Here is a 72,089-nt window from a genome sequence, read left to right on the forward strand (position 1 = left end):
AGAGTCTTTTCAGCTTTCCTCATTCTTCTCTCAAATTTCAGTTGCTTTTTCTGTCTAGCTACTAGTTCCCAAATCGCTAATGCTTCAAACTGTTCAGGTCACAGAGGAGATTTCAAATCATACAGTACTCTCATACAGTACTCTCCCCAAATTCTCTAAAATCCTCAAAAAGAACAAACTTACAACAAGAACAATAGGATTTGTTATACCTCTCCTCATATTGATCAGCAAGCTGCGATTATCTTCGTCAGTAGGACATCAGTTCGGTCAGCATCAGCAGCGGGCCGTGAAAGGGGATTGTTCAGACACAGGGGTCTCTAAGCAATCTCTGAACCATTTAAGAAGCAACGTCTAAGGGATCAGCATTCACCATCAGAGTTTAACTAATAAAGTTAAATATACGAATAAAGTAATCAAGAACTGTTGAGCTGCCCATACAGAATAGAGTAAGCCTTTTCTCCTTCCGGGCAGTCGGGCTAAGTTAAAATTGCTTGAAGAACTTCCCACATTGTCATTGTTCAGGAAATCATAAGTTTACAATTAGTCCAATAAGCATTAAACCCCAAATCTAAGATATAACTAAACTGTCTTTCACATGTCAATGATTGGCTCCTCATCTCCTATTCCCATCGTAAGACTTGTCAGGTAACATTTTTGTTTCCATCCACACTCTGTCAGTGCCTCCATTGTTAGCTCCTGGGCACATCGCTGTCTCATGCATCAAACCATACGAAATAGCAATTTCTACTACAAGATGTTCTAGCAGGCAGTTCTCATGAGAAAGTTAAAGACATCTGCTAATGTTTGGTCAACACAGTGTGAACAATACATGAATTGATTTTTCTGGAGGTAAATCCTACAATTTTATTAAACTGTGCAGCTTAATATGAGGCAGTGCACACTTGGTATGCATCTTACCCGCATAGATGGGGAAGGAAGATATTTTATACTACAGGGAAGTTTGGATGGCATGTAAGTGATGTTGTGCAGCATATATGTCCACAACATAGGACATATGCAGTTCCTCAATTCCTCTACACAGATATTAGCGCAGCACAACTGACAATCAAGTGTTCTGGGGCGTGATTACAATTTGGTTGCAGATGTGGCTCTAGGCTGCTCCACTCCCCCACTTGTAGACCGTCTGATCATGAAACCTGCACAATAGTTTGCTGCATGGCCAGATAACTGGCTACTGTGAAGACTAAGAAATGGAGGGCATATGGAAATGGAGAGCATATGGAATACTACTTTTATTCCCCATTTATGACTTACACACCAAGCTGGGCAAGACAGACTGCCTCAGAATAAGTGACATTGTTACACATGTAGACTATCTCAGTTGCTTGCCAAACAGATACATTATGCACTTATCCTTAAAGAGGAGAGCTTAGTCTATGCACATCTAAGAAGAATGCGGACCACAGCTTTACACTTAGCGTCTGACTTATACACTTTCATATGTATTCTTAGGAGGTCAACTGTAGAATTAAACCGGAGCAAAATTGTTGAATGAAATGTTTATATTGTGATGAATTCTTTTCTCAGTCAGTTTTAATCTTCAGTCCCTGATTTAAATGCATCTTGAACTTGTGTTTAATCTCAGCATTCACTACATGCAGTAAATGTGCCTGTATGAACAGACTTGCCATAGTGATATGTGGCCTAGTGTTTAGTTCTGCTAACTTTGGTATTCTGTAACCAAGTTTCAATCGTGGCCTCAGCTCAACATCCCATGATTCTCGGCAAATCATTTAACCTCCAGGTGCCTAAAAACATGTTTAATGCCCTTTGGTAAAGCTCATGCTGTACAAAGTTCAAAAGAAACACTGTGACTCTCCTTTAGTCATGGTTTTCAGATCATATATGTTAGAAATGGGGTTTCTGGTTGGCTAGGGTATGCACCTCAGCCAGGGAGAACCTACCCACTCTAGTCAGGGCAAGGGAGTTACACTCCCAAGATAACCCCTGCTCACCCCCTTGGTATCTTGGCACGAGCAGTCAGGCCTATCCCAGAGGCAATGTGTAAAGTGTTTGCACAACACACACAACACATGTGACGCAATATCCCCACCACAAAGGAAACACAACACCAGATTATATGAAAATATACTGTATTGTACACAACGCAGTTATTAGACCAAACATCACATATCAGTACTATCCTGCTACCTTGGCAGTTGTCAAAACGTTACACATTGGTTACTCTGCAAACTAGCAGTAGTCATATATAACACACATTTTACTCAGTTATTCTGCAACATAAGCAGTAGTCAGGAAACACGTTATTACACCAAGACACTTGTCATAAGAATATCATAAAACACCCATAGTAGGAACATTAGAAAACATATGGCAAGTCATAAAAATACATATCAGCAAGTCATGTCCATAAAAGGAACATCTGCACACATATGTAAAAGCATCATCAAACAGGCAGGCAATATATATCAATCAGCAAAGTCTTTAGAAAGAACTTTAGATTATAAATATATTGGTCCATTAGGGAATACCTGTAAAAGATGAAGGCACCTCTAGTGCCCCAAGAACGAAGAAGGTGAAATCGGGGGCCTCCCTTATCCTTTAGACCAGAGGAGGACGTCACGCACCTCCTCTCTTTCCTAGAAGGGTTCCTCCGGGGACCTGTGATCACTAGGGCCCCCCCGGGCCTTAACCGGGCCTCACAAGAGGGGGCCAATGTCCTTAGGATAATGGGGGATGAGGTGGTCTCCTAGGGTCCACCCCGGGCCTGTCCGGGCCCTCCGCTGTGGGGGAGACCACAGCTGCCAAAACCGGCCTGCCTGGGGCCACACCAGGGAGTCTGGGACGTCGGGGGAGCAGGGGGAGCCTCTGGTGAGGCTTCCCTTGCCCCTGCCTGGCAAAAGTTATTTAGCAAGGGCCCTGGTGGGGCGATGGGGCAAGGGGAAGTGCGTTCCAACGCTAAGGAAATCCCTCTGGAGCGCTTTCCCAAGCGCTTAGCTTTTGAGCAAGGTGAAGCACCCCTGCCCCTGGGGAGCAAAAGCTTGCAAGAAAAGGCCCACAGGTGGAGGGCCCAACAATGGGCCAGCACAAGGGGTATGTAGCAAGTGGCAAGTCCTCTTTAGTGACCAAGCAGGTCACAGGTCAGCACAGCAGCAGTTGTCCATGGCGATTCCTGGTGAGTTCTTCCAGCCGTCTGTGTCCAGTTCCTGGTAAGTTCAAAGAGTCTCCAAATTGTGGGGAAAATTCCCCTGTACTTATACTCAGTCGTTGCAATGGCAGGGAGAGGAGGTTCCAGCCAGTTACAACTGGTTCTGGGAGTGCCCCATCTCTCCTTCAGCACAGGCTCCAAACATCAGTGGGGGGTTAACGACCCTATTGTGTGAGGCCAGGGCACAGCCTTTACAAATGTAGGTGTGCCCCGCCTCTCCCTTCTCTCAGCCTAGAAAGAATATTCAGTATGCAGATGCACCTCTGTGACACCTCCACCCTCCCTGTGTACAGGCTGTCTGAAAAGTATGCACAAAGCCCCAACTGTCACAATGCGCAGACGTGGATTGGAGTCAAGCTGCAAAACACCAGAGTCATAAGCACAGATAAATGCGCACTTTCTAGAAGTGGCATTTGTGTGATAGTAATAAAAAATACACCTACACCAGTAAGCAGCATTTATAATCACCATCACAATCATACCAAACATGCCTACACTCCCCCTCATAAATCAGACAATACCCCTTACACATAATGCAGGGCATTTCTAATGCAATCCTATGAGAAGGCAGCACTCACAGCAGTGAGCCACCAAGTTAGGCTGTTTGTCACTATCAGGACAGGCCATGCAACCTGGCATATGTCCTGCCTTTCTACACACATGGCACCCTGCCTATAGGGCTATCTAGGGCGTACTTTAGGGGTGACTTACATGTAGTAAAAGGGGAGTTCTGGGCCTGGCAAGATCCAGATCCCTGTGGCAGAAAACTGCGCACACAGGCCCTGCGGTAGCAGGCCTGAGACAGGATTGAAAGTCTACTTCAGTGGGTGGTGCAAGCAGCGCTGCAGGCCCACTAATAATATTTAATTTACAGGCCCTGGGTATAGATATACCACTGTACAAGGGACTTATAGGTAAATTAAATATGCTAATTAGGTATAAGCCAATCATACCAACTTTAGATGGGAGAGCACCTGCACTTTAGCACTGGTCAGCAGTGATAAAGTGCTCAGAGTCCTAGAGCCAACAGCGAGAGGTCAGAAAAAACAGAAGGAAAGAGGCAAAAAGACTGGGGATGACCCTGTGTAAGGAAAAAAAGTCCAACAATATCTCAAGAGTAACAACAGGAAGGAAATATATGGATTTGGAGTTCTTCAAAATCAAGGCTTAAACTTAAATACCATGTCAACATTTCTTTGCCAGTTGAAGAAGGGCTTCTAAAGTCTGATAGCACTACATTTAAGACCATTTAGAGTCGGGATCCTTCATTTATTCTAATTCTAACATCTATGAACATGAAAGAGCAACAGGGTACTAAGTATGACCTCAAAGGCTTTTGTACTACGCTCAACAATGCATCAGTTGTACAAAAAATGTTTCAATTGGCTAAGGGGTCAGGGTATGGTGAATGGCAGGTGAGTGTTTTCTTGATGCAGCAGTTACATTTCCAAAACATACTCAAGAGGTAATAGGTGCCACATCATCATCTAAACCTATCACCAGTAGCGCCAGTTGGCTTCTGCAGTGCCTCTCTTTGTCTAGAGGATTTGGAGAAGGAAGAGAATGACCACAAACAACACCATAATAAACAAAGCCATACCAAGTTTTAGTCACCGAGCACAAGCTATTCCTGTGTAAAATATATGTTTGCCCCTTTATTGACTAACATTAATAAGCAAAGGTCATTCATCCCAATTACGGAAAATATGGTGAACCTGGTCCCATAAATCTAAGTTTGTGGTCAATAAGTGTATGATACTGTGTACGGTATATGACAGACACAACTGTGTCGCTGCCATGCTGTGCCCCACTATGTTTCTTTTTTTTATCCTGCTTACAGATAAAGGTTCTAGAACATTTGCACCCAGTGCCCTGAAAAAAGAAACAAAGTGCAATGCTAACATGAGAAAAGATACATATGATTGTTGTATGTTTGCTATCCCAGTTCAGCATCCAGGAAAACCCAGGTACCCTCACTAGATGTAAACAGATATGCAGATCACAAAAGAGTAGCTCTAGCTTACTGAAGTGAAATACTCTCTTTCAGATCTTTACGACATTGCATATCCAGTGAGTGTAGCCAGCGACCAACCTGACTCAGTTGTTCAGCACCTGCTGGACGTGGCCTTCTCTGCAATGTCATCCCCAAACGTTGCCTTTTTCCCTCCACTTTTTGCTGAATGTGTTTTTGTTGGCTTAGGACTCTGTGCAGTTTACCAGTGTTAACCAGTGCTAAAGGGCTTGTGCTCTCTCCTTAAAACATGGAATTGGTTTAGAACTGTTTGGCATGCTTAATGTACTTGTAGTTCTCTAGTTGAGTGATATACATATACCCAGGACTTGTAGCTTAAATGCTGCTAGTGCCACCCACTTAAGTAGCATCTTTAAAACTGCTGTTGCAGCCTGAGTGTAGTGTTAAACTGCCATGTCGACTGGGCATTCAAACCCCTTGCCAAGCCTTAAACTTTTAGTACATATGTCACCCCTAAAGTAGGCCATAGGTAGCTCATAGGGCATGGTGCTGTGTAATTGAAAGGTTTCAAATGAACTTGTAAGTTTTACATGTCCTGTTGGTGAAAAACGTTCAAATTCATTGTTCACTAATGGGAGACATACCCCTCCATAGGATGACATTGGGGATTCCTGATTATACTCAAAAAGTTATAATTCACAATTGGTAGCTTTTAGTTATCTCATGTTTAGTGTCTGTGAAATTGTAATGATAAACCCTTTTTGATTGTAAAGTCAGATTTTTTGATTCAATTTTGAAAATGCCACTTTTAGAAAGTGGTGCCAAGGTGCTTGATGGCCAAAAAAAGAAACTGAGGACTTCATCAAATTTAGGCCCCATAGTGCTCTGAGCACCAGGCCTACCCTCCTGAGATGCATCACCAGTCGGATTGGCTTTGTGGCTTCTCTTGCTATGTTCTTCTCTGCAGCAGCAAATCCTTTTCAGTGAACCTTTGCCCGAAGGAGTATCTGACCTCGTGGAACTGTCTTTGCCTACAGCCAGCACTTGCCTTGTTGCACTGGAGATTTTCGACTTACATTTCAGCGACTAAACCTGAACATAAAACTATTCACTGTGGCTTCGACCGAAGGCCAATCGATGATACTCCCTTCGCAGACTCTCAGATACCTTCTGCAGCCTTGCCCTGTTGAACTTTACCTTCTCAGGCACTTTTTTGAGGATGTCTTTTAAGTCAGAAGGTAAGCACTGACAAGACTTAATTCACTTCTATATCTGAACGGTGCTCCATCGTGGACGGCCATACCTTTTGACTTTGACCTGGTCTCACAGGACTAGAGGACCCCAGTTGGCGCTCTGATCATTTAGGTGCTAGTTTTCACAAAAAACTTTAAAAATTCATAACTGTGGTTACACTGATTTGCTCTTTGTCATTTTGTGTCAAATGATTTATTAAAATTTGCTCTATTATTTTACTAAACTGGTTTGGGATTTCCTTGTGTTGTTTTTTCACTTTATTACTGATTTGTGCTGCACCAGATCTTTACACATTGACTCTAAGTTACGCCTTACTGCTTTTTTTTGTGGGTTTTGCACAGATTAATTTAGTGACTTTTAATAGTTCATCTTGCCAGGGATTGTGGCTGTTGCCTATATTGGGCACACACTCCATTCAACGAAAAACCCAATTTCTCACAAGGCCCATCCCTTAATAAATGTGTGACATGATGACAACAATGGTAGTTTTTTTATTATCTATCCTAATCAAGCCCTGTTGTGGTCAATTTACACCACTAGGATCATGGTACCCAGCCTTCAGTCATATATTTCTGGATCAGGACAAAAGGTGCATGCCAGTCCCTGGGTTGCTGGGTCCTCTGAGCACTTCTTTCAGCTGGGAACAATATGCTTTTGGTAGGAGAGCCTCCATCATCCCCCTTACCACCTAGCCAGCTCTGCACAGCCTTTATTCATGAGCAGAAAGCACTAGGCATAGGACCTGGATTACTGCAAGCCACTGCACCAGGCCCCTACCGGACCTGTTTTTCTGCATATGACCTGCAATGTTCCACTTCAGCCATGTATTGCAACACACAAATTAAGGGCCTTGTAGGCTTGAAATGCATAGTTCTTCAAATTCAAAGCATCCTTTTTTAACATTGCCCCCACCTTTGGATCTGCACAAAACTTGAATGTTCAGGTTCATCAAACAATACATAAATTACTGCCATATATAAACTTCCCACCCCATTGAATCTCCATTCCCGCCCAAGCCCTTAAACATGTGTCTTGACATTTCATGAATAAACTAAACATCCTATTCTTAATCTTCTGAGGTGGCAAACATCCATTTCACAGCTTCTCTGGCATTTTAATTTCAAGTTTATGTCCCAGAGTAAGTTGTACCATATTGCTGTTTCCTTTGTTTTGTCACTTGGAAGGGTAATTACTCTTTCTGATTCTAAGTTGAACTACTTATATTCATCAGACTCACTTTCCTTCACCTAGGTGGAAAGCTGTAACTGCCTAGACATTGATAGCTACTGGAGATAGATTGACTTGAACAGCCCCACAAATACAGGTTCCTTCTGAGAAGGAGTTCCTCTAAATTACCAATGCCTAATGCATTGCATGAGCACACTGCAGTACCAAGTTGTTGGACTTTTATGCTTATGCAGGGTCACCCCCAATCTTTTTGCCTCCTGCCTCCTATTTTTTCTGACCTGTTGGCTTTTGAACCCTGAGCAGTTTACCAGTGCTAATCAGTGCTAAAGTGCATATGCTCTCTGTGTAAATTGTATGTAATTGGTTTATCCATGATTGGCATATTTGATTTACTAGTAAGTCCCTAGTAAAGTGCACTTTAGGTGCCAGGGCCTGTAAATCAAATGCTACTAGTGGGCCTACAGGACAGTGCGCGCTCTACGGGCGTCTAGAATGCAAAAACCAAACACTCTCAAGATAATGTAATCAATGCATTGTAATGATATGTTATTGTTTAATCTTTTGCATTGCAAAATTCAATCCTAAAGATTCATTTTGAGGTGCTTATAAATACTGTACATTTGCAATGTATTGCTGCAGGTTTTCAGAGTGAGTCAGGGTGTGGTCCCTTTCCAGGACCTTCTAGAAGCTTTCCCTGCAGCATGCTTGGGTGTGGCTGTGGGCTAGGTCAAAACTCTATAAAAGGGAGTCAGCCCAGCTCCACTTGCTCACTATTCAGAGGGCCCGGTGCAGAGCAGCAGCAACTTCCTGAGCTCCTGTTCCGGTGGCCTACCTTGACCTCCCCGTCTCTGTGCTTCATTCTTCAGTGGTGTGTCCTAGTCAGGGCGGTAAGGCGGAGGTTGGGCTGGGCCCCCGACTCCGTATTCGTTGACGCCCTAATTCTTGGGCCTAATTTTGGATGCTAATAACATTTTGCTCCTGCTAGTGTAACTATGCATTTCAAACTTTTCATGGCATTTGTATGCATGCATTTGAATCGGCAAGATGCGCGATTCTTTTCTTGAGATTAATTTGTGTTATTCATTGTGCGCTACCATTCCTTGACAGTTTCATGGTAGCATTCGAATCAGCAACGAGCGCGATTCGCTCATCGTGTGTAATTCTTGATATTCACTGTACGCTATAATTTTCTTGGCAGTTTCATGGTGGCATTTGAATCGGTAACACGCACAATTCCTTCCTTGAGTGTGAATTTTGATATTCATTGTACGCTATAATTTCCGAGACATTTTAATGGTGACATTCGAATCGGCAAGACGCGCGATTCTTTCCTTGTGTATCAAAGATGTCAATTACTGTGCGCTACCATTCTAAGACATTTCCTTGGTAGCATTTTGAGTTGACAAGTTGTGTGATTTATTTCCTTGAATATACATTGTGTAATTTCATGGTGCAAAATCCTTTATGGTGTTTAGTACACATATAAAAACCTGCCATGTGCGCACTTTATTTTTCCCATGCTAAAGAAAGTACTTGAATCTGAAAGTTCTATTTAACCTTTTCTTGTCTCCTGCCCAGGTATTGGGTCATCAAAAATTCTAGTCAGTTCTAGAATTATTCTAGAGTTGTTGCATGTTTTCAGAAATTACAAAGCTTAGAGTTATAGCATGGTACTAATTTCATGAGATGTAATTTTGATGTTGTTTTTAACCTCTTGCTTCCTACAGGTCTCCTTCCCAGCTGTTCCCTTCCTAATCCCCTTTTCCCCGCTTGGACTCTCTTAGACTCTGTGATAAATCTAATCAGAGTATTGGAGCTGTCTAGTGGTGGAAGTGTTGGGAACGTGCACAGACCCCGAGGATCTGGTGACTCTGACAGAAGCTCTGTAATCATGCGTCAGACCTTCAACTGTCTGTGTGTGCAGTTTTAACTGTAAATTCGACTTGGCAAGTGTACCCACTTGCCAGGCCTAAACCTTCCCTTTCCTTCCATGTCGGACACTCCTAAGGAAGGCCCTAGGTAGCCCCAAGGGCAGAGTGCAGTGTATGGTTAAGGTAGGACATATAGGGCGTCATTCTAACCCTGGCGGTCGTCGACCGCCAGGGCTAAAATGACGGGGGCACCGCCAACAGGCTGGCGGTGCCTCGCAGGGCATTCTGACCGCGGCGGTTCGGCCGCGGTCAGAAGTGGAAAACCGGCGGTCTCCCGCCGGTTTTCCGCTGCCCTTCTGAATCCTCCATGGCGGCGCAGCTCGCTGCGCCGCCATGGGGATTCAGACACCCCATACCGCCATCCTGTTCCTGGCGGTTCGCCCGCCAGGAACAGGATGGCGGTATGGGGTGTCGTGGGGCCCCTGGGGGCCCCTGCAGTGCCCATGCCAACGGCATGGGCACTGCAGAGGCCCCCGTAAGAGGGCCTCACAATGAATTTCACTGTCTGCATTGCAGACAGTGAAATTCGCGACGGGTGCCACTGCACCCGTCGCACCTTCCCACTCCGCCGGCTCCATTCGGAGCCGGCGTCCTCGTGGGAAGGTTGTTTTACACTGGGCTGGCGGGCGGCCTTTTGGCGGTCGCCCGCCAGCCCAGTGTAAAACCCAGAATACCCGCAGCGGTCTAATGACCGCGGTGCGGTATTCTGGAGGGGGAACTCTGGCGGGCGGCCTCCGCCGCCCGCCAGAGTTAGAATCACCCCCATAGTAATGTGTTTTATATGTCCTGGCAGTGAAGTATTGCTAAATTCGTTTTTCACTATTGCAAGGCCTGTCCCTCTCATAGGTTAACATGGGGGCTACCTTTAAATGTGATTTAAGTGTAGATCCCCTTTGGGAGCGGATGGACATTTGGAGTTTGGGGTCACTGAGCTCACAATTTAAAAATACATCCTTTAGTAAAGTTGATTTTATGACTGTGTGTTTGAAAATGCCACTTTTAGAAAGTGGGCATTTTCTTGCTTATACCATTTCTGTGACTCTTTCAGTTTGTGGATTCCCTGTCTGGGTCAGTTTGACAGTTGAGTTGGTTGCATCTCACACTAGACAGTGACACAAAGGGAGCTGGGGTGTAGTCTACATTTCCTGATGAGCCATCTGTGCTAGGAGGGAGGGGAGCAGTGGTCACTTACACCTGAAAGGGCTGTGCCTGTCCTCACAAAATGCGTTCTCCAACCCCCTGGTGAGTGTCTGGGGCCTGGCCTGGGCAAGGCAGGATTTCACATTCAAGAGAGACTTTGCTTTGAAGTAGGCCTACTTCAAAGGAGAAATTGGGTATAAGAAGGGCACCCAAAACTAAAGACTTTAGAACACTTCTGGAAACCATGAGGAACCTCTGCCTGGAGAAGAGCTGAAGAGCTGAGGAAGAAGAGCTGCCTTCCTGTGGCTGTGCTTTGTGGAGCTACCCTGCAGTTTCTGTTTCTGCCAGAGTAAGGGAGCAAAGACTGGACTTTGTGTGCCTTCCTGCTTGTGAAGATCTCCAAGGGCTTGATTTAGAGCTTGCCTCCTGTTTTTTGAAGTTTCAGGGTCAGCAAAGTCTTCTCTCTGCCAGCACCTGGAGTCTCTGGAGAGACTCCAACTCTGCCCTGTGGTGCCCATCCAGTTCCTGGGACCCTGAAAGGAGAAGCTGGCAGTCTAAGAAGAGGAAATCCATGCACAGAGTGCCGTGCGGGGAAAAGATCGACGCAACTCCGATCTGCGGCTGAAGAAACGATGTGCCACTGGCTCCGCAGCTGAAAATCGATGCTCGTGGAAAACTCTACCAAAGAATCGATGCATTGAGCAGGAGAAACGACTCTCAGCATCGCTGACGGAGACTGGGCGCAACCCACGCTGCGTGGTTTTCAGATCATCGTGTGGCTGGATTTCCGATGCAAACACCACTGGGCGTGTAAAAGCAACACAAGGCCTGACCGGGCCCGAGTGTGCTGACCGGATCGACGTATCGCTCTCCTGCAGAGAGAAGAAATGACACCCCGACCTGACGAAAGGAGAAACGACGCAAGGTCCCGCTCGTTAGTGGAATTGACGCATCGCAAGCCCTTTTTGATGCACACTCACCCGTGCGGGGTTATTTTTGACTCACCCAAGGTACATTTTCACTCTAACAGTGTTAGGGGGTCATTCTAACCCTGGCGGTCGGCGACCGCCAGGGCTAAAATGACGGAAGCACCGCCAACAGGCTGGCAGTGCTTCCCAGCCCATTCTGACCGTGGCGGTAAAGCTGTGGTCAGAAAAGGGGATCTGGCGGTTTCCTGCCGGTTTTCCCCTTGCTGGGCTGAATCTCCATGGCGGCGCTGCAAGCAGTGCCGCCATGGAGATTCCGACCCCCTTCCCGCCATCCTGTTTCTGGCGGTTTTTACCGCCAGGAACAGGATGGCGGGAATGGGTGTCGTGGGGCCCCTGGGGGCCCCAGCATGATTTTCACTGTCTGCTTAGCAGACAGTGAAAATCGCGACGGGTGCAACTGCACCCGTCGCACCCCTGCAACCCCGCCGGCTCCATTCGGAGCCGGCTTCTGGGTTGCAGGGCCTTTCCCGCTGGGCCGGCGGGTTCTCCCTTGGCGGGCGCCCGCCGGCCCAGCGGGAAAGCCAGAATGGCCTCCGCGGTCTTTTGACCGCGGAACGGCCAAGTGGAGGTTCCCGCTTTGAGGGCCTTAGTGTGTGTTTTAAACTACATGAAGACTCTTTTTGCTTTTTAATTGATAACTTGACTTGTGTATTGTGGGTTTTTGTCGTTTTGGTCTTGTTTTGTTTAGATGCATATTTTCTATTTTTCTAAACTGGTGTTGTGACATTTTGTAGTGTTTTCATTAAGTCACTGTGTGTGTTGGTACAAATACTTTATACCTAGCACTCTGAAGTTAAGCCTACTGCTCTGCCAAGCTACCAAGAGTTAAGCAGGGGTTAGCTGAGGGTGATTCCCTTTTACCCTGACTAGAGTGAGGGTCCTTGCTTGCACGGGGGTAACCTGACTGTCAACCAAAGACCCCATTTCTAACACAAGTGAAATCCAAATTGGTTGGTTGTTGCTTCAATAAGGGATTCCAGATACTAGCGTTATGTCCTAACACAAATGCATAGCTGTGTAAATAGTCTTTATTCTGACTTTCTCAAAACGTTTAGGTGTTACATACTTAAAAAGAAAACAGCTTGCCTGTATAGTGCTAATAGGGTGGACACCAATGAATCTGTGCCCCCCATTTAAACCATATCTTGCTCTTATAAACTTAATTTGCATTACACAGCAATACATTTTAACATCATGGACTCATAGCCCCCCTTTAACTTGCACCTTGATTTTTTCCTGGCCAATCTCACCTCCTTTGATACCCAGAGTTTTTAGAATAGCCTGAATATTGTCTGCCTCCATTTTTGCCAAACACCACTATGTCCTACTTCATCCGTTCTGTGTTCCCCTTCACTGCTGCATCCACTTTTTGTACCTCACCACCTGAAGCCCCGATGTACGCCACCGTCGCTCTGTGAGCTGTCCATACCCACCTCATCTAGCCTCTCTGTGTGCCCCAGACAGCCTCTCTCTATATCTCCTACCCCCTTAGCCTCTATATGTGCCATGATGCACACAAGTTCAGCCCATCCATGTGCCCCTGCACCTACATACCCAACTGTGCACCCCTCTCTCCTTCAACCCTGGTTACCAGCAGCTCCTACCTGCCCCAACTCCTGCATGCGACTCTGCCATGTACCTTCAGCACTTACGTGTGCTACTTCATCCCCTGCAAGCCATCTATATATGCAACACATCCACTTAGTGCCCCTACACACCTGTAGCCTTTGTGTGCGCTTCTGCTCTCCATTCCACAGCTCCTGTGAATTGCTCTACCCCTGTTGGCCCTCTTTCTACTCGTCTACCCCCTGCTGCCACCTTGTTCAACCCCAAAGAAACCAGGGTTGAAATCCAGAAAGTGCCCATTCTTGAGTAATGTGTAGAGCAGTGGGTAGATTCTGAGGTGCAGATGTCTTAAAAGGGAAACCCCTTACCCATTCAGACAAAGTTCACTGTGAGGAGCAGGACAGAGCTGAATTCAAATGATAGTAAGACTTTTAGTAATTAATTGTAGCTTTAAAGAGTCCCATAAGGCTCCAATTCGGAACCACCATGTTTACAAAGGACAGTCAACATATGTTTCACCGCATGGCCAGCATCTCCACCAGTATGCTGCGGTCCCCTATTGGGCTCTTAGAGATACGTGGGACTTTGTGCTTGCCAAGAATGACATTGACCTCGCATGATAACGGACCACACGGTACTCAAGAACCTTTGCAAATCTTGTGTATTTACCCTATAAGTACCTAGCAACCTATCTGATTTCTTCACAGCTACCACTGCATAAGCTTTGAAACAGCACCTGACTTTCATGCAAAGAGGGGGTGAAACACTTGTTGGCTGTCCTTTGTAAACACAGTAATTCCAAATTTGAGCCTCACACAAACTTAGAATTTTGGATTCTTTCTAATTATTGAGACTACTACAAGAATTACTATAATTTGAGTTCAGCTCCGTCCTGCTCCTCGCAGTGCATTCTCTTCATCCCACCGGGTCTGAAAACTCCCTGCATGCTCGCAGACCTCTCCTGCCTCTTGCTATACCGCCCAGTGTCACCCTACATACACACTTTGTTCCTCCCCTGTGCGGAGGCATGTCCCCTGGTGACCATCCATGTGCCATACCCCCACCCTGCAGCCCATCCGTGCCTTTCCCCATGTCGAGGGATGAAGTTTAATATACTTTAGGAAGCCCTGGATAAAATATTGCAGGCAACATTCACGAATTTTCTGTTTACACAATTTTTATCAAATTTGTGTACTCTGGTATTATTCATCACGTTTTTTACAAGAGGTACCAACAGGAGCCTAGTTCACAGAGAAAATGTCTTACTGAGAGACATTTTCTGCTAGAACCAGTCTTCTGCTCTGGTTTACGGTGCAACATTTTTAATGAGGTGCCCATTGGTCTGCACTAACTCACACGAGATACTAGCAATCAACATTCTGTTATGAAAGCATATTTTAGTCTAATTTCACGATATTTTCTTAGACGTACTCCACCCGAGGTATGTATTAGAGCCTTGTAGCCAAAGGCTGAGCCGTTGTTTTATAAATTCTACCCCAGGACGCTGCAAGACACTATTAATCTACAAATAATATTTAGTGGCAGCATCTGTTGGTCTCCAACCGTGCAATGAAAGCCTGTACACTGGAGTCGAGGGTGAAATGCTGCACAAACTGAAGTGTAGGGTCCCACATGGACAGGAGTCTCTCCAGGTAAGACTAACGTTCCAGACCAAAGTGAAGCAAAAATAAAGGAGTACATTACAGGTGGAGATAACCACAGCAGACCAATCTTTAAAATAAATGACAACACTCTAAAAAAACAAAAACATTTTTATTGATTTTGTTTATTAACCATACAACTCCGTCGGGCGGTTCAGAACAAAGAGAAAGGTACAGCAAGGCACAACAACACACTGTAGAATGACTATTAATCTGCCATGGCAATATACATAGAAACATGGCTTTAATCAGACATTTCAAGACAGTCCCTGGGCTGCTTGGCCCCCCAGTGAGCTACACAGAGCATTGCTGTAGGAGGTCAGGTCTCCGCTAGTGGACCAAGGCATGGCTGGGCAAAGTTCCAGCGTGATACCTTTAAGATCGGCCCATCATGCCCATATTTTGTGATAGTTTTGGGGGTACCCTCTAGCAATGCATATCGGGTGTTCCATGCCCATAAAGCAATACATGTTCATCTGTAAATAGATGGAGCCTCTGGAGCCTTCCATGCCTGTGCTATATCTCATTTGGCAACTACTAAGCCCAGCCACAGCAATGCCCTCTACTAACAGTTCGCTTCGATGCCCTCCACAATGTGCAACAGGATTAATTTGGGCTCCTTAGATATTTTCGAGCCCAGAATCCTCTTGCGGTTCCCTGCTCCCCATTCCAGAAGGACAAGAGGACAGGGCACCGCCAAAATGTGTGGTTTAGGGCCCATATTTATGCTTTTTTAGCGCTGCATTTGCGTCATTTTTTTATGCAAAAGTGGCGCAAACTTACAAAATACAATTGTATTTTGTAAGTTTGTGTCACTTTTGCGTCAAAAAGCAGTGCAAATGCGGAGCTAAAAAAGTATAAATATGGGCCTAGGTCTCCATTAGAATCATCACACTGGAGGCAGGAGCCTCCGAGTATAAGTCCCAACTTAAACAACTGAGGCCCATATTTATACTTTTTTAGTGCCGCATTTGCGTCTTTTTTTTACGCAAAAGTGGCGCAAATTAAAAAATACAATTATATTTTGTACGTTTGCGCCACTTTTGCGCCAAAAAATGATGCAAATGCAGCACTAAAAAAGCATGAATATCGGCCCTAATCCACACATTTTGGCGGTGCCCTGTCCTCCTGTCCTTCTTGAATGGGGAGCAGGGAACCCCAAGTGGATTCTGGGCTCGAAAATATCTAAGAAGCCCAAATTAATCCTGTTGCACTTTGTGGAGGGCATTTTTTAAGGCCCATCTCTTCTTGTGTGTCATTTTGACATGGGAGTATAAATAAGGCGCACATGCCTTAGAGTCATTTTTTGGACGGGAACGCCCACCTTACATATCATTAACGCAAGGTAGGTGTCCACACAAAAAAATGACGCAAACTCCATGGATTTTGGTGCTAGATGGGTCTAGCGGCAAAATATAAATACGGAGTTAAGTTTGCGCCAGATTTGCATTAAGAAAAAATGATGCAAATCCAGCGCAAACAGAGTATAAATATCCCCCTAAATGAGGTGCAATAGTTTAATCTGGATCAATTGGAACTGGGAGGCTATTACCGAACTACTGCCTCTGTCCAGTCCTCATCCTCCAGCACCCTAAGGTTCTGTTACTGCGCCTCCCTCACCCCCATATTGTGGAGGAGTATTTGGTATATGGCAGTCAGGTTGTGGCTTATGATGTTGGTGAGGAGAATCTTGGCCTCTAATGGTGAGTATTCGGGAATGTCAGCCGCAGATTGTATGTAAGGCATGAGCGCATGATAGAGCTGGAGGTGGGTGCGATGCACTTTGTTTTCTGTCTGCAAATCCTGGAAAGACTTCAGCATCCCACTGTGCATCACATCCTCCAGCACAGAGGTGCTGATAATGTCCCACGCGGAAAAGTCGCAGAGCGCCACAACCTGCGGAAGACTAGTTCCCTCCACAACGGGGTTTCTATAGTGAGTTTACCTGCCCAGCCCATGGATTTCAATGCGTCTGACCATACGAAAAAGACAACTCGCGTGGCAGTGGGTAGGGGCATTAAAACGGCATTGCCGTGAAGCAAATGTCGGAGGTTACTGCGGCCCATGAGCCTCCCATTGTTGTGTTTCCTGGGTTGTTAAATCTCTCAAAGCACCAATCATTTAAGACAAGGAGATGCGTGGCCTGATCATAAAGACGCAAGTCAGTGGTGGATATTCGACCATCGAAAGCCAGGTGACAGCACTTTTCAATCCCCATCCCATAGCAAAGTACGAAACAAGGCATTGGCTTTGGGAAAAAGGAGCAGCTCACCTGGAACGAGTACGTCTGTAGTTGATCTAGGAACCTTGGAAGGGATACAATTTTGATGATAGCCTGATGGCTAAAGAGGGACAGCGGTAGGGCATACCAAAATGTCAGGTCCCTAGCAAGGCATAAATGACAGCATTTTGATTTTATGGAAAGTTGAATTTACACCGTAAAGAGGCGAGGAGTAAATGCTATAGTTATGTGGAGATATTATTTTGAAATTGAGGGGGATAATAATAGTTCAAAGGTTATGTGTGTAACTACTGGGGCAATGAGCATGGAAGTGAGAGCTGCTACGTGCTATTAAGCCTGCAACCGTGTTTGTAAAATACATAAGATTGGAACCAATGAAACACAGATAGGGAACACAGAAAATAAAAAGACGAATTTGAGACATATGTTTAATCTGTTGGAATGTCTGCAAAGGAAAGAAATAAGTAAAAGCTTGGAGATAATCACATTAGAAAAATACATTGAAGTTGGTAGGATCCAGAGGGGACTACATTTTTACAATAGCTATTCACTCAGCCACAAGCTCGGATACGTTGCAAAAATAGGGAGAAAATATGCAATGTTCGAGAAATACGATAACAAGTTGTAATCAAACATGCTAATGAAGACATGAGAAATGACTTGTGGATATAAAAGAGATGGAAGAAACCATTAAAACCAGTATTCAGGATTGAGAAGAGACAGATTTGAGGGTGTAAGACAGTAAATTCAAGCAGGATGCAAGAGACTATACTAAAGGAATAAACCTTTCAGCACTTTGAAAACAGCCACAAAACAAAAATGGAGCCATCCTCACTAGAGGAAACCAATGAATGACGTATAGAAGGAACATCAGCCTCATGAAAAACACCAATCCAAAAATCTATTTTTAAGATTAAATAAAATTAGTGTACATAAAAGTAAGAACTTGAGGAAGAAGATGTGGCCATGGAAAATCAAGAGGAGAAGGAAAACAAGGAGAGGTTGTGGAAGTGGGATAGTATCTGCTACAGAGGTCAACGAAGTAGATTCAAGAGCAGCACCTTAAGGAGATGTCATTTCTAATCTGTCTCAGCACACGCTAACACAGGAAGAACAATGAGTGTTGACCAGAGGCATGTCATTTTGGTCAAAGACACATTTTGATTTTGTGGAAACGTGAATATATGCATATACATTTGTGAGAAAGTTAACATTAGCTAAAATACACACAACAAACAGGAACAAACTTAAAGAGATAAAGGTAAAGGACATGCAATAAAAATGAAAGGATCAGACTCATGAATTGATCAACTAACAAAATGTGATACATTTACATGAATTGTCAATTGACACCAACCAGACCATAAAAACTGAAGGCCGAATTCTACAACAATTATTGTAAATTCTGTCCTGTGACCTAGGAACAAATTTTACATCTTTCATTAATTAATATCTCAAAATATTGAGAAACTTAAAAAGGCGTGAAACAAAGGAAAAATAGAAAATCTCCCCAAAAGAGAAATGGAAGTCATTAAAACTTTACAAACCTTGGCACTGAAAAGTCCCCAGCCTGATGATGGCTGTGCATCCCTGCACTGAGTGCCCCAGCTGAACAACATATCTGGATCTTGGTAACATATTTTTAGTCATAGGTGAACACAGGTCATGCATGTGCGCTGTGACCTAGGCCTCTCTTACAGATTGCGGATGCGTTAGACCGGGGAGGGTGGGAGAGTCGCTCAACGCATACCCTCATAATACACTTACCAAGAGTTCAGCGGTATAAGCATACTGTTTTTGTAATAGTGGTCATTAGTTTGAAGAGGCATTTGTATCTGTGTCACAGAAGTGTGGCCTGTAGGCCCACTGATGTAAGGAGAGACTGATGTGTGCTTAAATTGCCCTGGGCTTATGTCATGTTGGTATGTAGTGCTGTGTGCATGTGTTTGCATGTGCTTATTGTGATGTATGTGTGTCTGCATGTGGTATGGTACATGGAGACCTGGCAGCTCCATATTGGAGACCCAGGGCTTTGGAAAGCTATGTGGCTGTGGAGGAGCCATCCCAGAGAGATTTGTGGATTTCCACATTCCTAACAGGTAGGTGGGGCTTACTCTTCAATAGGGTTCTTTGATTCTAGGAAAGGTCATTGTTCAGTGAGGCCTGGGCACATCATCAGGAAGATGATAAGGCTAATAAGGGAAACACTGCAGATAAAGGAAATCATAAAGAGCAAGGCTGAGGGCCTTTGTAACATTTTGGTAGGCATATATCAGTGAAGTCTGAAATCCAGGTGTGCTCCTCTAGTCATATTCATGGCCTGTGTTGTAGGGCTATCAAGGTTGAAGTCAATTCTGCTGTGCCAGGTGGCTTCCTGAGTAAATAACAGGACAAAGGAGTGGGCACTTCAAAGGAGGAAAACCCTTGCAATACAGACTTCAAACAATGAGGAAGTAAATCACATGTGTGTCTGTAAAAAGATTATATAAAGGGTAGCTTAGGTCTCCCAAATGGCCAAACACTAAATAGTCAAACAGTCAAACTGTGGCTGTGGATCAGCAAGGTGAAGCTCAGCATTACTGCTGCCTGTTGTGATGGTGTCTGGGGGCCAAGTTCTGCCATTCTCCCTTCTGTATGAGAGGATATCAGGAGAATCAAGAAAACCTGCCCTGGAGCCTAGCGCACCAACATCTGCTGGCCTGCTGAGACCAGAGGACCCTGTGAAGAGTGCCTGGTGGAGAGAGAGGGTTAGTGGAGACCCTCTGAAGAGGAGGAGAGTGCCTGGTGGAAAGAGTGAGTGTTAGTGGGGATAATGTTGAGTGGATCCCATCATTTAAGTGTGAGAATAATTCACGGTCTAGTCAGGACTGCCACTCAGGTGTGGCTTTCCACCTGTGTGGCGCTCAAACCAGTGACCTTGTATACCAGAGGAGGCATTCATGAAGGTTTGCAATCATCGCACAGATTGGGCTGTCCGCCCGCTTTTGCCTCAAACCAGTGACCCATGTGCCAGAGGAAACTGCTGTGAAGACTAAGGGCCATCATCTTGTGCAGCACTCTGACCCAAAGGGGGCATTGCCCTGTGTGCCGTTGTTCACACCCCCTTTATATCAAGTGGGGGCAGCAAGAGAGAGATAAGGCGGTTGCCCACATACAATGTGCCGAAGTAACACATAGCGGGTTGCGACCAGTACAACCAGAGCTTCTATGTTATCATAACACACTAGGTAGCTGCCTCAGACCTACAACCGGACTCAGGTGGACTTACAGCATCACCGGAGGAATGCTGTGGATGGGACTTGCCTGCAGCAACAGGACTTCCACTTAGTGCTCGCCATCCACTCTTGTCTTCCGCAAAACCAGACCACTGAACTTACCAGGGCCTTCTCGATTGCATCACCAGTGATGGGAGTGGGTAAGACTGATCACCATACCACAAAGCCCCAGGGTGAAATAGCTTTGATTACAACACCCTGGTGCTGAGACACTTTGACCTTAAAGGGAATTTCTAGGACTCATACTCACTAGTGTGGCCTAACCTGGATATCGCCTCTCATAAATGTAGAATAACCACTGTCAGTAGATGGAGAAGAGACACTCAGAAACTTTCCAAGGCAATACTAGAGTGCTGACCTTATGAAAATTGTGTCTATTTTTTGTCATAAAAGCGAGTTTCTGTCTGGACACAATTTATTGTTAATAGTATTTTGAGGCTTTCACCTGTGTACACCTTGCACCTATGCCCCAGCCCCTCCCAAAAAATTATGTGGACTGCTCCACCCATGCTACTGATGAGAGTCAATTGATGAAGGGGCACTTGTCCCAGTTGTTCAGAGTTTGTAGTAGGTCAGGCCCGGGACAACAGGATTACAGGGCCTATAGTTGGGCCCAGTAATGTCTGCCTTGCCCTGTGACCTCCTGAGAGGGTTTCTCACAACCTGATAATGGACTGTAGAGGACGTGGGATACTGTAATATCAATTATGTTGCTCCAAGATGAAAGGAAGATGCCAAAGATGTAATCCAATATAAGTTTATTCCAATGACAGAGGTCCCATCCAAACAGCATCCAACTGCCAGCTTCTCTGTCTCAGCCTCTTACCTCACATCCCACAGTTCTATGACCTCACCCAGTTCTACACTACTCCTAAGGATTCTCTTACTATTCTCTCATGCATACTACACACCTCCCCCTTTTATCAACTAACAAACAAAACAAAAACAATAAGAACTAAAAGTAAAACAAAGATTGCTATATACATTTGTTCAAGAATAAGTATCAAGAAAAAACAACATTGCTACATACATTTGTTCTAATTAACATATTGGTGAAACAGAATTAACCAAACTATCATTAAGAGTCTTTCTAAACTTATTACATTTGAGAACCACCACCCGATTAAGATTCCACATCCTAGAATCTTCTGTTCTTATCGCATTGTTGAACACTTTAACCACTCTTACAGGCTTAGATTTATTCATGCCTCTCCCTTTGTTCAAAGGTCCACGAATAAGTACCCAATCACCTACTTTAACTTTAGTTGTTTGTGTTGACTTCCTTGAATCAAAATATTTTTTCCGAGCTTCTATTTTCTTTTGCTCCCTCTCGCTCCAACATCCATCTGATAATATCACACCTGTCCTTGACTCCATATCATTCACCCACCTGGGAGACAAAAAGGTATTAGGGTGTCTGGCTCTGAGCAGTTCAAATGGTGTTTTACCTGTAGTGGAGTGAGGTGAGACCCTGTAAGCCTCAACCCTTTTCGTCACTTCTTTCCTCCAATTCAATCCACTACCCTTGGCCAAAGCTATAGTCTCCTTCAATACCCTATTGAAACGCTCTACCATGCCGTTGGTTTCGGGATGATAAAGCGCACACTTCTTGTGCCGTATGGAACAGTCCGCTAAAAATTGTTCCATCTCTCTAGACACTAACTGCACACCATTGTCAGTGAGGATAACTTTGGGAATACCCTCTCTGCCAAACACTTCTTTCAGAAAACCAATGACGTGCTTTGTCTCTATGCCTCTAGTAAATTTGATCTCCGGCCACCTTGAGAACACATCCACCAGCACGAGGAGATAAACATCACAACCCTCTCCACGAATAGGCCCTAAAATATCAAACGCAACTTCCTCCCACGGCTGAGTGGGACGATCTCTAATCTCCATGGGTTGAACCTTGGGTTTGATAGATTTCTCGCTCATAACACACTGCATACACTCTCTAATGATTCTTTCTACCTGACTGTCCATTCCTGGCCACCAGTACGTCAAACGCAATCTCCCTTTGGTTTTTGAAACACCTTGATGACCCGAGTGGGCAAGGGAAATAAGCTCCTGTCTTAATGTGATGGGAGGAATTAATCTTGTACCCCTAAACAGCAGACCATCTCTACTTGACAATTCCCCTCTCACATGCCAAAACTTCTGAGTCTCCAAACTCCCTTCATTCCTGTTCTCCCAACCTCTCTCTATCAAAGAAAGTATTTCAACCATTGTGCAATCTAACTCGCATTCTCTCCTCCATCTTTCTTTAGTCACAACACTGTCATCAAAACCACTTTCTTCGATTTCACATACCACTTCGTCATCCAAGTCCTCTTCACTCCCTTCTCCCAACTGGTTATCTTCTGTCGACCGTACCAGCCTTGATAATGTGTCAGCCACCCTGTTTTGCGCTCCAGGAATGTATCTAATCTCAAAATCAAAGTCCTGTAATGATACCACCCACTTCGTGATCCTACTTGATATCGCTTCAACTCCTTTCCTTTTAAAGATCTCACAAAGAGGTTTATGATCTGTCCTAACCTCGAATTTGGTGCCCCACAGCAAGTTCTTGAGCTTCTTCACAGCCCAGTGTACCGCTAAAGCTTCCTTCTCGATTACCGAGTAGTTCAACTCCGCATTCCTTAGAGCTCGCGACAAAAACAAAACCACTTGCTCAGACTTATGATCTCCTTGTTGTAGAACAGCTCCTAGACCTTTTGCACTGGCATCAGTGATCAAAACTGTTGAAAGATTCGGATTAAAATTCTTCAATTTGGGAGCCCTAACCAACTTCTCCTTAATTTCTTTAAATTCACTTTCACACTCCTCACTCCATACAAACTCTACACCTTTCCGTAATAACCTCCTCATATTCACACACATTTCAGCAAAATTCTTGATAAACTTCCCATAATACTCAGCCATCCCAATGAATTTCATCAGTTCCTCTTTATTAATTGGTGACTGTAACTTCCTAATGGTATCTACAAGCTCTTTCTTTGGTGATACACCTCCTCCAGTGATCGTATGTCCCAAATACTCAATGGAGTCCCTTTGAAATTTACACTTCTCCAATTTAACGGTCAAACCACACTCTCCCAGCCTCTCCAAGACTTCAAATACTCTTCTTTCATGCTCAGAACTATTTTTCCCAAATACCAAGACATCGTCTTGGTAAATCCTAACACCCTCCAAATCCTTCAAAACTTTTTCCAACATCCTTTGAAAGACCGAGGCTGCAGATATCAACCCAAATGGTAACCTGGTGTACCTGAATGTTCCAAACGGAGTGACAAAGGCAGTGAGATCTTTAGACTGTTCAGTTAACCTAATCTGATGATATGCCGACGTCAGATCTATTGTGGAAAACACTTTTGCTCCTTGCATCAACATCAACATATCTGAAATGTTTGGTAAGGGATATCTATCTACAATCACATGTTTGTTTAATTCTCTCAAGTCCACACATAAGCGAAGACTCCCATTCGCTTTCCTGGCTGCAACCACTGGTGCCAACCATTCAGTTCCCTCGACCTCTTCGATGATCCCTTCCTTCTGAAGCCTCCCCAGTTCCAATTTCATTTCTTCACGCAAAGCTACTGGTACACCACGAACTTTGCTGCATACAGGTTTCGCTCCTTCTTTGAGGCGAATATGATGTACGTAGTGTCGAAGACACCCCAGTTTATTTTGAAAGATCAAGGGAAATCTCAACTTAAGTTTTGCCACAAAATCATCGTCACCTGTGGTTTGTTGAGCAGTAGCCCCTCCAGGTTCTACAATCTCATTCACCCCCACTTGATCTCTAATTTTCACAGGGGGGTCATTATTTGGATCAAGTATCACATCCAAATCTTTCTGATGGAACCAACTCAGAACACTGTCACCCTTCTTGGACACGTAAATCTTCGCATTAGTATATTTGTGTCTGTATTGAAGTATACCCCAAAAATACCCATACAGCTTAATAGGTTCTCCACCATATGCATGAGGCGTTATATCCGGTTTGAATAACTTTACTTTGTCTTTGAGTTTTCCCAAATAGAATTCTTTCGAAATGATGGTTATCTTTGCTCCAGAATCGAAAAGAACCTTAGTTCTTTCACCATCCACCAAAACTTCATCAACAGGTCCTTTCCTTCTCTCTCCTCCAACCTGAAGGACGATTTGGCCACACTCGAATTCATCTCCATCATTGGTGTCTGAATCATTATTAACACCATATACACTATTTTTAGACTTGCACACACTAGCAAAATGCCCTTTCTTTTTACACACGTTGCAAACCACCTTAATTGCTGGGCAGTTCTTATCATTTGCCATGTGACCCTGCTTGCCACAACGAAAACACTTCCCTTGAAAAGTAGCTTTCTTTTCCTTTCTATAACCCTGCTTTACTGGAATCTCTCGCTTGTCCTTGACCTGTTGTACATTTTCACTCTTGTTCTCTTCCTTCTTTATTGTTTCAACACACATGAGTGAGTGTTCAATTTTCTTGGCTAACACTAAGACTTCATCCAATGATGGATCATCCTTTTGCCAAATTTCCTCCCTAACTCTTTCTATGTTACAGCCCAACATAAACTGATCTCTGATCCTCTCCTCTGACAAAGGTCCAAACTTGCAAGATGAAGCTAATTTTCTAAGAGCTGTAACATAGCCTTCCACAGTTTCACATTCTCCTTGATTCCTCCTGCCGAAATGATATCTTTCGAGTATGGTGCTAATTTTCGGAATGTAATGTCTATCTAGTTTTTCTATGCATGTCTCATATTCATTTAGGTTCTCATCAAAAATGTCTGGAAGATTGTCAAACACTTCCTGACCCTCTGAACCTAAACAATGTAAAAGTAACGCAGTCTTCCTCTCATTGCTTAAAGATGCGCCACACACCTTTGCATATCTCTCAAAAACCTTCTTCCACTTTTGCCATTTAATAGGTGGTTCTCCTGGCATGGCCAAAAAGAAAGAAGGTGCAGTGACATTCTGCATCATGAAGAACTTCCGTTTTAATGAAATCACAGCTTTCCAAAGTGCAAGTCTTTTAATGTCATGATACTGTTGAAAAACAATTTAGAAATGTGGTTTCCAATCTGTATTCCTGTGTGTTTACAAATTCACAGTTCAAATCGTGAATTATTATCCCTTACAGGCTGTCCATCTGCTTTGGTTGTGGCATTTACTGCCTGTTGCACGCGGCAAATTCAGAATACAGATGATGCAGCTGGCACGCGTGTTAAATATCCATGGAAACGCACGCGGCACAGCTGACGCACGGCACGTCCCAAGCACACAATGTAGCTGGCGCGCGGCTGAAGCTATGCAGTCTCCATAGAAATGCACGCGAGACAGCTGGCACGCGTTCAACTGCCGGCCTCAGCTGAAAGCGGCGAAATTGTCTTTTTTTTTTTTTTTTAAATGAACGCGCTTAGAGAAGAAAATGTCAAACTTCCTAAATACGGAAAAAGCGCTCACCTTTCTTGTGCTTCGTGTCCTTAAAGTTCCTTGTTGAGACCTCTGTTCCCCCGTGTGCAATGAAATAATGCCACTGGGTTAAAAAAACTAGCATCCCACCTCGTCGCCAGTGTAATATCAATTATGTTGCTCCAAGATGAAAGGAAGATGCCAAAGATGTAATCCAATATAAGTTTATTCCAATGACAGAGGTCCCATCCAAACAGCATCCAACTGCCAGCTTCTCTGTCTCAGCCTCTTACCTCACATCCCACAGTTCTATGACCTCACCCAGTTCTACACTACTCCTAAGGATTCTCTTCTCCAAATCAAGATGGAGACGTTAATAATCTGAATGGAGCCACTGTATGATTTAGCAATTGTCTTTTATTCACACGTTTAGCCTTCTCTGTCTTAGGGTTCACAGAGAGTATTTCAAGTTCCTTATGGAATTTCTTTCTTCCTGTTTCTCTCTTTTCTTGTCTTCTCTTCTGTTCCTTATCCTCTTGTCTAATCCACCTCTTTTCCTTTTGTCTCGATTAGAGCTGGCTCTCCGGAGGATAAATCCCCGTCGTGTGATCAGGACGGAGGGGAAAAAGAAAGAAACCCAGGGATACGGTCAGTAATCTTAATTTCCTCTTCTTACAATCGGGTTAGGAAGGGAGTGCATGGGGCGTGGTGGGAAAAAAAAAACAGAAAACTCAGTGAGTGCTTACTGTATTTTAACCTTTGTGATGTTGTGCTCCGATGTTGTACAAAATAATAAAATAATAAAAAAAATATATTGTTCTCTATGTTTTCAGAATCCTGTTACTCCCACAGGACACGTTTCAGCCGGTAATAAAAGTAGTAGTGGTTAGTAACGAAACCCCCCCAAAAAACCAATTGTCTTTATATACAGAACATAAAGAAGCCGTTGATATTCATTTTTCCCTCTGTGCGGTCGCCCGCTGTTTGTCTGCCACCACCCGCGCCCCCTCCCTACTGCCAATAGTACCCCGCAGGGTTCATTAAGCAGGTACGTACCTGCGAAAGCCACATCCCTCCAGGGACGTGGCGGGAGTTGTAGCCAGGAGTCCTGTCCGCCTGCGGAGCGTCCTCCCTTGACAACAACTCCAACTCTTCGATTTCTCCGGTACGCGTCTCTGGCGTGTCGGTCTGTAGTTTGCCCCAAGCATCTTTGTGCGTTCCTGCTTCCTTGATCCGTCTTCCCTCCTCTCTTTGACAGTCTTTCTCCCCTCCAGGAAGCGGCTTCTTCTCATGTCCATCTTCCTCTCCTATTTTAACCCGGACGTCCGGGTCAGAGTTGGGTCTTCCGGTTCTTTGACTGTCGACGGTGCCCCCGGGGTATCGGATTGCTGGCCTCGGGGCACCGTCCTGGAACAGGGTCGCGCGGACTCTGTTACATTCACCCCGCCTAGGAGCGGGCTGTTCAAGATTCTGACTGATGGGATGTCTGGACAGATAGTCCGTGGTGCATAACTGGCTCCCTGGTAGATGTTGTACCTGAAAGGTAAATGGTTGAAGTTCCATAAACCAGCGTAATATTCTTGGATTGGTATCCTTGTTTCGTGATAACCAGGTGAGAGGTGCATGGTCAGTATGCAAGACAAACGGGTGGCCCAAGAGATAATATTGCACATTCTCTATTGCCCATTTAATGGCCAGACATTCTCTTTCAATCACCGGGTATCATTGTTCCCTGAGCAAGAGCTTCCTACTTATGAACATGATGGGATGGTTATTATCGTTTTCATCTTTTTGGAATATGACAGCACCTATCCCCACATCGGAGGCATCTGTCTGCAAATAGAATTCTTTGGTAAAGTCGGGACAACGTAACACTGGCTCCGTGGTTAGACTTCTGTGAAGGATTTCATAACTACATTGTTGAGAGGGGGTTAATATTTTTATCTTTGAGGGTTGTCCCTTTCTTAAGAGGTCAGTTAAGGGGGCGGACAAGGTGGAATAGTTGGGAATGAACCGTGTGTAATAACCTACTAGACCCAGGAAGGAAGGGAGTTCTTTTTTTGTGGATGGGGTTGGCACCTTGAGAATGGCTTCTACCTTATTTAACCGTGGTCTGATCTGCCCTTTACCTATGTGATAGCCGAGGTAAGCAATATCATTGCAAGCCAATTTCCACTTTTCTGGGTTAGCGGTGAGACCTGCACTCTGTAGCATTTGGAATATTTCGTCTAAATGGTTCATATGTTCCTTCCAAGACTCACTATAGATCACTATATCATCAAGATATGTGGCAGCGTATGTGGAGTGATGGTGTAACAAGTTATCCATCAGTCTTTGAAAGGTTGCAGGGCCCCGTGTAGTCCAAAAGGAAGGACTGTAAATTGGTACAGTCCAGACGGGGTAGAAAAAGCCATTGTTTCCTTATCCGAGGGACACAGGGGAATCTGCCAGTAACCCTTAGTAAGGTCTAACGTAGACATATGTTGGGCTTTGCCTAATTGTTTAAGTAATTCATCGACTCGTGGAATAGGGTAAGTATCAAACTGAGATATGTTATTTAGTTGTCTAAAGTGGATACAAAACTGAGTGGATCCATTCGGTTTGGGTACCAATACAATCGGGGAACACCACAGACTTACTGATGGTTCTATAATGCCCATTTGCTAAATTTTTTGAACTTCTTGTTCTACAAGTATTTTCTGTGCCTCTGGTATTCTATATGGGTGGAGACGAACAACTTTCCCTGGTTGTGTCTTGATGTGGTTTGAATCAAAGATGTTTTCCCCGGGGTTGTTGAAAACAGGAGTCTGTGTTTCTCTATTACTTCACCTAACTGTTTCTGTTGTTCATACGAAAGGGAGGTGTTGATAGAGGGCATACCTATTATGGGGTCGGTGGCTGTTGGATACAGGTCAATCTCTAGTTCTTTTACGTTATTGATAAGGAACCCTGTTCTCAAAGGATCTCGGGGCTACTCGGGCCCTTCCCATTTTTTTAAAGAGATTTATATGAGAAATCTGTGTCTTCTTTGGATTTTCAAATAACTCAATTTTATACGTTACTGGATGTATGGCGCTCAGGACTTTATAAGGACCCTGCCATTTGGCCAATAGTTTATTGTCGGAACTGGGCAGCAGGATGAGGACTTTGTCTCCTAGCTGGAACTGTCTGAGAGTGGTATTTCTGTCATAATAGTGCTTTTGTTTTTCTTGTGCCCTTTCGAGATTGAGTCGGACATTCTCCCATACAGTCTGTACTTGGTCTTTTAATTGTTGTGTATATTCTAGAAGGTCTCTGTCCTCTTTATCTTCCTCTTCCCACATCTCTGCAGCCATGTCGAACAGGGTTCTGGGCTGGCACCCAAACACCAGTTCGAAGGGACTATGACCAATAGAGGACTGTACATGCGTTCTTAAGGCATAGAGAACTAGGGGTAACTTCTTGTCCCAATCTTTCCCGGAATCAGAGATGGTTTTCTTCAACAGTGTCCTTAACGTTCTATTGTACCTTTCTACTAGACCATCCGTCTGGGGGTGATAGACAGAGGTGCGTATATGGGTCATTCCTAGTATCTGACATATTTGTGTCATCAGTCGAGACATGACCGGGGTGCCCTGATCTGTTAGGATCTCCTTGGGAAACCCCACCCTGGGGAAGAACCCTATCATAGCATGAGCTACGCTTTTTGTGGTCATGCTAGTCAGTGGGATAGCTTCTGGGTACCCTATTGCAAAATCGACTAACACAAGGATATACATATAACCTCTTGATGATGGAATGAGAAGACCTACTAAGTCCATGACTATTCTAGAAAATGGGACATCAATAATGGGTAAAGGAAACAATGGTGCTTTCTTTTGGGGGCCTGGATTTACCAACTGACACTTTGGGCAGTGCTGACAGAACTGACGTATCTCAGAGAAGACCCCAGGCCAATAAAACCAACGTAAAAGATATTCCTCTGTCTTCTCTCCCCCAAAATGTCCACCCCCCATGTGACTCTGGGCCAGATGTAAGGTTTGGGTGCGGTAGGGTTGGGGAACTACCAACTGTCTTCTTTCGTGGTTATTATGTTAAGTTATTCTATATAATAGTACTTTCTGAACAAGAAAATAAGGACCCACCTATCCTGTTTTCTCGGTTACAGCAGATTTCCCTGCATGCTGCAGGGTAGAATCTTCTCTTTGACTGCTGCGAAAAGGTGGGAGAGAAGTCATTTCTACCTTTCCAGGCCCTTCCCCCATGGTGGGTTCTTTTTTTGTCTGGTATAGTTTTTTCCCTTCTCGTTTTTCCTTTTTACTAGGCTTATGTCGTTCTTCACCTGGGCTGATAAGCATTTGAGAAAAGGGAGCGTCCTCCCACCATAAATCTATCTTATCTTTTGTTTGTACACTTTCCCGTAGGTCGGAAAAATGGGCGCAATCGGTTCCTATAATTATGTCCTCATCTAAATGTCCAATAACCCCGATCGTAATCTTATCTGTTAGACCATTCCATTCAACGGAGACAGAGATTAAGGGATATCGCTTCATGTCTCCTTGGATACAACAATTAGATACTGTATCACTGGAGGTTGGATTTATTGGTTCCACCACACTTGCTCTGATTACGGATTGACTACACCCAGGGTCAATTAGAACGTTAGTGATTTGGCCATTAACTCTCTTCTCTTTTATATATTTGGGGTTTTCTTTCCCCTATAGAACACCCTTCCATGTGTGACGCCTATCTCCATGGGTTCTGGTTTTTCTTCTTTGTGGGGACAATGGGGCACAATATGCCCCCACTCCCCACAATTAAAGCATTGAGGTTGTTGGTTAGGACTTTTCTCGGTAACCCTAGGGATGAGTATGTCTTTAGGACCTTTAAGAGGTTTGGGACGATAGTAGGGTCCAGAGGGTTGATTTACCTTAGGGGGAACTTTGACCCACCTACTTTAAAATCAGGGGCTCAGTGGTAGGCACAAGCCAAGTCTATCACCGTGGTCGTATCCACGTTGGGATGTTGTTTTATCCAGTTACGTGTGGTGGTTGGCAAGGCCCCTAGGAATTGTTCAGTTGGGGTGACCCGAATAACTTCATCCTGTCTGTGCCGATGGGTCCTAGCCATTTCAGCCCTGGATCTTTTATTCTGAAATACAGGGCTCGAGGATGACTGAAGGCCGAATTCTACAACAATTATTGTAAATTCTGTCCTGTGACCTAGGAACAAATTTGACATCTTTAATTAATTAATAACTCAAAATATTGAGAAACTTAAAAAGGCGTGAAACAAAGGAAAAATAGAAAATATCCCCAAAAGAGAAATGGAAGTCATTAAAACTTTACAAACCTTGGCACTGAAAAGTCCCCAGCCCAATGATGGATGTGCATCCCTGCACTGAGTGCCCCAGCTGAACAACATATCTGGATCTTGGTAACATATTTTTAGTCATAGGTGAACACAGGTCATGCATGTGCGCTGTGACCTAGGCCTCTCTTACAGATTGCGGATGCGTTAGACCGGGGAGGGTGGGCGAGTCGCTCAACGCATACCCTCATAATACACTTACCAAGAGTTCAGCGGTATGAGCATACTGTTTTTGTAATAGTGGTCATTAGTTGGAAGAGGCATTTGTATCTGTGTCACAGAAGTGTGGCCTGTAGGCCCACTGATGTAAGGAGAGACTGATGTGTGCTTAAATTGCCCTGGGCTTATGTCATGTTGGTATGTAGTGCTGTGTGCATGTGTTTGCATGTGCTTATTGTGATGTATGTGTGTCTGCATGTGGTATGGTACATGGAGACCTGGCAGCTCCATATTGGAGACCCAGGGCTTTGGAAAGCTATGTGGCTGTGGAGGAGCCATCCCAGAGAGATTTGTGGATTTCCACATTCCTAACAGGTAGGTGGGGCTTACTCTTCAATAGGGTTCTTTGATTCTAGGAAAGGTCATTGTTCAGTGAGGCCTGGGCACATCATCAGGAAGATGATAAGGCTAATAAGGGAAACACTGCAGATAAAGGAAATCATAAGGAGCAAGGCTGAGGGCCTTTGTAACATTTTGGTAGGCATATATCAGTGAAGTCTGAAATCCAGGTGTGCTCCTCTAGTCATATTCATGGCCTGTGTTGTAGGGCTATCAAGGTTGAAGTCAATTCTGCTGTACCAGGTGGCTTCCTGAGTAAATAACAGGACATAGGAGTGGGCACTTCAAAGGAGGAAAACCCTTGCAATACAGACTTCAAACAATGAGGAAGTAAATCACATGTGTGTCTGTAAAAAGATTATATAAAGGGTAGCTTAGGTCTCCCAAATGGCCAAACACTAAATAGTCAAACAGTCAAACTGTGGCTGTGGATCAGCGAGGTGAAGCTCAGCATTACTGCTGCCTGTTGTGATGGTGTCTGGGGGCCAAGTTCTGCCATTCTCCCTTCTGTATGAGGGGATATCAGGAGAATCAAGAAAACCTGCCCTGGAGCCTAGCGCACCAACATCTGCTGGCCTGCTGAGACCAGAGGACCCTGTGAAGAGTGCCTGGTGGAGAGAGAGGGTTAGTGGAGACCCTCTGAAGAGGAGGAGAGTGCCTGGTGGAAAGAGTGAGTGTTAGTGGGGATAATGTTGAGTGGATCCCATCATTTAAGTGTGAGAATAATTCACGGTCTAGTCAGGACTGCCACTCAGGTGTGGCTTTCCACCTGTGTGGCGCTCAAACCAGTGACCTTGTATACCAGAGGAGGCATTCATGAAGGTTCGCAATCATCGCACAGATTGGGCTGTCCGCCCGCTTTTGCCTCAAACCAGTGACCCATGTGCCAGAGGAAACTGCTGTGAAGACTAAGGGCCATCATCTTGTGCAGCACTCTGACCCAAAGGGGGCATTGCCCTGTGTGCCGTTGTTCACACCCCCTTTATATCAAGTGGGGGCAGCAAGAGAGAGATAAGGCGGTTGCCCACATACAATGTGCCGAAGTAACACATAGCGGGTTGCGACCAGTACAACCAGAGCTTCTATGTTATCATAATACACTAGGTAGCTGCCTCAGACCTACAACCGGACTCAGGTGGACTTACAGCATCACCGGAGGAACGCTGTGGATGGGACTTGCCTGCAGCAACAGGACTTCCACTTAGTGCTCGCCATCCACTCTTGTCTTCCGCAAAACCAGACCACTGAACTTACCAGGGCCTTCTCGATTGCATCACCAGTGGTGGGAGTGGGTAAGACTGATCACCATACCACAAAGCCCCAGGGTGAAATAGCTTTGATTACAACACCCTGGTGCTGAGACACTTTGACCTTAAAGGGAATTTCTAGGACTCATACTCACTAGTGTGGCCTAACCTGGATATCGCCTCTCATAAATGTAGAATAACCACTGTCAGTAGATGGAGAAGAGACACTCAGAAACTTTCCAAGGCAATACTAGAGTGCTGACCTTATGAAAATTGTGTCTATTTTTTGTCATAAAAGCGAGTTTCTGTCTGGACACAATTTATTGTTAATAGTATTTTGAGGCTTTCACCTGTGTACACCTTGCACCTATGCCCCAGCCCCTCCCAAAAAATTATGTGGACTGCTCCACCCATGCTACTGATGAGAGTCAATTGATGAAGGGGCACTTGTCCCAGTTGTTCAGAGTTTGTAGTAGGTCAGGCCTGGGACAACAGGATTACAGGGCCTATTGTTGGGCCCAGTAATGTCTGCCTTGCCCTGTGACCTCCTGAGAGGGTTTCTCACAACCTGATAATGGACTGTAGAGGACGTGGGATACCAAATCAAGATGGAGACGTTAATAATCTGAATGGAGCCACTGTATGATTTAGCAATTGTCTTTTATTCACACGTTTAGCCTTCTCTGTCTTAGGGTTCACAGAGAGTATTTCAAGTTCCTTATGGAATTTCTTTCTTCCTGTTTCTCTCTTTTCTTGTCTTCTCTTCTGTTCCTTATCCTCTTGTCTAATCCACCTCTTTTCCTTTTGTCTCGATTAGAGCTGGATCTCCGGAGGATAAATCCCCGTTGTGTGATCAGGACGGAGGGGAAAAAGAAAGAAACCCAGGGATACGGTCAGTAATCTTAATTTCCTCTTCTTACAATCGGGTTAGGAAGGGAGTGCATGGGGCGTGGTGGGAAAAAAAAAAAAGAAAACTCAGTGAGTGCTTACTGTATTTTAACCTTTGTGATCTTGTGCTCCGATGTTGTACAAAATAATAAAATAATAAAAAAAATATATTGTTCTCTATGTTTTCAGAATCCTGTTACTCCCACAGGACACGTTTCAGCCGGTAATAAAAGTAGTGGTGGTTAGTAACGAAACCCCCCCAAAAAACCAATTGTCTTTATATACAGAACATAAAGAAGCCGTCGATATTCATTTTTCTCTCTGTGCGGTCGCCCGCTGTTTGTCTGCCACCACCCGGGCCCCCTCTCTACTGCCAATAGTACCCCGCAGGGTTCATTAAGCAGGTACGTACCTGCGAAAGCCACATCCCTCCAGGGACGTGGCGGGAGTTGTAGCCAGGAGTCCTGTCCGTTTGCGGAGCGTCCTCCCTTGACAACAACTCCAACTCTTCGATTTCTCCGGTACGCGTCTCTGGCGTGTCGGTCTGTAGTTTGCCCCAAGCATCTTTGTGCGTTCCTGCTTCCTTGGTCCGTCTTCCCTCCTCTCTTTGACAGTCTTTCTCTCCTCCAGGAAGCGGCTTCTTCTCATGTCCATCTTCCTCTCCTATTTTAACCCGGACGTCCGGGTCAGAGTTGGGTCTTCCGGTTCTTTGACTGTCGACGGTGCCCCCGGGGTATCGGATTGCTGGCCTCGGGGCACCGTCCTGGAACAGGGTCGCGCGGACTCTGTTACATTCACCCCGCCTAGGAGCGGGCTGTTCAAGATTCTGACTGATGGGATGTCTGGACAGATAGTCCGTGGTGCATAACTGGCTCCCTGGTAGATGTTGTACCTGAAAGGTAAATGGTTGAAGTTCCATAAACCAGCGTAATATTCTTGGATTGGTATCCTTGTTTCGTGATAACCAGGTGAGAGGTGCATGGTCAGTATGCAAGACAAACGGGTGGCCCAAGAGATAATATTGCACGTTCTCTATTGCCCATTTAATGGCCAGACATTCTCTTTCAATCACCGGGTATCATTGTTCCCTGAGCAAGAGCTTCCTACTTATGAACACGATGGGATGGTTATTATCGTTTTCATCTTTTTGGAATATGACAGCACCTATCCCCACATCGGAGGCATCTGTCTGCAAATAGAATTCTTTGGTAAAGTCGGGACAACGTAACACTGGCTCCGTGGTTAGACTTCTGTGAAGGATTTCATAACTACATTGTTGAGAGGGGGTTAATATTTTTATCTTTGAGGGTTGTCCCTTTCTTAAGAGGTCAGTTAAGGGGGCGGACAAGGTGGAATAGTTGGGAATGAACCGTGTGTAATAACCTACTAGACCCAGGAAGGAAGGGAGTTCTTTTTTTGTGGATGGGGTTGGCACCTTGAGAATGGCTTCTACCTTATTTAACCGTGGTCTGATCTGCCCTTTACCTATGTGATAGCCGAGGTAAGCAATATCATTGCAAGCCAATTTCCACTTTTCTGGGTTAGCGGTGAGACCTGCACTCTGTAGCATTTGGAATATTTCGTCTAAATGGTTCATATGTTCCTTCCAAGACTCACTATAGATCACTATATCATCAAGATATGTGGCAGCGTAAGTGGAGTGATGGTGTAACAAGTTATCCATCAGTCTTTGAAAGGTTGCAGGGCCCCGTGTAGTCCAAAAGGAAGGACTGTAAATTGGTACAGTCCAGACGGGGTAGAAAAAGCCATTGTTTCCTTATCCGAGGGACACAGGGGAATCTGCCAGTAACCCTTAGTAAGGTCTAACGTAGACATATGTTGGGCTTTGCCTAATTGTTTAAGTAATTCATCGACTCGTGGAATAGGGTAAGTATCAAACTGAGATATGTTATTTAGTTGTCTAAAGTGGATACAAAACTGAGTGGATCCATTCGGTTTGGGTACCAATACAATCGGGGAACACCACAGACTTACTGATGGTTCTATAATGCCCATTTGCAAAATTTTTTGAACTTCTTGTTCTACAAGTATTTTCTGTGCCTCTGGTATTCTATATGGGTGGAGACGAACAACTTTCCCTGGTTGTGTCTTGATGTGGTTTGAATCAAAGATGTTTTCCCCGGGGTTGTTGAAAACAGGAGTCTGTGTTTCTCTATTACTTCACCTAACTGTTTCTGTTGTTCATACGAAAGGGAGGTGTTGATAGAGGGCATACCTATTATGGGGTCGGTGGCTGTTGGATACAGGTCAATCTCTAGTTCTTTTACGTTATTGATAAGGAACCCTGTTCTCAAAGGATCTCGGGGCTACTCGGGCCCTTCCCATTTTTTTAAAGAGATTTATATGAGAAATCTGTGTCTTCTTTGGATTTTCAAATAACTCAATTTTATACGTTACTGGATGTATGGCGCTCAGGACTTTATAAGGACCCTGCCATTTGGCCAATAGTTTATTGTCGGAACTGGGCAGCAGGATGAGGACTTTGTCTCCTAGCTGGAACTGTCTGAGAGTGGTATTTCTGTCATAATAGTGCTTTTGTTTTTCTTGTGCCCTTTCGAGATTGAGTCGGACATTCTCCCATACAGTCTGTACTTGGTCTTTTAATTGTTGTGTATATTCTAGAAGGTCTCTGTCCTCTTTATCTTCCTCTTCCCACATCTCTGCAGCCATGTCGAACAGGGTTCTGGGCTGGCACCCAAACACCAGTTCGAAGGGACTATGACCAATAGAGGACTGTACATGCGTTCTTAAGGCATAGAGAACTAGGGGTAACTTCTTGTCCCAATCTTTCCCGGAATCAGAGATGGTTTTCTTCAACAGTGTCCTTAACGTTCTATTGTACCTTTCTACTAGACCATCCGTCTGGGGGTGATAGACAGAGGTGCGTATATGGGTCATTCCTAGTATCTGACATATTTGTGTCATCAGTCGAGACATGACCGGGGTGCCCTGATCTGTTAGGATCTCCTTGGGAAACCCCACCCTGGGGAAGAACCCTATCATAGCATGAGCTACGCTTTTTGTGGTCATGCTAGTCAGTGGGATAGCTTCTGGGTACCCTATTGCAAAATCGACTAACACAAGGATATACATATAACCTCTTGATGATGGAATGAGAAGACCTACTAAGTCCATGACTATTCTAGAAAATGGGACATCAATAATGGGTAAAGGAAACAATGGTGCTTTCTTTTGGGGGCCTGGATTTACCAACTGACACTTTGGGCAGTGCTGACAGAACTGACGTATCTCAGAGAAGACCCCAGGCCAATAAAACCAACGTAAAAGATATTCCTCTGTCTTCTCTCCCCCAAAATGTCCACCCCCCATGTGACTCTGGGCCAGATGTAAGGTTTGGGTGCGGTAGGGTTGGGGAACTACCAACTGTCTTCTTTCGTGGTTATTATGTTAAGTTATTCTATATAATAGTACTTTCTGAACAAGAAAATAAGGACCCACCTATCCTGTTTTCTCGGTTACAGCAGATTTCCCTGCATGCTGCAGGGTAGAATCTTCTCTTTGACTGCTGCGAAAAGGTGGGAGAGAAGTCATTTCTACCTTTCCAGGCCCTTCCCCCATGGTGGGTTCTTTTTTTGTCTGGTATAGTTTTTTCCCTTCTCGTTTTTCCTTTTTACTAGGCTTATGTCGTTCTTCACCTGGGCTGATAAGCATTTGAGAAAAGGGAGCGTCCTCCCACCATAAATCTATCTTATCTTTTGTTTGTACACTTTCCCGTAGGTCGGAAAAATGGGCGCAATCGGTTCCTATAATTATGTCCTCATCTAAATGTCCAATAACCCCGATCGTAATCTTATCTGTTAGACCATTCCATTCAACGGAGACAGAGATTAAGGGATATCGCTTCATGTCTCCTTGGATACAACAATTAGATACTGTATCACTGGAGGTTGGATTTATTGGTTCCACCACACTTGCTCTGATTACGGATTGACTACACCCAGGGTCAATTAGAACGTTAGTGATTTGGCCATTAACTCTCTTCTCTTTTATATATTTGGGGTTTTCTTTCCCCTATAGAACACCCTTCCATGTGTGACGCCTATCTCCATGGGTTCTGGTTTTTCTTCTTTGTGGGGACAATGGGGCACAATATGCCCCCACTCCCCACAATTAAAGCATTGAGGTTGTTGGTTAGGACTTTTCTCGGTAACCCTAGGGATGAGTATGTCTTCAGGACCTTTAAGAGGTTTGGGACGATAGTAGGGTCCAGAGGGTTGATTTACCTTAGGGGGAACTTTGACCCACCTACTTTAAAATCAGGGGCTCAGTGGTAGGCACAAGCCAAGTCTATCACCGTGGTCGTATCCACGTTGGGATGTTGTTTTATCCAGTTACGTGTGGTGGTTGGCAAGGCCCCTAGGAATTGTTCAGTTGGGGTGACCCGAATAACTTCATCCTGTCTGTGCCGATGGGTCCTAGCCATTTCAGCCCTGGATCTTTTATTCTGAAATACAGGGCTCGAGGATGACTGAAGGCCGAATTCTACAACAATTATTGTAAATTCTGTCCTGTGACCTAGGAACAAATTTGACATCTTTAATTAATTAATAACTCAAAATATTGAGAAACTTAAAAAGGCGTGAAACAAAGGAAAAATAGAAAATATCCCCAAAAGAGAAATGGAAGTCATTAAAACTTTACAAACCTTGGCACTGAAAAGTCCCCAGCCCAATGATGGATGTGCATCCCTGCACTGAGTGCCCCAGCTGAACAACATATCTGGATCTTGGTAACATATTTTTAGTCATAGGTGAACACAGGTCATGCATGTGCGCTGTGACCTAGGCCTCTCTTACAGATTGCGGATGCGTTAGACCGGGGAGGGTGGGCGAGTCGCTCAACACATACCCTCATAATACACTTACCAAGAGTTCAGCGGTATGAGCATACTGTTTTTGTAATAGTGGTCATTAGTTGGAAGAGGCATTTGTATCTGTGTCACAGAAGTGTGGCCTGTAGGCCCACTGATGTAAGGAGAGACTGATGTGTGCTTAAATTGCCCTGGGCTTATGTCATGTTGGTATGTAGTGCTGTGTGCATGTGTTTGCATGTGCTTATTGTGATGTATGTGTGTCTGCATGTGGTATGGTACATGGAGACCTGGCAGCTCCATATTGGAGACCCAGGGCTTTGGAAAGCTATGTGGCTGTGGAGGAGCCATCCCAGAGAGATTTGTGGATTTCCACATTCCTAACAGGTAGGTGGGGCTTACTCTTCAATAGGGTTCTTTGATTCTAGGAAAGGTCATTGTTCAGTGAGGCCTGGGCACATCATCAGGAAGATGATAAGGCTAATAAGGGAAACACTGCAGATAAAGGAAATCATAAGGAGCAAGGCTGAGGGCCTTTGTAACATTTTGGTAGGCATATATCAGTGAAGTCTGAAATCCAGGTGTGCTCCTCTAGTCATATTCATGGCCTGTGTTGTAGGGCTATCAAGGTTGAAGTCAATTCTGCTGTACCAGGTGGCTTCCTGAGTAAATAACAGGACATAGGAGTGGGCACTTCAAAGGAGGAAAACCCTTGCAATACAGACTTCAAACAATGAGGAAGTAAATCACATGTGTGTCTGTAAAAAGATTATATAAAGGGTAGCTTAGGTCTCCCAAATGGCCAAACACTAAATAGTCAAACAGTCAAACTGTGGCTGTGGATCAGCGAGGTGAAGCTCAGCATTACTGCTGCCTGTTGTGATGGTGTCTGGGGGCCAAGTTCTGCCATTCTCCCTTCTGTATGAGGGGATATCAGGAGAATCAAGAAAACCTGCCCTGGAGCCTAGCGCACCAACATCTGCTGGCCTGCTGAGACCAGAGGACCCTGTGAAGAGTGCCTGGTGGAGAGAGAGGGTTAGTGGAGACCCTCTGAAGAGGAGGAGAGTGCCTGGTGGAAAGAGTGAGTGTTAGTGGGGATAATGTTGAGTGGATCCCATCATTTAAGTGTGAGAATAATTCACGGTCTAGTCAGGACTGCCACTCAGGTGTGGCTTTCCACCTGTGTGGCGCTCAAACCAGTGACCTTGTATACCAGAGGAGGCATTCATGAAGGTTCGCAATCATCGCACAGATTGGGCTGTCCGCCCGCTTTTGCCTCAAACCAGTGACCCATGTGCCAGAGGAAACTGCTGTGAAGACTAAGGGCCATCATCTTGTGCAGCACTCTGACCCAAAGGGGGCATTGCCCTGTGTGCCGTTGTTCACACCCCCTTTATATCAAGTGGGGGCAGCAAGAGAGAGATAAGGCGGTTGCCCACATACAATGTGCCGAAGTAACACATAGCGGGTTGCGACCAGTACAACCAGAGCTTCTATGTTATCATAATACACTAGGTAGCTGCCTCAGACCTACAACCGGACTCAGGTGGACTTACAGCATCACCGGAGGAACGCTGTGGATGGGACTTGCCTGCAGCAACAGGACTTCCACTTAGTGCTCGCCATCCACTCTTGTCTTCCGCAAAACCAGACCACTGAACTTACCAGGGCCTTCTCGATTGCATCACCAGTGGTGGGAGTGGGTAAGACTGATCACCATACCACAAAGCCCCAGGGTGAAATAGCTTTGATTACAACACCCTGGTGCTGAGACACTTTGACCTTAAAGGGAATTTCTAGGACTCATACTCACTAGTGTGGCCTAACCTGGATATCGCCTCTCATAAATGTAGAATAACCACTGTCAGTAGATGGAGAAGAGACACTCAGAAACTTTCCAAGGCAATACTAGAGTGCTGACCTTATGAAAATTGTGTCTATTTTTTGTCATAAAAGCGAGTTTCTGTCTGGACACAATTTATTGTTAATAGTATTTTGAGGCTTTCACCTGTGTACACCTTGCACCTATGCCCCAGCCCCTCCCAAAAAATTATGTGGACTGCTCCACCCATGCTACTGATGAGAGTCAATTGATGAAGGGGCACTTGTCCCAGTTGTTCAGAGTTTGTAGTAGGTCAGGCCTGGGACAACAGGATTACAGGGCCTATAGTTGGGCCCAGTAATGTCTGCCTTGCCCTGTGACCTCCTGAGAGGGTTTCTCACAACCTGATAATGGACTGTAGAGGACGTGGGATACCAAATCAAGATGGAGACGTTAATAATCTGAATGGAGCCACTGTATGATTTAGCAATTGTCTTTTATTCACACGTTTAGCCTTCTCTGTTTTAGGGTTCACAGAGAGTATTTCAAGTTCCTTATGGAATTTCTTTCTTCCTGTTTCTCTCTTTTCTTGTCTTCTCTTCTGTTCCTTATCCTCTTGTCTAATCCACCTCTTTTCCTTTTGTCTCGATTAGAGCTGGATCTCCGGAGGATAAATCCCCGTTGTGTGATCAGGACGGAGGGGAAAAAGAAAGAAACCCAGGGATACGGTCAGTAATCTTAATTTCCTCTTCTTACAATCGGGTTAGGAAGGGAGTGCATGGGGCGTGGTGGGAAAAAAAAAACAGAAAACTCAGTGAGTGCTTACTGTATTTTAACCTTTGTGATCTTGTGCTCCGATGTTGTACAAAATAATAAAATAATAAAAAAAATATATTGTTCTCTATGTTTTCAGAATCCTGTTACTCCCACAGGACACGTTTCAGCCGGTAATAAAAGTAGTGGTGGTTAGTAACGAAACCCCCCCAAAAAACCAATTGTCTTTATATACAGAACATAAAGAAGCCGTCGATATTCATTTTTCTCTCTGTGCGGTCGCCCGCTGTTTGTCTGCCACCACCCGGGCCCCCTCCCTACTGCCAATAGTACCCCGCAGGGTTCATTAAGCAGGTACGTACCTGCGAAAGCCACATCCCTCCTGGGACGTGGCGGGAGTTGTAGCCAGGAGTCCTGTCCGTTTGCGGAGCGTCCTCCCTTGACAACAACTCCAACTCTTCGATTTCTCCGGTACGCGTCTCTGGCGTGTCGGTCTGTAGTTTGCCCCAAGCATCTTTGTGCGTTCCTGCTTCCTTGGTCCGTCTTCCCTCCTCTCTTTGACAGTCTTTCTCTCCTCCAGGAAGCGGCTTCTTCTCATGTCCATCTTCCTCTCCTATTTTAACCCGGACGTCCGGGTCAGAGTTGGGTCTTCCGGTTCTTTGACTGTCGACGGTGCCCCCGGGGTATCGGATTGCTGGCCTCGGGGCACCGTCCTGGAACAGGGTCGCGCGGACTCTGTTACATTCACCCCGCCTAGGAGCGGGCTGTTCAAGATTCTGACTGATGGGATGTCTGGACAGATAGTCCGTGGTGCATAACTGGCTCCCTGGTAGATGTTGTACCTGAAAGGTAAATGGTTGAAGTTCCATAAACCAGCGTAATATTCTTGGATTGGTATCCTTGTTTCGTGATAACCAGGTGAGAGGTGCATGGTCAGTATGCAAGACAAACGGGTGGCCCAAGAGATAATATTGCACGTTCTCTATTGCCCATTTAATGGCCAGACATTCTCTTTCAATCACCGGGTATCATTGTTCCCTGAGCAAGAGCTTCCTACTTATGAACACGATGGGATGGTTATTATCGGTTTCATCTTTTTGGAATAAGACAGCACCTATCCCCACATCGGAGGCATCTGTCTGCAAATAGAATTCTTTGGTAAAGTCGGGACAACGTAACACTGGCTCCGTGGTTAGACTTCTGTGAAGGATTTCATAACTACATTGTTGAGAGGGGGTTAATATTTTTATCTTTGAGGGTTGTCCCTTTCTTAAGAGGTCAGTTAAGGGGGCGGGCAAGGTGGAATAGTTGGGAATGAACCGTGTGTAATAACCTACTAGACCCAGGAAGGAAGGGAGTTCTTTATTTGTGGATGGGGTTGGCACCTTGAGAATGGCTTCTACCTTATTTAACCGTGGTCTGATCTGCCCTTTACCTATGTGATAGCCGAGGTAAGCAATATCATTGCAAGCCAATTTCCACTTTTCTGGGTTAGCGGTGAGACCTGCACTCTGTAGCATTTGGAATATTTCGTCTAAATGGTTCATATGTTAATTCCAAGACTCACTATAGATCACTATATCATCAAGATATGTGGCAGCGTATGTGGAGTGATGGTGTAACAAGTTATCCATCAGTCTTTGAAAGGTTGCAGGGCCCCGTGTGGTCCAAAAGGAAGGACTGCAAATTGGTACAGTCCAGACGGGGTAGAAAAAGCCATTGTTTCCTTATCCGAGGGACACAGGGGAATCTGCCAGTAACCCTTAGTAAGGTCTAACGTAGACATATGTTGGGCTTTGCCTAATTGTTTAAGTAATTCATCGACTCGTGGAATAGGGTAAGTATCAAACTGAGATATGTTATTTAGTTGTCTAAAGTGGATACAAAACTGAGTGGATCCATTCGGTTTGGGTACCAATACAATCGGGGAACACCACAGACTTACTGATGGTTCTATAATGCCCATTTGCAACATTTTTTTAACTTCTTGTTCTACCAGTATATTCTGTGCCTCTGGTATTCTATATGGGTGGAGACGAACAACTTTCCCTGGTTGTGTCTTGATGTGGTTTGAATCAAAGATGTTTTCCCCGGGGTTGTTGAAAACAGGAGTCTGTGTTTCTCTATTACTTCACCTAACTGTTTCTGTTGTTCATACGAAAGGGGGGTGTTGATAGAGGGCATACCTATTATGGGGTCGGTGGCTGTTGGATACAGGTCAATCTCTAGTTCTTTTACGTTATTGATAAGGAACCCTGTTCTCAAAGGATCTCGGGGCTACTCGGGCCCTTCCCATTTTTTTAAAGAGATTTATATGAGAAATCTGTGTCTTCTTTGGATTTTCAAATAACTCAATTTTATACGTTACTGGATGTATGGCGCTCAGGACTTTATAAGGACCCTGCCATTTGGCCAATAGTTTATTGTCGGAACTGGGCAGCAGGATGAGGACTTTGTCTCCTAGCTGGAACTGTCTAAGAGTGGTATTTCTGTCATAATAGTGCTTTTGTTTTTCTTGTGCCCTTTCGAGATTGAGTCGGACATTCTCCCATACAGTCTGTACTTGGTCTTTTAATTGTTGTGTATATTCTAGAAGGTCTCTGTCCTCTTTCTCTTCCTCTTCCCACATCTCTGCAGCCATGTCGAACAGGGTTCTGGGCTGGCACCCAAACACCAGTTCGAAGGGACTATGACCAATAGAGGACTGTACATGCGTTCTTATGGCATAGAGAACTAGGGGTAACTTCTTGTCCCAATCTTTCCCGGAATCAGAGATGGTTTTCTTCAACAGTGTCCTTAACGTTCTATTGTACCTTTCTACTAGACCATCCGTCTGGGGGTGATAGACAGAGGTGCGTATATGGGTCATTCCTAGTATCTGACATATTTGTGTCATCAGTCGAGACATGACCAGGGTGCCCTGATCTGTTAGGATCTCCTTGGGAAACCCCACCCTGGGGAAGAACCCTATCATAGCATGAGCTACGCTTTTTGTGGTCATGCTAGTCAGTGGGATAGCTTCCGGGTACCCTATTGCAAAATCGACTAACACAAGGATATACATATAACCTCTTGATGATGGAATGAGAAGACCTACTAAGTCCATGCCTATTCTAGAAAATGGGACATCAATAATGGGTAAAGGAAACAATGGTGCTTTCTTTTGGGGGCCTGGATTTACCAACTGACACTTTGGGCAGTGCTGACAGAACTGACGTATCTCAGAGAAGACCCCAGGCCAATAAAACCAACGTAAAAGATATTCCTCTGTCTTCTCTCCCCCAAAATGTCCACCCCCCATGTGACTCTGGCCAGATGTAAGGTTTGGGTGCGGTAGGGTTGGGGAACTACCAACTGTCTTCTTTCGTGGTTATTATGTTAAGTTATTCTATATAATAGTACTTTCTGAACAAGAAAATAAGGACCCACCTATCCTGTTTTCTCGGTTACAGCAGATTTCCCTGCATGCTGCAGGGTAGAATCTTCTCTTTGACTGCTGCGAAAAGGAGGGAGAGAAGTAATTTCTACCTTTCCAGGCCCTTCCCCCATGGTGGGTTCTTTTTTTGTCTGGTATAGTCTTTTCCCTTCTCGTTTTTCCTTTTTACTAGGCTTATGTCGTTCTTCACCTGGGCTGATATGCATTTGAGAAAAGGGAGCGTCCTCCCACCATAAATCTATCTTATCTTTTGTTTGTACACTTTCCCGTAGGTCGGAAAAATGGGCGCAATCGGTTCCTATAATTATGTCCTCATCTAAATGTCCAATAACCCCGATCGTAATCGTATCTGTTAGACCATTCCATTCAACGGAGACAGAGATTAAGGGATATCGCTTCATGTCTCCTTGGATACAACAAATAGATACTGTATCACTGGAGGTTGGATTTATTGGTTCCACCACACTTGCTCTGATTACGGATTGACTACACCCAGGGTCAATTAGAACGTTAGTGATTTGGCCATTAACTCTCTTCTCTTTTATATATTTGGGGTTTTCTTTCCCCTATAGAACACCCTTCCATGTGTGACGCCTATCTCCATGGGTTCTGGTTTTTCTTCTTTGTGGGGACAATGGGGCACAATATGCCCCCACTCCCCACAATTAAAGCATTGAGGTTGTTGGTTAGGACTTTTCTCGGTAACCCTAGGGATGAGTATGTCTTCAGGACCTTTAAGAGGTTTGGGACGATAGTAGGGTCCAGAGGGTCGATTTACCTTAGGGGGAACTTTGACCCACCTACTTTAAAATCAGGGGCTCAGTGGTAGGCACAAGCCAAGTCTATCACCGTGGTCGTATCCACGTTGGGATGTTGTTTTATCCAGTTACGTGTGGTGGTTGGCAAGGCCCCTAGGAATTGTTCAGTTGGGGTGACCCGAATAACTTCATCCTGTCTGTGCCGATGGGTCCTAGCCATTTCAGCCCTGGATCTTTTATTCTGAAATACAGGGTTCGAGGATTTTCCATAGGACACCACCTGGTTTTCTGGAATTTGAGTCTATAATACTCTGCATCAAACCCAACCCGCTCTAGTATACTTTTTTTTATGTCTGGGTAGGGAGTGGTACCTCCGGGGTTTAGCCTGGTACGCTGCTTGCAAGGTTCCTGTCATGAGGGGGGCCACGTACTGACCCCACCTGTCTTCCGGCCACATGGCAGAAGTGGCTGCTCTCTCAAAATTGGTGAAGAACGCGTCTGGGTCCTACCCTTCTTGGTATTTCTGCAGGACGGAGCTATGGACGTTAGGATGTACCGGGGTTGCAGCGACTGAAGGCCGAATTCTACAACAATTATTGTAAATTCTGTCCTGTGACCTAGGAACAAATTTGACATCTTTCATTAATTAATATCTCAAAATATTGAGAAACTTAAAAAGGCGTGAAACAAAGGAAAAATAGAAAATATCCCCAAAAGAGAAATGGAAGTCATTAAAACTTTACAAACCTTGGCACTGAAAAGTCCCCAGCCCAATGATGGATGTGCATCCCTGCACTAAGTGCCCCAGCTGAACAACATATCTGGATCTTGGTAACATATTTTTAGTCATAGGTGAACACAGGTCATGCATGTGCGCTGTGACCTAGGCCTCTCTTACAGATTGCGGATGCGTTAGACCGGGGAGGGTGGGAGAGTCGCTCAACGCATACCCTCATAATACACTTACCAAGAGTTCAGCGGTATGAGCATACTGTTTTTGTAATAGTGGTCATTAGTTTGAAGAGGCATTTGTATCTGTGTCACAGAAGTGTGGCCTATAGGCCCACTGATGTAAGGAGAGACTGATGTGTGCTTAAATTGCTCTGGGCTTATGTCATGTTGGTATGTAGTGCTGTGTGCATGTGTTTTCATGTGCTTATTGTGATGTATGTGTGTCTGCATGTGGTATAGTACATGGAGACCTGTCAGCTCCATATTGGAGACCCAGGGCTTTGGAAAGCTATGTGGCTGTGGAGGAGCCATCCCAGAGAGATTTGTGGATTTCCACATTCCTAACAGGTAGATGGGGCTTACTCTTCAATAGGGTTCTTTGATTCTAGGAAAGGTCATTGTTCAGTGAGGCCTGGGCACATCATCAGGAAGATGATAAGGCTAATAAGGGAAACACTGCAGATAAAGGAAATCATAAGGAGCAAGGCTGAGGGTCTTTGTAACATTTTGGTAGGCGTATATCAGTGAAGTCTGAAATCCAGGTGTGCTCCTCTAGTCATATTCATGGCCTGTGTTGTAGGGCTATCAAGGTTGAAGTCAATTCTGCTGTGCCAGGTGGCTTCCTGAGTAAATAACAGGACAAAGGAGTGGGCACTTCAAAGGAGGAAAACCCTTGCAATACAGACTTCAAACAATGAGGAAGTAAATCACATGTGTGGCTGTAAAAAAATTATATAACGGGTGGCTTAGGTCTCCCAAATGGCCAAACACTAAATAGTCAAACATTCAAACTGTGGCTGTGGATCAGCGAGGTGAAGCTCAGCATGACTGCTGCCTGTTGTGATGGTGTCTGGGGGCCAAGTTCTGCCATTCTCCCTTCTGTATGAGGGGATATCAGGAGAATCAAGAAAACCTGCCCTGGAGCCTAGCGCACCAACATCTGCTGGCCTGCTGAGACCAGAGGACCCTGTGAAGAGGAGGAGAGTGCCTGGTGGAGAGAGAGGGTTAGTGGAGACCCTTTGAAGAGGAGGAGAGTGCCTGGTGGAAAGAGTGAGGGTTAGTGGGAATAATGTTGAGTGGATCCCATCATTTAAGTGTGAGAATAATTCACAGTCTAGTCAGGACTGCCACTCAGGTGTGGCTTTCCACCTGTGTGGCGCTCAAGCCAGTGACCTTGTATACCAGAGGAGGCATTCATGAAGGTTTGCAATCATCGCACAGATTGGGCTGTCTGCCCGCTTTTGCCTCAAACCAGTGACCCATGTGCCAGAGGAAACTGCTGTGAAGACTAAGGGCCATCATCTTTTGCAGCACTGTGAGCCAAAGGGGGCATTGCCCTGTGTGCCATTGTTCACACCCCCTTTATATCAAGTGGGGGCAGCAAGAGAGAGATAAGGCGGTTGCCCACATACAATGTGCCTAAGTAACACGTAGCGGGTTGTGACCAGTACAACCAGAGCTTCTATGTCATCATAAGACACTAGGTAGCTGCCTCAGAGCTACAACCGGACTCAGGCGGACTTACAGCATCACCGGAGGAACGCTGTGGATGGGACTTGCCTGCAGCAACAGGACTTCCACTTAGTGCTCGCCATCCACTCTTGTCTTCCGCAAAACCAGACCACTGAACTTACCAGGGCCTTCTCGATTGCATCACCAGTGGTGGGAGTGGGTAAGACTGATCACCATACCACAAAGCCCCAGGGTGAATTAGCTTTGATTACAGCGCCCTGGTGCTGAGACACTTTGACCTTAAAGGGAATTTCTAGGACTCATACTCACTAGTGTGGCCTAACCTGGATATCGCCTCTCATAAATGGAGAATAACCACTGTCAGTAGATGGAGAAGAGACACTCAGAAACTTTCCAAGGCAATACTAGAGTGCTGACCTTATGAAAATTGTGTCTATTTTTTGTCATAAAAGCGAGTTTCAGTCTGGACACAATTTATTGTTAATAGTATTTTGAGGCTTTCACCTGTGTACACCTTGCACCTATTCCCCAGCCCCTCCCAAAAAAGTATGTGGACTGCTCCACCCATGCTACTGATGAGAGTCAAGTGATGAAGGGGCACTTGTCCCAGTTGTTCAGAGTTTGTAGTAGGTCAGGCCCGGGACAACAGGATTACAGGGCCTATAGTTGGGCCCAGTAATGTCTGCCTTGCCCTGTGACCTCCTGAGAGGGTTTCTCACAACCTGATAATGGACTGTAGAGGACGTGGGATACCAAATCAAGATGGAGACGTTAATAATCTGAATGGAGCCCACTGTATGATTTAGTAATTGTCTTTTATTCACAAGTTTAGCCTTCTCTGTCTTAGGGTTCACAGACACTATTTCAAGTTCCTTATGGAATTTCTTTCTTCCTGTTTCTCTCTTTTCTTGTCTTCTCTTCTGTTCCTTATCCTCTTGTCTAATCCACCTCTTTTCCTTTTGTCTCGATTAGAGCTGGCTCTCCGGAGGATACATCCCCGTCGTGTGATCAGGACGGAAGGGAAAAAGAAAGAAACCCAGAGATACGGTCAGTAATCTTAATTTCCTCTTCTTACAATCGGGTTAGGAAGGGAGTGCATGGGGCGTGGTGGGAAAAAAAAACCAGAAAACTCAGTGAGTGCTTACTGTATTTTAACCTTCGTGATGTTGTGCTCCGATGTTATACAAAATAATAAAATAATTAAAAAAAAATATTGTTCTCTATGTTTTCAGAACCCTGTTGCTCTCACAGGACACGTTTCAGCCAGTAATAAAAGTAGTGGTGGTTAGTAACGAAACCAAAAAAAAAAACAATTGTCTTTATCTACAGAACATAAAGAAGCCGTCGATATTCATTTTTCCCTCAGTGCGGTCGCCCGCTGTTTGTCTGCCACCACCCGCGCCCCCTCCCTACTGCCAATGGTACCCCGCAGGGTTCATTAAGCAGGTACGTACCTGCGAAAGCCACATCCCTCCAGGGACGTGGCAGGAGTTGAAGCCAGGAGTCCTGTCCGTCTGCGGAGCATCCTCCCTTGACAACAACTCCAACTCTTCGAATTCTCCGGTACGCGTCTCTGGTTTGTCGGTCTGTAGTTTGCCCCAAGCATGTTTGTGCGTTCCTGCTTCCTTGGTCCGTCGTCCCTCCTCTCTTTGCTGGTCTTTCTCTCTTCCAGGAAGCGGCTTCTTCTCATGTCCATCTTCCTCTCCCATTTTAACCCAGACGTCCCGGTCAGAGTTGGGTCTTCCAGTTCTTTGACTGTCGACGGTGCCCCCGGGGTATCGGATTGCTGGCCTCGGGCACCGTCCTGGAACAGGGTCGCGCGGACTCTGTTACATTCACCCCGCCTAGGAGCGGGCTGTTCAACATCCTGACCGATGGGATGTCTGGACAGATAGTCCGTGGTGCATAACTGGCTCCCTGGTAGATGTTGTACCTGAAAGGTAAATGGTTGAAGTTCCATAAACCAGAGTAATATTCTTGGATTGGTATCCTTGTTTCGTGATAACCAGGTGAGAGGTGCATGGTCAGTATGCAAGACAAACGGGTGGCCCAAGAGATAATATTGCACGTTCTCTATTGCCCATTTAATGGCCAGACATTCTCTTTCAATCACCGGGTATCATTGTTTCCTGAGCAAGAGCTTCCTACTTATGAACACGATGGGATGGTTATTATCGTTTTCATCTTTTTGGAATAAGACAGCACCTATCCCCACATCGGAGGCATCTGTCTGCAAATAGAATTCTTTGGTAAAGTCGGGACAACGTAACACTGGCTCCGTGGTTAGACTTCTGTGAAGGATTTCGTAACTACGTTGTTGAGAGGGGGTTAATATTTTAACTTTGAGGGTTGTCCCTTTCTTAAGAGGTCAGTTAAGGGGGCGGCCAAGGTGGAATAGTTGGGAATGAACTGTGTGTAATAACCTACTAGACCCAGGAAGGAACGGAGTTCTTTTTTTGTGGATGGGGTTGGCACCTTGAGAATGGCTTCTACCTTATTTAACTGCGGTCTGATCTGGCCTTTACCTATGTGATAGCCGAGGTAAGCAATATCATTGCAAGCCAATTTACACTTTTCTGGGTTAGCGGTGAGACCTGCACTCTGTAGCATTTGGAATATTTCGTCTAAATGGTTCATATGTTCATTCCAAGACTCACTATAGATCACTATATCATCAAGATATGTGGCAGCGTATGTGGAGTGATGGTGTAACAAGTTATCCATCAGTCTTTGAAAGGTTGCAGGGCCCGTGTAGTCCAAAAGGAAGGACTGTAAATCGGTACAGTCCAGACGGGGTAGAAAAAGCCATTGTTTCCTTATCCGAGGGACACAGGGGAATCTGCCAGTAACCCTTAGTAAGGTCTCACATAGACATATATTGGGCTTTGCCTAATTGTTTAAGTAATTAATTGACTCGTGGAATAGGGTAAGTATCAAACTGAGATATGTTATTTAGTTGTCTAAAGTGGATACAAAACTGAGTGGATCCATTTGGTTTGGGTACCAATACAATCGGGGAACACCACGGACTTACTGATGGTTCTATAATGCCCATTTGCAACATTTTTTTGACTTCTTGTTCTACCAGTATTTTCTGTGCCTCTGGTATTCTATATGGGTGGAGACGAACAACTTTCCCTGGTTGTGTCTTGATGTGGTTTGAATCAAATATGTTTTCCCCGGGGTTGTTGAAAACAGAAGTCTATGTTTCTATATTACTTCACCTAACTGTTTCTGTTGTTCATACGAAAGGGACGTGTTGATAGAGGGCATACCTATTATGGGGTCGGTGGCTGTTGGATACAGGTCAATCTCTAGTTCTTTTACGTTATTGATAAGGAACCCTGTTCTCAAAGGATCTCGGGGCTACTTGGGCCCTTCCCATTTTTTAAAAGAGATTTATATGAGAAATCTGTGTCTTCTTTGAATTTTCAAATAACTCAATTTTATACGTTACTGGATGTATGGCGCTCAGGACTTTATAAGGACCCTGCCATTTGGCCAATAGTTTATTGTTGGATCTGGGCAGCAGGATGAGGACTTTGTCTCCTAGCTGGAACTGTCTAAGAGTGGTATTTCTGTCATAATAGTGCTTTTGTTTTTCTTGTGCCCTTTCGAGATTGAGTCGGACATCCTCCCATACAGTCTGTACTTGGTCTTTTAATTGTTGTGTATATTCTAGAAGGTCTCTGTCCTCTTTCTCTTCCTCTTCCCACATCTCTGCAGCCATGTCGAAGAGGGTTCTGGGCTGGCACCCAAACACCAGTTCGAAGGGACTATGACCAATAGAGGACTGTACATGCGTTCTTATGGCATAGAGAACTAGGGGTAACTTCTTGTCCCAATCTTTCCCGGAATCAAAGATGGTTTTCTTCAAGTGTCCTTAACGTTCTATTGTACCTTTCTACAAGACCATCCGTCTGGGGGTGATAGACAGAGGTGCGTATATGGGTCATTCCTAGTATCTGACATATTTGTGTCATCAGTCGAGACATGAACGGGGTGCCCTTATCTGTTTGGATCTCCTTGGGAAACCCCACCCTGGGGAAGAACCCTATCATAGCATGAGCTATGCTTTTTGTGGTCATGCTAGTCAGTGGGATAGCTTCTGGGTACCTTGTTGCAAAATCGACTAACACAAGGATATACATATAACCTCTTGATGATGGAATGAGAGGACCTACTAAGTCCATGCCTATTTTAGAAAATGGGACATCAATAATGGGTAAAGGAAACAATGGTGCTTTCTTTTGGGGGCCTGGATTTACCAACTGACACTTTGGGCAGTGTGATGACAGAAGTGACGTATCTCAGAGAAGACCCCAGGCCAATAAAAACAACGTAAAAGATATTCCTCCGTCTTCTCTCCCCCAAAATGTCCACACCCCATGCGACTCTGGGCCAGATGTAAGGTTTGGGTGCGGTAGGGTTGGGGAACTACCAACTGTCTTCTTTTGTGGTTATTATGTTTAGTTATTCCATATAATAGTACTTTCTGAACAAGAAAATAAGGACCCACCTGTCCTGTTTTCTCGGTTACAGCAGATTTCCCTGCATGCTGCAGGGTAGAATCTTCTCTTTGACTGCTGCAAAAAGGAGGGAGAGAAGTCATTGCTACCTTTCCAGGCCCTTCCCCCATGGTGGGTTCTTTTTTTGTCTGGTATAGTCTTTTCCCTTCTCGTTTTTCCTTTTTACTAGGCTTATGTCGTTCTTTACCTGGGCTGATATGCATTTGAGAAAAGGGAGCGTCCTCCCACCATAAATCTATCTTATCTTTTGTTTGTACACTGTCCAGTAAGTCGGAAAAATGGGCGCAATCGGTTCCTATAATTATGTCCTCATCTAAATGTCCAATAACCCCCATCGTAGTCGTATCTGTTAGACCATTTCATTCAACGGAGACAGAGATTAAGGGATATCGCTTCATGTCTCCTTGGATACAACAAATAGATACTGTATCACTGGAGGCTGGATTTATTGGTTCCACCAGACTTGCTCTGATTACGGATTGACTACACCCAGGGTCAATCAGAACGTTAGTGATTTGGCCATTAACTCTCTTCTCTTTTATATATTTGTGGTTTTCTTTCCCCTGTAGAACACCCTTCCATGTGTGACGCCTATCTCCATGGGTTCTGGTTTTTCTTCTTTGTGGGGACAATGGGACACAATATGCCCCCACTCCCCACAATTAAAGCATTGAGGTTGTTGGTTAGGACTTTCCTCGGTAACCCTAGGGATGAGTATGTCTTCAGGACCTTTAAGAGGTTTGGGTCGATAGTAGGGTCCAGAGGGTCGATTTACCGTAGGGGGAACTTTGACCCACCTACTTTAAAATCATGGGCTCAGTGGTAGGCACAAGCCAAGTCTATCACCGTGGTCGTATCCACGTTGGGATGTTGTTTTATCCAGTTACGTGTGGTGGTTGGCAAGGCCCCTAGGAATTGTTCAGTTGGGGTGACCCGAATAACTTCATCCTGTCTGTGCCGATGGATCCTAGCCATTTTAGCACTGGATCTTTTATTCTGAAATACAGGGCTCGAGGATTTTCCATAGGACACCACCTGTTTTTCTGGAATTTGAGTCTATAATACTCTGCGTCAAACCCAACCCGCTCTAGTATACTTTTTTTATGTCTGGTAGGGAGTGGTACCTCCGGGGTTTAGCCTGGTACGCTGCTTGCAAGGTTCCTGTCAGGAGGGGGGCCACGTACTGACCCCACCTGTCTTCCGGCCACATGGCAGAAGTGGCTGCTCTCTCAAAATTGGTGAAGAACGCGTCTGGGTCCTACCCTTCTTGGTATTTCTGCAGGACAGAGCTACGGACGTTACGGTGTACCGGAGTTGCAGCGATTGTATCTGGTAGTTTCTGAAGGGCGGTCTCGTGCACTAGCTGGTTGTTGGCTATTATTGTCACCTGACTTTTCAAAGCGTTTTGAAGGGTCTCTCTATCAGTGCACGCTTTTCTTTGCTGTTCTTCTCATACAACCTGTAGGTGTCGCTGTCCTTCAGCCAATCTTTGGATCACGTCTTCTATTGTGGGCTTGGTTTCCATTTTTCCGGGTATTGGTTGAACTTCTCTATAGATTACGCCTCCCGAAATCCCACTTCTGACACCACTGTAGAGGACGTGGGATACCAAATCAAGATGTTGATGTTAATAATCTGAACGGAGCCACTGTATGATTTAGCAATTGTCTTTTATTCACATGTTTAGCCTTCTCTGTCTTAGGGTTCACAGAGAGTATTTCAAGTTCCTTATGGAATCTCTTCCTTCCTGTTTCTCTCTTTTCTTGTCTTCTCTTCTGTTTTTTATCCTCTTGTCTAATCCACCTCTTTTCCTTTTGTCTTGATTAGAGCTGGCTCTCCAGAGGATACATCCCCGTTGTGGGATCAGGACGAAGGGGAAAAAGAAAGAAGCCCAGGGATACAGTAAGTAATCTTATTTTCCTTTCTTGGTTAGTAATGAAAGCGAAAAAAAAAAAAACTGTCTTTATATAGAGAAAATGAAGAAGCCGTTGATATGTATTTTTCTTTCTGTGCGGTCGCCCGCTGTTTGTCTGACACCACCCTCCCCCCCCTCCCTACTGCCAATAATACCCCGCAGGGTTCAGTAAGCAGGCACGTACTTGCGAAAGCCATGTCCCTCCAGGAACGTGGCGGGAGTTGTAGCTGGGGGTCCTGTCTGTCGGCAGAGCGTCCTTCCTTGACAACGTCTCCGCCTCTTCGCTTTCTCTGTGTCAGTCTGTAGTTTGCCCCGAGCGTCTTCGTGCGTTCCTGGTTCCTTAGTCCGTCGTCCCACCTCTCTTCGCCGGTCTTTCTCTCCTCCGGGAATCGGCTTCTTCTCATGTCCATCTTCCTCTCTCATTTTAACCCGAATGTCCAGGCCAGAGATGGGTCTTCCGGTTCTGGACTGTCGATGGTGCCCCCGGGGTATCGGATTGCTGGCCTCAGGGCACCGTCTTGGAGCAGTGTCCCGCGGACTCTGTTACATTGACAAATAATTATAAAACCATTTAACAAAGGCAGAAACAGTGGTATCGTTGATAAAGACATGTGAGAAAGAAAGGAATCAACGTCTGGAGGATACGGTCAACTGTGAAAAAAAAGGACAACTCAATTAGAACATTGGCAAACAAAGTTACTAATTTACAAAGATGAATATCGCTATTTACACACAAATAATCCAACAACACCAACATATATTTACTTGCCAAAATTCATAGAAGCCTAATTGATCCACTAGGGAAACTGATAGAGTCAGAACATGACTCCATATTTGAAAACTATCTAGATATGTGAAATAAAGATCAGAATCCACCAAAAAAACAACAGAAAACAAGAATAGTGGAAAGTTAAAAAAATCCCAGAATCTCTCCATGTCTAAGAGAAAACAAAGGGAATGACATGATATTAAGGAGCTCACAATGCTCTAGAGAAATGGATGAAAATACCCCAATCTGGAGATGAGTCAGAAAAGCGTGTATTTAATACAAACTGAGATCAGCACCAGCAAAGATATATACTCAACTTTCAAGACCAGAATGCACCGGTATTGTTAACGTGACGCAATGCAACTGCTATTGGGAGACAATATGATTGAAAAGATTGATCAATTAAGTAATTCATAAACTACACATCCAAAAGAAACGTTGGTATACATGAATTGCAATTAATTGAGAAATGATGGCAATTAATTATGTGAAGGTGAGATGCCAAAGCAGATATAATAGCAGTATTCAATGAAGATGAACCAAATAAGACACTATTCAAACCACAGCATGTGATACAGAAACCAGTTTTTAGATACGAAATTCAACTACCAGAATTCCAACATAAAGGCAAGATGGGGAGAGTACATGTATGGACACAAAATAAATACTAGCCAGCCATGATCAAGACCAGGATAGCTCTACACATGTCTTTAATATTTTTACCTCTATTGAAAATTAATAAAATTATATTTTTGATAGCATAAACTCCTGATAGCAATAATTATTGGATTCTTAGAAAATCAATAGAGGCAATGGAGTGCTTAAAATGAGCACCAGCCAACAGAGTGTACCACACACTACGACAGTGCATTGCTATTCAAACATAAATGAATATATATACTCGGGGAAAACAAAACTATAAAAAACTGAGTTGTGTTTCTGACTTAAGCAAGTAATATCATTGAAATGGATCACTTTGTTTATGGATCCAGACCACAAACACTATAGCTTGTGCCGTTTGCCATGTTGTTTTCTTCATAGCTCTCTTCTTTGTTTCTGTATCTTTGGCAGATAGATGTTTTGAGCATGGCGAGCGGTGTAAGCACAGCACAATCTCTCTCTCTCTCTCTCTCTCTATATATATATATATATATATATATATATATATATATATCTCACCCCCTACAATGTGCCCAGCCTTCATTGCTTGGCCTAAATGAAATGAAACACATTTTGAGACACACTGTAATCATCACTTGCAGGTTCAAAGTTTTGGTAACATATTGTTAGGCCTGTCAACTCTGGCCTTCCTTATATCTTCAGTGCAATTGCTTTATAGTTAATTTACTTTCTCCAGGCCAGTTGGCCCTCCTTCAAAGTTATGGTGGGCACGGCTGTAGTGCCTGACATAAGAGATGCCATTATAACCCTTCAGTGGGTCTCACCTGTCCATTTTCTTTGAGGCATCGAGTACATTTTCTTAATCATTTCTTTATTTCATGCTGGCTTTCTAAGTGATTACTGATGTGCAAAGGCAACACGTGGACGATACAATACTGGATTATACTGTATAATTTCAGTGCTCCTGTCCGAAATAACACATTTCAAATGTTCTCCTCAGAGGTTTAACACTTTTTGGTGTCATTAATGTTTTTGTAATACTAGGGCATAATCAAAGACCACCTTTAAAATATGCTTTGCTCAATCCAATTTGTGATATTGAACCTATAATTTGCAAAATCTCACTCTTAATGCCACATGTTTCTCACTGCAGCTCTGAAGATGCTCCCACCAGGAGAAGGGGACGGTGGTGGAGGTAAGTCTTGCTTCTGAAGAAGTTGTAAAGAGATCTAATTAAGTAATATTGAATAATTGTTTAGTTAATTTCATTTTAAATATGTTTTAAGCAAGTTTATTTTTGAAGACCATGTTTAAAGTGGTGATTAATTTGACGATACGTAGATGTCTAGTTCACACATTAGGGGCAAAGATCACGTTACTATTAGGCCCCAGTCTTGCAAAAAGTAACATAATGCAAAATAAACCGAAACAGAATTGTGGCATATAGTCGGAAAAATGTTGAGAATGCAGAAATCAGGTAAATGACCAAAACACTAGATATACATGATGCTTTCAAGAAACGTGTGACAAGTTATACAATGTTGTCATTTGGGTAGGTCTTTGATGGCCTTTCTGGGTATCTAGAGGTAAGTACCACCCCCTCTGCTTGACACTGTGGGTGTAGTTCACAAAGGTAAACTTACACTTTTTTTTAAGTTTACTATTTTTTGGGTATTCCCAAACAATGATTTTATTTTTACTACTGGTAATTTTACTAATGCAAAGATTCCGCAGATGGGGTGGAAAACTCCACACACTAAAATATATCATATCATTTTAGGGGTGCTTTTCTGTAGATCGTAATCCACATCAAAAGCAACAGCATCAAACAAGAACAGAATTGACCAAGACACTATTCCAAATATTTGTGGTCTGGTGGGCCCCAATGAACCCCACCTTCTGCACTAATGATGGCTGTAGCTTTGAGAAGCAGGTTATCTCCTTTTCTTTCACTCATTTCTCACCATGTCTGACCATTACTTCAATCTCAAAACAAATCAGTTCTCTCCCTGAAAGAAAATGAACTACTGCATGCTGCCCCCCTTTTTTGCACCAATGGCGTCATCTGCCTTATTGCTAGGAAGAAAAAGGGGCCCCTATGCCCACTTTTAATTGTTAAACATTTATAATTGTGATGTAGTGGGCCCTTGGGCAAAAGTGTAACTGACCTGTTTCAGTAATGATAACTTCTGCCTTGTTGCCGCCTGTGGCCTTTGCTAACAACATGGTCTTCCATCTCACACCATCCCTCTCCCTCCCATCTCTCATCACTCTCATCCCTCCGATGCCCATATCAAGGTGTCTCCTTTGCTTTGTTTTTCCTCTCCCTTAGGACATTGCTCAAGGCTCAAAGAAACACATGCACAGGAAGTATGCCCTGGACCGCTAATGCAGATGCAGCACCAGTGATACCTAGAGTGCTGCAAAGCAGGCTGTCTCTACTGCCCACTCAATGGGGCCATTACTTATAGTTCAAATGTCAAAAGCAGGCTTTATGCTGCTTTGGGTAACAATAACTACTGAAAAACACATTTTGCCCACCCGACCCTTGGTGCTTGGAGGCCTGTTGCATGTGCAACAGTGGTGACCTGAGCCCTAAAGCTAGAAACAAAAATGCATCCTATGTTCCTTTTCATAGTAAGGCTACCATAACTGGGATCCAGTACCCACTCACAGAGGGTGGGTGTTGGCCCTATGCATTGAATCAGATAGTAGAGAACTAAAAAAGAAACATGGCTTCCCACAAAAGTACCAGCTACTTGAAAGAAATGTAAATGTGTGAAATGATTAATTACCAAATATAAAGGCTGTTTTGGAGTCCATATATGTTTTAAATAATGGAATCACCCAGCTTCACTGTGAAAAGCACACATTTTGAATGGGCACATATAAAAATATTCACACTAGATATAGTGTGAAGTTTTATCATTAGAATGTACGTTTTTAAAGCACTTGTTTTATCTTAAACAGAATTTTGCAGCAGCCTGTTTTTTTCAGTGTAATACTCTTATAAAATAATGACATTTACAGTTCTTTCTGTCATGGACTGGGACCTGGTAGCACTATAAATAAGTCACTATTCCTCACAGCACCAATCAAGATTTAATTCTGTGGGTCTAGTCACGCATGAAGACGTGCAGTGATCACATTAGCCAAATGAGATTTCATAAGGTAAAAGAGTACATTTCCCTTTCATTTGTTTAATGGACTTTAACTGCTGCATGTAAATAAAGACAGCCTAGAAATATTCCTTCACACTTCCGGTCTATCTTCGTTTAAATGTAATTACAGACCCCTTTGCACCTCCCACCCCTGAGAACACATCCACGGCCACCCCAGGGGCATGTCCCATAGTTTGAAAACCTCTGCTCCCTGGTGTCTGTTGATATGAGCTTCCTTTTGGAATGACATCCTTCATTTTCGTTTGAAACGTTATGGGGGGAAAGAAAAGAGCCATATTGGAATGGGTGCAGTTTTAAAGGCATTACCTCATCCTCTTTGACATCTTTATTGGCAAGCTTCTTATATGCAGTCCTTTTATTGCGGTGACATGCAATCTGAGGAGATGAAAACGCATGCTGCCAGTGGTCCCTGGCACTCTTGAGGAGCGAATAAGCATGTCACGAGCACCCATCCAGGATAGAGTTGTCACCTTTCTCAGGAAAAAATAACAGCCATTTTTTTACATTTGGCTATTCTGAAGGGCAAAGAGTTGGAAGATGATAAATAATTTGTGCAGAATCTTCAATACTTTTTGTAACATAAAAATGGATGCCTCTGCATGCTTTAGTAGTCATTTAGACATAATTGGAAGTGTTAACACATTTTAAAAAAAAATTCTTTTATGTACCACTGGATTGTATTTTGAAAAGTAAAACTCATTTTGCTGCGTTTCCCAATTGTTTTAATAGGCATGGACATAAATATACAGGACAGGCCCATAACAAAAAAAAAAATGGTGTCAACCCTAGAAGAAGGTGCCAGGACTCCCAGACATGAACAGCACGATGCAAGATTCCTGCTGTGATGCTGGCTATCTGATGGGCAGGTAGCTACGGCAACTGGTAAATGATGTCCTGGGGCCCACGTGCTAGTGAGCCAGTGGCATATAGCTGCCATAAGAGCACTAACCACAGTCTCTCTGAGGTACAAGACCTCACCAAGAGAGCCGATGACTTTATCACTACTTAAACACACGGAAACAATTGCTTAATTTCTGACACTGAATTTAAATCTTCATTTTTATTTTTGGCTGGGTTCACTAAACTCGTCGCCCAGTTATGTGTAGGGCAATTTCAAAATTCCATAGCATTGATGTCACATTTGCTCCCTGGCATGTTTAGTAAGTTAGTTGCACAAAAACAATATATTTGCACATAGCTGACAGTTATGGCTGAGGAATGTTAGGGCACAGGTCTGATTACACATCCCTCTGCGAAGGAAGAATCCAGTGTTTCATCATTATGGAGTTAAAGCACTTAATTTACTTTAATTTTTGGATGCAACTGATATCTGTTCCCTTAGGCACACTAAAAAGAACATTGAAGTGATAAAATTAACCTGTTAAGTCAAAGGGCAACAGCATTGCCCAAGCAAACCTCGTGACAAATATGACAAGAGAATCCTGCCCATAGCGGTTTGCAGTCAGTCAATACAAAAGCTCGCTTTGTAACCAAGCATTTTACATTGAAGGAATATGGCCAAGGCAGAACGATGAAACCCAGCTCATGCCCTTAATGTTTAGTATGTTCTCTTCTACCCATGTTCTTTTTCTTGTTGATTTCCTTACTTCTTCTTTAGTTCCCTTGTGTTTGGCCTCACTGGATAGGAGGGTTTATGATAATTCTAGGAGCATGCTAGCACTTCAACATGCACCATCGTCTGAGTCTGCAACACTGCCTGAATCCTCAGCGTCTTGTATGCTTGTCCTTAGCCTTCTATCTGTTCATATGTGTGAGAACATTGCCTTTCTCTGCACTTATCTTTTAAATCAGCCCCTGCAGCCTGTTCTAGGATAGGATCAGTAGCACAGCACCTATCATGCTCATTGACTGGAACTTCTGTCTCTGGCTTGATATTCGAAGAATATAATGTTAGCAGCTTACCACAAACGAGAAGCTTTCTTCTTCATCATTACCATCCCGCTGCCTGTGCACTAGTATTCAATGGGAATCTGCCTAATTACTGTTTGTAAAAGGATAGAGAAAATGTATGGTCTACCTAGGCAATAGTGTGACATCTCTAGCATTGGATCTACCACTCCTTGGTGTGCTCTATGTTGAGCTTGCTTCTATTACCAGAGACCACCCTGGAACATGCGAAAGCAGAACACGCAAAAGCATTACAGACTGCGGTGCTCCTCTGAGTAACAAAGATCATGATTGAGTAGGTGGGATGAGAACAAAGCCCACAAATGTACGCCCACACTAGCACAATAATTAAATAATGTGTTTCCTGTGATACAGAGACATTTAAACATGCTATATATTTGTATCAGTTTTGTATACATTCTTCTCAAAATTCCTAAAGCCCAACATTTTCTTTGGTCCTCTGGCTAAGCCATCATTTTCTTCTTACGTTTCTTTAAAAACTGATGTTCATGCAGTGTACACCACGGTGATTTCAAACAGAATTTGCATCTAAATATTTCAATAGGATTGATCTTTAGCAAGTGACAGTGAAGTCTTAGTACCAGCACTTGTCACATCCAAGCCAGTGGGACATTGTGTTGGCCAGATTAGAGACCTCCAAACAAGTTTAGAAATCAGCTTCATCTACATTGTCACAAATTATATTGAAGTGTAACCCCTATACGAGGTATCCTTGTTAGGAGGTTGGGTCTCTCTTCAAATTTTCCTCGAGCTCAGAAGCGAAAGCACCACATCTAGGAGAGATACATTTTTGGGCAGAGAAAGCAAGCACTGACAGAGCTAAAGTTCGTATTTTGTACATTGCACAAACACAAAGGTACAGAGCTACATGCATAGATGGGCACAAAACCCACTCATGCATTCAGACTAGCAGACATAAAGGCGACAAATGAGCAAAGATCATACAGGCATCTATGCATAGTGAAAAGCAGTCAAGGGTAACTCCATCTGTTGTATTCAAGTCATAAATATTTGATCTCTCATGCTAAAGGATGCTTTATTATATTTTTAAAACTGGCAATTTAAACCCGGAAATTTGGTACAGATTTTCTAAAGGCTATGTTTACAGAATCTATTCTGTTTTTCTTTTTTTAAATTGAAAATTTGTGACTATCAATGCTCAAAATCAAATGAAAATTCTCAAAGTCAACTTTGCTGCTCATTCTGAAAAGGAAAAAAGTAAAGAAAACAAGGTAATGGGATCAGGTAGGACGGTCCTTCTCATCAAAAAGAATGGCAATGGCACATCCAGCTTTCAACTGATTTAGTCTTGTTTTATTTATATGCTAAACAGGCAGTTTCCATATCAGCAGATTATAAAAACCCATTTTTCCAATTGAAAGAATATTATGCATGTGCTGAATGTTAGATAAGTACTCTGCCTTTTTAGATAGACCTAAGTTTACTAGGATATCAAAACATCTGTTTTATCAAAATGGTCTTGTTATGGCAGACCTGTTTACATTTAAACAATTGATTTCTAAATGGTTTGTTACCTGTAAATTCACATGCTGTCACAAAGCAAATATAACCTGTGCCTGGTATACTCAAGGCACAGTCCACAAGGGCAAAAGCTGTTACTTCAGCTTTAATAAAAACATTACACTTTTACAAGTATTTAGGCCCTCATTATGAATTGGCGGTAAATTCCGAATACCACCGCAGTGACAGCCGCCAACATACCACCGCAGAAGCGAACATCCGTCTGTCATATTATGACATACACACAGAAAACCAACAGAAACCAGCCACAACCACAAATCCGCCAGACTCAATGAACATGATAACTTGTCGGAACTGGCACCCATACCCTTATGCCACCAAAACAACACCCTCCCAATAATGACCCACAAATCACCACAGCGGACATTTAACAGCAGTAAACCATTGGCGGTGCACACCGCCACGGCGGAAATGGCCACCCAAAAACAAAACAAGGCAACATTGGCCAGAAAAAAAAGCCCACGCCTGACACAAATACACCCCCCTCCTAACAGCACTATAAAACAAACCCACATCACCCACAAACCATTGCAAACATGAGAAGACCGCTACACCTTGCCACTCCAATCCCAGAGATAACTGCACACACACACCACTACTACTCATTCATCCGTCATGCACCACACACCACATCACACATCACCCTCTGCACGACACACACAACACTCAACACCCATGTCCCCACAAAGGCACCCCGTTTCACTGATGAGGAGTTGCGGGTGAGGGTGGAGGAAATAGTCAGGGTAGAGCCACAGCTGTTTGGAGCACAGGTACAGCAGATCTCCATTGCCAGGAAGATGGAGCTATGGCAGAGGCTCGTGGACATGGTGAATGCCGTGGGAACAAAGGGACGACATAAGGACTTGGTGGAACGACCTACGGGGGAAGGTATGTTCCATTGCAGCCAGGCACTAGCTTGCCATCAAGAGGACTGGTGGTGGGCCCCCACCTCCTCCCCCACAGTTTACAGCATGGGAGGAGAAAGTCTTGGCAATACTGCATCCTGAGGGCCTCACTGGAGTACCCGGAGGACTGGACACTGGTGAGTCACCATTACCAACCCACCACCACCCATACCTGCATGCCATGTCACCCCCTCAACCTGACTACCTTTACCCCACTCCATCCCACACAGTGCACCACCCCAAATTACCACACCTAAATGTCTATCCCTTCATGACATACCCACTGCAAGCACATCCCTCCCAGCTCTGCATGCACACCCTCCAACAATGCATGGACAGCATGTAGAACTACCAATCCATCACCATACACTACCAAAGTGGGAGGACAACACCAATATCATTGGGAAAGGTAGAAATGTAGAATATGTGACCGACAGTCATCCTGACATATCACTTACATCCCCACAGGTGCACCAGCCAATGTCAGCGGCGAGGAGGTGCAACGGCAACAAAGTCCCCCACCAGAAGATGCCCTCGGTGATGACAGCAACTTTGGAGGACTTGATCTGGATGAACTTCATGGCCCATCTGGGACCACATGTCAGTCTGCCACCACATCCCACAGCTAGTCCACCACAGGACCCCCCTAAGACTCAAACACCACAGCAGCCAGCCAACGCTCCCAAACCTCTGTCCCCAAGACACTTCAGTCAGTAGTGTGTCCACCTGTACAAGGACCCGAGTCGACACCACACAGGCAAGACGATGAGGGTCCTGGTATAAATGGGAGTGGACACACCCTTCAGGGGACACAGGCACAGGGAGCCAGGGCCAGTCAGAGGACAGCTGTGCACCAGGAGGAGGCCAGGCCCAGGGAACCAACTGCCCAGGAGGCACTCACAAATGTCCTAGGGGCATACCAACAATTCCAGGACAGGATGGGTCAAGTGGTCAACATCATGCAGGAGAACCAGTGGCGGCAGGGGGAACACCACCAGAAGGTCATGCAACAATTGCAGGCCTTGAATACCACCATGGCCTCCAATGCAGGGGTGCTGAGTGACATGGCGAACATCATGCATGACTACACAACACACCAGTGGGCCCCTTCCACCAGCCAGTGTACTGACCAGCCCTCCACATCTGCTGCAGCAAGGGGACAGGAGGCCCTGCCACAAGATTCACAGGCCACCAGCACTCCTCTCCCTACAGAAGGTGAACCACCCCACAAGCATTCCCTGCTACCCAGACAGACACCAGAGACAGTTGCCAAGACCATGACCACCGCCAGGAAATGAGCCCTTCCAGAATGTCCCCCTTGTGTTCCACTGATTCACCTTGTTCATTTTGGACCGTAAGGCCACCCCCCACCTTTACCTATGGCCCCATGGACACTGGCCTGTGTTATAAACAGACAGGCCAACTCACTGGACTTTTCCCAACCATCACACCACCCTATTGCACTTTCCATTGTATTTGTCTAAATCAAATAAACACCATTGAACACAACTTGAGTAATACTGCTTTATCAGTAATAAATATGCAATGTATTGAACTGCATTAACTTGTGCAAATGTCCTGTAATGTGTTAATCCATCCAACAAATGTGTTCCAGCAGTCTGTAGGCATCACATCAGTACACTGTTGTGACCACCCCAACATCTGCTATAAGGAAGGGAAGGCATAGGTGACAGCCAATTGGGCTGCAAAGTTAATGACTTGCACAACACAACAGCCACACAGCACATTACTAAAACGGAGACATGTTTTGATCAACAGTCTTACCTGAGTGTCATTGGAAGTACTGCTGAATGATATGTGTCCTGTTGTCCACATCCTCCTCCTCCTCTTCCTCCTCCTCACTGTCCTCAGTGTCCACTGCTGCCACAGATGCATTGTCACCCCCCTCCTCCTGCAGAGAGGGTACATGGCGTCAAAGGGCCAAATTGTGCAACATGCAGCAGACCACCATGATCTGGCAGACCTTCTTAGGGGAGTAGCATAGAGATCCACCTGTCAAATGGAGGCACTTGAACCTGGCTTTCAGGAGACTGAAATTGCGTTCCACAGTCCTCCATGTACGCCCATGTGGATCATTGTACAGATTTTCAGCCCCTGTTCTTGGATTCCTAACAGGGGTCAACAGCCAGGACAGGTTTGGGTAGCTGGAGTCACCTGGAAGAAGTGAGGAGGGACACACATTAGCCATGCACAATGGCATGGTGTATGACTCCAGTAGGCATACACTGACATACATTGGGTGGGGACTCAAGCTCACCTATAAGCCACACTCTGTGCCTCTGTAGGCATGCTATCACCTGTGTGATGCTGCTATTCCTCAAGACATAGGCATCATGCACAGATCCAAGATACTTGGCAGTGACGTGGGAGATGTACTGGTCAGCAAGGCACACCATCTGGACACAGAGAGTGGAAACTCTTCCTATTCATGTACACCTGTTCATTTGCCCTGGGAGGGACCAAGGCAATATGGGTCCCGTCACTGGCCCCAATCGCATGTGGTATGCATCCCATTGCGTAGAATCCAGCCTTCACAGTGGGCAAATCATCAAACCCGGGGGAATGCAATGTAGCTGCTCATGTGTTTGAGCAAGGCAGCAAAAACCCTTCCAAGCACATTTGAGAACATTGGCTGTGACATTCCTGCAGCAAAACCCACAGTCACCTGGAAAGAACCAGTTGCCAGGAAATGAAGCATTGAGAGTACCCACACAAGAGGAGGAATTGCTGTTGTGCTACAGATAGCAGGTATCAGATTAGGCTCCAATTGTGCACGCAGCTCTGTGATTGTGGCCCTGTCCAGATGCTAGGTGAGTATAATGTGCTGGTCCTCCAGTGTAGCCAAGTCCACAAGGGGTCTGTACACGGGTGCTTGCCTCCTCCTTCTATTCCTCTGTAGTGGTTGGTATCTAAGTGAGCCAAAAGTAAGAAGGGTGTGACCACAGGACCAATGGACACACAACATCATAGTACACAGAGCATGTATGTATGTAGGACATCAGATTTGTCTAGGTGTGTACAGTAGACTCCAATGACACACATATGAATTCATAACATGAATTCAGAGACAGGTGGAAGTGACTGCACTCTGCCAGCGTTAGGCGTCATGGAGTTAGGCGGTCTGCACTGCCATGCTATTCCTCATTGGCTAACATGGGGCTCTACGGAGTACAGGAACCAATGATGATCAATGCCAGGGGTGACGATGTTCACAGCCGCTGACGTGACCGCCATTTTCTTTCTACAACTTCACTTGATTCCTGACTTTCAACGGTGATACATCTCCACTGCATGTGCTGCTGTGACCTGTGTTTAGAACCTGCCATGGCCCGTGCCACAGGGGAAAGGGCCACATCCTTCATGATGGAGGAGTTGGAGAAGGTCATGGATGGGGTCCTACCCCTGTATGGGCAGTTGTGTGGGCCTCCAGACCAACAGGTGAGTACATCATGACTACGTTACATGCAACATGGCTGCATGTAGATGTATGTGTGTGCTGGCAGTTTGTCATGGGCGGTATGGCTGCAGACATTGAGCACACAGAGGTATGGGTCATGTGTGTGCTTGATGAGGGGCAAATGCAGCATGTGAGTCATTTGTTTGACAGGCTGGATTGTCTGGTTCAAGGTGTCCCTCTGTCTGTATTTCCTCCGCAGGTCATCTCCCATCAGAAGTAGGGGTTGGGGCATGCCATCGCCAAGGACGTGCGGAGCCTGGGGGTCCATAGCCGGTGGAACACCCACTGCAGGAAACAGTGGGAGGACCTGAGATGCTGGGCTCAGAAGACCGCAGAGGCCCAGCTGGGGACAACCTCCCAGCGAGGGAGGTGTGCCAGTTGAAGCCTGACCCCCCTAATGGCCTTCATACTGGCAGTGGCCAATCCTGAGTTGGATGGGCTCTTGAGTACAGACTGTGTGGTATACATTTTATGTTGCCTGCCATGGGATTTGGGTGCAAGGTTGTAGTCAGTGGATGCCCCATTATGCCGGTTTAGCCATTCCTGTGTTGTCCTGCTTAGGTATGTAGGGTGGAATGCATTTTTGGTATTGCTAGGTAGCTAGCATGCCATGGCAGACAGGTCTTAGTTGGTCCCAGTATGTGTGCAGATGGTAGTGCTTGGGTTCCTTCCTGCTGTAGTACCTAGGCAATGCTTTGTCACAGTGGTCCATACTGCGCAATGTAAGTCCCAAGGAGTGAATGTGATGTGTATGCCATCTGTGCTGCTGGTGGTGTGGTTGACCCTGGGCTCCCTTTCTTTCTCCCCCCTCTCTCCTTTTGTCATCCTGTACATGTGTGCATTAGCATCATCTGGTGAAGGAGCAGGGGCACCAGTGAGTGAGGGAGCTGCAGCCCACGGGACAAAGGAGGCAGAGTCCTCCGACACCAAGGGGACTAGTAGGTTGGAGGGCGAGGGGAGCACCACAGGGGAGACTGGAGCTGATACAGCTGACTCTGATTCCTCCTCCGATGGAAGCTCCCTGGTGGTGGCAGACACCTCTGGGACCACCCCAACTACAAGATCTTCCACCACCCCCATTCCAGCACCGCCCTCCCAATAGCCCCTCACCCAGTTACCTGTTCTGGCACACCCTGGAAGGTGGGTGTCTCCTTCGCTCACCTCACCTCAGGCACTGCCCCAGTCAGCCCTGCTACCCTCAGTGAGGAGGCTATTGATCTCCTGAGATCCATCTCTATAGGGCAGTCAACCATAATGAATGCCATCCAGGGGCTGGCATCCCAGATGCAGCAATGCAATACCTACCTGGAGGACATTCACGGTTGCTTGGCGGCCCCACAGAGATCATTTCAGGCTCTGGGCTCCTCTCTGACAGTGGCCAGTATCCCTGTTTCTTCCATCCCCCCTACAACTACCTCTTCCCAGTCCATGTCTCCTCTCTCCCAACCCATCCCATGCAAACATTCTGACAAGCATGCCCCCAAAACAACAGATAGGACTCGCACAGACAAACCCAGGCACCACACTTCACTCCACAAGCACACACACAGCCAACACACAGATGCACACACTACAGCCACTGCCTACACTGTCTCCCCATTCTCCTCCTCCCTCACAGTCACAACAGCACTCACACCTGCGCGCACTGCATCAACAGTCTCATATCCTGCCACCTGTACAGCCTTGCCCACAGTCACCACAACAGCAGACCCGCAGGCATGCACCCCACATACCACATGTGCAATCACCACCACCTCATGCAGCTCAGCCACCTCACTTGCAGACACCAGCACAACATACATCCACACATCCTGTTTGTCCTCCCCCACCCTGTCTGCCCCCCCTCCAAAGACACATAAACATTTCCACTCAGACACCCAACAGCCATCCACCTCACACATACATAATGTCCATGCACCTGCACCCAAGTCCGGCACACCTCCTCCTACAACCACTTCCTCCACCTCCACTCCCATTCCTACTCCCACCCCACTGGTCTTAAGAATCTTTTCCTTTCCCGCTTTGACCTCTTTCCTATCCCATCCCCCCCGTCCTGTCCATAAGAGGAGAGTCGCCTTCCCCCAGCCCAGTCTCTCCACCTCTCATTCCACTCCTGTTCATCCCCCTAAGAGTGCCCCCGCCACTAAGGGGAACAAAAGTGGCAGTCCGGCCCCCAGTCCAAAGGCCACTCCTCCGCCCCCTACCCAGATGGCCCCCACCCAAACCCAAGCCCAAGGAACCCCTTCCCAAGAGACCCCAACACCCCCACATCAATCTGCCCCTTGAGGTGTCTGCCTGCTATCTCTATGATGCCCCTGCCCAGTGGAGTGCCAATGTTGTCAGGAGTCAAGTTGGGCCTAGGACATTGCCCTCTGGCCATTTGTGAACTTTGAACTGGCCATTGGGCCTGCTTGTAAATATGTATTTTATCATTATTTAAATTTACGCTTGTTATCCAACATGATTACAGTGGTTGGACCAGAGCTATGTGTCCTAGCTTTCTTTGCTCCTGGGTTCTGTTGCTATCAATTTACTCTGCAGATTGTTCTTGGTGTGTGTTGTGCATCACTCTTCCCTCTCTCCCTTGTGTGCTAGGTGTCTGTACTCGCCATTGTCGACTTAATCGGCGTTGGTGCTCCTGGACGGCCATTGCGTGGTACAGCATCGGGAAGACTTCCAGTTCTGGTTACATGGCGGCCCCGGACTCCTCTGTATCCCTGGAGTTGTCTCCTTTTGAATGATGTGTTTCCATAAGGCTTTTAGTGGCAGATGCTAACGCCCCGGAAATCCTGGCGGTCTGCTATGTCATAATATGGTGGGCGGGTCCTTGTCTTCCGCCTGCTTGTAGGTGGCGACCGCCATGGTCAGTGGTCGTACCGCACTGGCGGTTGAGGTGGTACATTGGCTGTCTATGGGAGGGATCACCGTCGTGGTCATAATTAGGCGGTCGTTACCGCCAGCCTGGGGACGGTACTACCGCCATCACCGGTGTGGCGGTCACCTGACCACCAATGTCATAATGAGGGCCTACGTCTCACAGGCCCCAAAGCAACTACCCATTTATCTAGGTGGGCCACTTTGAGAAATATATTTGATTAGCTTACTCTTTCTTGTATTTGTTTTACTATCCTGTTTGCTTATTCCAGTGCTTTCTAGTAGGGATGTGTTAGACTTTTCATCCTTGGCGTGGTCTCCCTTAACTTTTTGCCTCTGTTTCCCAGGTTGTTGATGTGTGCTGGACTCTGTTTTTGCTGTTTTTTTTACTCTGGGCACTTCACCACTGCTAACCAGTGCTAAAGTGCAAGTGCTCCTTTACAAAATGTGCAGGTAATTGGTTCATCCATGATTGGCATATTTGATTTACTAGTAAGCCCCTAGTAGAGTGCACTAGAGGTTCCCAGGGACTGTAAACCAAATGCTACTAGTGGGCCTGCAGCACTGATTGTGCCACCCACATAAGTAGCTCTGTAATCATGTCTCAGACCTGCCACTCCAGTGTCTGTGTGTGCAGTTTTAACTATAAGTTCGACTTGGCAAGTGTAACCACTTGCCTGGCCTAAGACACCCCTAAGGTAGGGCCTAAGTAGTCCCAAGGGCAGGGTGCAGTGTATGGTTAAGGTAGGACATATAGGTGGTCATTCCGACCTAGGCGGGCGGCGGTTGCCGCCCGCCCGTCGGAAGCCGCCTGAATACCGCCCCGCGGTCAATAGACCGCGAGGAGTATTCTGACTTTCCCGCTGGGCCGGCGGGCGATCTGATTCAGATCGCCCGCCGGCCCAGCGGGAAAGCGCCTTCCACAAGGAAGCCGGCTCGGAATCGAGCCGGCGGAGTGGAAGGCGTGCGACGGGTGCAGCAGCACCCGTTGCGCTTTTCAGTGTCTGCATCGCAGACACTGAAAAGCCTAGTTGGGCCCTGTTAGGGGGCCCCGCGACCCCCCCTACCGCCATCCTGTTCATGGCGGCTTTCCCGCCATGAACAGGATGGCGGTAGGGGGGGTCAGAATCCCCTCGGCGGCGCAGCGAGCTGCGCCGCCTTGGAGGATTCTAAGGGGCAGTGGAAAACCGGCGGGAGACCGCCGGTTTTCCCGTTCTGACCGCGGCCAAAGCGCCGCGGTCAGAATGACCAAGGGAGCACCGCCGGCCTGTCGGCGGTGCTCCCGCCCCCGTTGGCCCTGGCGGTAGAGAACCGCCAGGGTCAGAATGAGGGCCATAGTCATGTATTTTATATGTCCTGACAGTGAAATATTTCTAAATGGGTTTTTTACTGTTTCAAGGCTTGTCCATCTCATAGGTTAACATGGGGGCTACCTTTGAATATGATTAAAGTGTAGATTCCCTTTGGGAGCATATAGACATTTGGAGTTTGGGGTCTCTGAGCTCACAATTCAAAAATACATCTTTTAGTAATGTTGATTTTGAGATTGTGTGTTTGAAAACGCCACTTTTAGAAAGTGAGCATTTTCTTGCTTATACCATTTCTGTGACTTTGACTGTTCGTGGATTCCCTGTCTGGGTGAGTACAATTCTTCTGTCTGTCTCCATTTAAGCATTAAGGAAACAAACTGCCCCAGCCTGTTGGCCATAGTGTGATCTGTGGAGTACCATTGCTTCTCAACTTACTTCCTGCACCATTACGAGAAGAAGCACAAATGGACCTCTGTCTCTGGAACCCCTAGATTCCTTTCTTAAGAATGCCTCTGCACTAACTTTCTGGCAACCACTAGAGGATTCCTGTCATATATTTATCAATTTGCATATGTATGTATTAGCAACAATAACATTTCAGTCAGAAGTTGAGAAAACACGTCTAGTGCAATGCTGTATAACTAATTAAAGGAAAGAAAGGCATGTAATGCAAATATTTATATCAAACTTTGTAATTCTTCCATTATTTTTCATAGGGCCATAATGTGTTTTCAGTGCAATTTCAAACACTTGAAAGAAGTGGGAGTCCCACATTTTGGGTAGTAGTTCCTGTGCAGAGGGGCCTAAAACATAGAAGGCCAGTTATTTGAGGGCAACAGTGTGATTTAGGTCATGTTTGTAGGTTGTGATTGGTGTATCTTTTGTTCCAAGTCAGTGTGTAATTTGATAAGGTGTTTCACAGATGGTGAGGGGGCTTGGCCTTTTTTGCTGACTTGAGTGCAAGTGTTTATATTGTGAATAGTGTCATTTTCTTAATTGCAAGCCAGCTAGCCTATGGACAATATGCTGAGATGGAAGGAGTTATGCCTTAGTAGGTCAACTAGAGTCCAGGTAGAAAAAAATAGATTATTGTCTAAT

Source organism: Pleurodeles waltl, chromosome 8 (assembly GCF_031143425.1).
Source record: "Pleurodeles waltl isolate 20211129_DDA chromosome 8, aPleWal1.hap1.20221129, whole genome shotgun sequence".
NCBI classification, from domain to species: domain Eukaryota; kingdom Metazoa; phylum Chordata; class Amphibia; order Caudata; family Salamandridae; genus Pleurodeles; species Pleurodeles waltl.